Genomic DNA, 72089 nt, shown 5'->3' with positions numbered 1-72089 from the left:
CATATATTACCTACGCCACCCAAACAACGGCACTCCAAAGCTAAATATCCAAGATTATCCACCAGGCAGGGAATAATCATCGGGTTTTACTCTCCCTGAACTTGGCTACCGTTATTTGCAGAATTGTGATGAATGAATCTAAGAGTTTAATGCCTTAAGTTCCCACAATGTGGAATTCATCCCCCTCCTGGACTAATCTGAGCACATGTGTGAAACCAGTGAAGGAAAGGCAAACTCAGATAATTTGAACTGTGTGATGTGTGGCCAGATTAGATACATTGAAGAGAGATATTTCACTTAAAGGGTTTAGCAGGTTGGGACTTCCCTGGTGGTCCAGTGGTTAAGACTCCATGCTTCCACGGCAGGAGGCATGGGTTAGATCCCTGATTGGGGAACTAAGATCTCGCATGCTGTGCAGCCAAAACAACGACAACAAAAAGTAAATAAATAAAAAAATTTTAAAACCCAGGAACATAGTGTGAGAGGATTGGAGGCCACACTTGTTCTCTGGTCAGTTGCTTTCTGCTGCCCTGGTGCCAGGCAGGCGCATCTTCTCTTGACATCAGTTATCCAGCCACCCTTCTCCAGTACCATTATAACTTTGGTAAGATCCGACTGATGGCACTGCACAGAGGAATTGTTGAGGCCAGCCAGCTGGACCACAGAGATATACGGGCAACAAGACTAACTTAAGCTTTCCAGTGAAGCAGAATGCAAGTAAATTCTACAACAATTCCCAAAGCAAAGCTAATGTGAAGAAAATAAAGTTTACTTTTAAACCGCAGTCTGTAAGTGGCCTTTCACTGGTAGATGGGCACTAAATGCTTACAGAGGAGTGAATAAAAGGAACTGTGAGGATGCTGGGCCTCAAGGCCAGTTCTGTAGTACTCTTGCTGCCATCTTTAGAGGCCAAGTTACCACCCTCCCTGCTCAGAATGATGTCCTTGGCTTTTTTTACCTGGCTAACTTCTATTTCTCTTTCAAAACTCACCTCATTGAAGGCGGCCTCCAAAAAGTAATTTTCATTTTTGTATGCACAGTGCTCAGTGCAGTGCCTTGACTAGAAAATTCTAAATAGATATTTGTTGAATAAAAGAGAGAGAGGACTATATGTATGGAATATGAATGAAAAGAAAATTGGATTAAGTATGAGAAGACTTGAACTTTAGCTCTCATTCCACCACTCCCTAGCAGTAAATCTTTTACTCTTGCTGGAACTCTGTTTCCAAGTCTATAAAATGGGAATCATAATGCCTTCTCCTTCTTCTTTGTAAAGTAGCTATGAGAATGAAGCTGCTGTGGTGAGGATCTAACAGAACACATGACTTTTTAATGGGTAGCCTTGGGCAAATCACAGAAATGATGGGCATTTATTTCCTGTGTCAAGGGAGGATCATAAAAACTTCCCTATTTCTTAGCATTTTTTTAAATAAAGGGCCATTCAAATGTTAGAAAATGTTAGAACTTTAAAATTTATTTAGTTTTAAGTTTAAAGTTTTAAATTTTAGTCCTGAAATAATTTTGGACTTAGAAAGAAGTTGAAAAAAGTACAAAGTATTCCCATATACTCTTAGTTTCCCCAAATGTTAATATCTTACTTATAACTGATGCACAATAATCAAAACCAGGAAATTAACATTGATATAATACTATTAACTGATCTATAGACCTTACTCAAATGTTTCCAGTTATCCCATTTATGTCCTTTTCCTGGTCCTGGATTCTATCCAGGTTCTCACCTTGCATTTTGTTGTCATGTCCCCTTAGTATCCACCAATGTTTAGAAAAGTATCTCATGGGTGGATACATTAAGACAATGCAAATATCCTATTTCTCATTATACTTTTGGCCACTAATTTTAACATCCATGTGTTATTCTTATCTGCAACAATGAACATGGTGTTTGCCAAATGGTGATTTTTTTAGTTCTGTCATTCTTTCTACATTCATCAATTGGACTTGTGTTGTAAGGAAGAGCTATCCCTTCTCTCTTTTTTAGTAATGTATTCAAGTTACTTATTTGTATGAGTATGGACTCATGGGTATTTATTTTATATGCATTAGAGTCCATTGCTATCATGATTTATTTTATTTCTCAAATTGTCCCAGATTTACTATGGCCTTTTTAGATGGTTCAACCCACATAGATCAATGCCTTGCTAAAAATCAATTCATCCCAAGAAATGCCTGTTTTTGAGATGTGGCATAGGAGAAAAAATTAAAATGTATAGCTGGAGAAGGAAAAAAAATGTCTGGGGTACAAAGGACAAAGGGTACTGAATCTAGATCCTGGCAGCTCCAAGAATGAAAGACAAAAGACTTACAAGGATACAGAAGCTCAGGGTACCTAATACCCCTGACATTTATACTCTGGCTGGAGATTTGACCACCTGGCAATTGGTAAGAAGGGTGTTAAGAAATATTTCTATCTCTGGATCATCTGAATATACAGAGGCCAGCCAGAAGCCATAATTACAAGTTCAATAACTTTAACTCAGGGGTGTGTGTGTCCGTGTGCGCGCAAGTGTGAAAGGGCAGGGTGCGGGGAGAGATTAAGGTATCACTAGTTTAGGCTACTGTAATGAGAGAGAACTTTTTGAAAACAGATAAGATCAACCTTGAATATGATTTGTGTAACACAAATCCCTGTACAACAGACAGGGGATCATATTTGTTCATAAAATCACTTATTAATTCATCACACAGACTCATACTCTGAGTGTTTAATATGTTTCTAGCACTGTGCAAACACCACGGATATAAGCAACAATTAAACACTGTCTTCAGTGACCTTGCAGTTCAGTGGAACTGAGGTCCTTTCAAAAAGCTGGAATGTTTCAGGTGGTCTTAGAGAAAGCTTTGGGCTTCATCAGTAAAATGGGAGAGTTGGTCTTTGATCTTTAAGATTCTTTCCAGCACTGAAGTCATTTGATATTGTAATTCACTAACTTGATTATTTAAAAATTACCGCTCAATGTGCATTTTGTAGCAACACTAAACAATCATTGCATGGTTTCTTTTATGTTTAAAAAAATATTTTTGCCTAAAATTGACAGTCCTCTGATATGAAGGCTTCATTTATCAGTTATTATTCCAGTGACATTGTTTCTAGGCAAGATTTAGACATGTGTTTCTCAACCTTTGCCTCAACACACCTGAGGAATATAATATACTTAAAAACAGCCACTCTGTAGCAAGCAGTGGAGGTGAGGTGCAAGTGCAAGGAGTTTGAAAAACACTACAGAAATTATTCTAATGCACCTACCTCACTGTCTCCCCATTCTCAATATTCATGGGGGCCCAGGGCTTTTGAGAATCACTTGTGCAAAAAAAAATTAAAATTACTATTTGAAAAAGGCATTAGGGTTTCTGGCATTTATTGAGCACCTGCTGTGTACTAGGTACTTCCTATGATTTTTTTTTTTATTAACCCTCTGAGTGTCACTAGAAAGGAACTCTGCAAAAGAAGAAACCGAAGTTTATCTACTCAACAAATATTTATTAAGCATCTGTTATACACCAGGGACTTTTCTTATCACTGTCGGGATACAGCAGTGAACAAAATAGACAAAGTATACGCTTTCAAAAGCTTACAATCTAGGGGCTCAGAAAAGTTGAGTTAACTCACCCCAAATGAAGATGAGATTTGAGACCAGTCCATGTTTCACATATTATACAACACACTTCCAGAGGCCCCTCATCACTGCCTCCTCTTCTGAACAATCTGGTTTTCTTCAAGCACCAACATCGAAGATAGATTGTTTTTCACTTTAAGCAGATAGCAGCTACTATGTACTGGGCCCTGGACATAGTACACAAGGTGCCTGCCTTATGGCGTTTATATTAACCAAATAAACATAATATAAACATCTAATTGCAAACTGCGCCAAGTGCAATGAAGAAAAAATTGCAAACTGCGCCAAGTGCAATGAAGAAAAAATTACAATGTGCTATATGATAGAATCATGGCGGCCTACTTTAGAGAGAGGACCGGGAAAGGCCTTTCTGAGCAAGTGTCATTTAAGCTGAGCATTGAAGGATCAGTAAGAGTTAAAGAGGAAAGCAGTATTCTAGGTGGAGGGAATAGCACAAAGCTCTGAGGTCAGGAAAGAGCTTTGTGACTGTGAGGAACTGACAGAAATCACTGAACAAAAGGGAGAGAAGAGGCTGGCTTACGTAGGTAGGGGCCGGAACATACAGGGTCTTGTAGGCAGCAAGGATGTTGCATTCTCTCCTAAATGCAGAACAATTTAAGAATGGATTTCAAGGGAGTCTAGAAGTAGAAGCCTAAGGACAAATTGGGTGGCTATTGCAACAATCTAGGTGAAGGGAGTTAGCGGCTGGATTAAGGTGGCTACAATGGAGATAGAAAAGAAGTAGACAGAGTCTCAATATTCTTATATAAGAGATAGACTGAATAGGACATAGGTAATGGAAAGGAAGGACAACTCCTTGGTTTCTCCTGGACCAAAAAGGTGGGTGGAGGTACCCTTCACCGAGATGCAGAGGTTGAACTAAGAACAGAGAGGAGTGAGAGAGGGAGATCAGAAATTTTGTTTTGGATAGGTAAATATCTGAGATGCCTGTGAGATACTCACTTGAAGAGGCAAGGAAGCACAGTTAGATAAATGAGGTTAGAGTTCAGAGTAGAGGTCTGGGATAGAGAGACATTTGGGAGTTGTCAGCACATTTAAGACTATCAGGACGGATGAGATTTCCTGGAGAGTGTGGTGAATAGCCTGCCTATGGCCAAGCTCTGGAAAATTCCAACATTTGTAAGACTTAGGAGGATGGAGCAAGAAAATGATCATCCATGTGAGCACAGGGTGTAGCAGAAAACAAGGACAAAATGCGTGTTTATTATTAGCCTAGAAACAAAACCATCTTTTAGTGTCTGTTGAAAAACACTTTCCCAGTTTGAAACAATTATATCTAGGTTGGAATAGCTGATGTACTATGTTAAACCATGTGAACTGTCTTTTTCTTTTTTGTAGGTCAAAAATAGTCAAATTTTGGCATTTTTATAAAGTTCAATCTTACACAAACATAATTTGGAAGAAAATCCATTTGTATCACAGGACAGTATACAGTTCTAAAATGTTACCCTTTCACATGTGAAGAGTAATCTTTTGCTAACATTAGAAGCTTCTTTATTACCTTAGATATTATAAAAGTTATAAAAACAAATCATACATGGTAATGCTGCATAGCACTTAACCAAATAATTTTACCCTGTCAATCAAGCTGACAGCCTGAAAATGCCATTGACAATTTATCATTGTATTCTGACTACTGACAACCCCAATACTGCTACTCCCTGGGAAATCTACACATCCATCAGGGTAAGCACTTGCAATTTCACACATCTCAAATTTTCTGTCTGGTTTAAGAAAAATCTGACTTCCTGCTTCTTTCTACAGGGAAAAAAACATTAATAGGAAATTAATAGACATGGTTGACAGCTCTATAATCTAACCTTAGTTTGTAGGGACTATATGCTTTGAAAAACTATTCTCATATAGCTTGAGTTACACTGTATAATCACAGGTCTCTCTCATTTTACCAGACAAATTCCAAAAAAAATGTTAATAATTCAATATATTTTCAATTTACCAAGGACTCATGATTTAAAGCCAGGATTACAAACTTAGATGTCAGATATGTGAATTGGGCCAGTGTAATAGAGAGGAGCGGCATCTGTGGCAAATAAAGAAAAAGAAGTTTTTTTCTAAAACATAAACTCTGCAAAAACAATTCAGTAGGGATGAGGTGAGGTGGGAGGATTTCAGTCTGTCCAGCTGGAAGTTTGAGTTATCTGATTTAAAGTAACCTCGCAGTGGATTTTTTGGTATGATCACTGGACATCCTCCAGTTTTGTCTGAAGTTAGAACTTTAAAATATTGCTTTTGTTATTTTTAAAATGGTAAGACCTATAATTGTAAACGTTCTCATTTCTTTTAAGAATGCTGGAGACTTTATAGTTGCAGAATGCAAGGTGCATGACACAAACGGTATGCAGTAACTATGGAGAAGTCTATAGAAATACACAGAAGATTTTGGTCACTTCTGAAGTAATGAATGTAAGCCACGCTTAGGCTAAAAAAAAATGCAAACTTGGTCCTATGTGGTGATACCTGAGATAACCTACACAACTTTCTGTGCCTCATTTTCCTCATCTGTGAAATGGGGACTAAAACAGTACTTGTCGCATAGGATTATTATAGAAATTAAGGGGGTTAGTGTATGTTTATAAACATACTAGCACAGTCCACAGGTCGAGGTAGAAGTCTAGTCTCAAAAAACAGTAAAGTACTCTGGATCTCCCTCTGCACAACACCCACTGCCTCCTCAAAGCTTTCACCTTATCTTCACACACTAATAACTGTCTCTACACGATATGCAAACAAGTATCAGGAACATATGACTGCAAACCCATTGCTCAATGTGGCCTTTTCTATTTCATTAATTTCTGAGTGAAGTCACCCTGTTCTTATTTTCCCACACCTAACTGTGCTGATGAAATAATACTTCTCGGAGAGCTTTCTAAACCCAACCAGGAAAAGAGAAAGCCGTCATATGCACATGTCTAAAGTAAATAGCCGTCATATGCACATGTTTAAAGTAAATATCCCAACATTAACAACCATTATTTTAGATATTCAGATAAATACATACATGTAACTATACATATAAAAAGCAAAACCTTGGTTTTCTTAATTTCTCTGAAAATAAGTTGTCCTGGCTGGGTGTTTTGCCAATGCTGTGAATTTACTACTTATGCACCAAAATTTCTATTACCATTTGCATGAAACTTAAAGAAAATATGTAATCTACTTTTTTCTCAGGAAACTGGAAACATAACTATTTATTCTCTTCGTCACTCTGAACTAAGCTTTTTTAGTTCCATTGTTCTTTTCCCCCTCCCATTTATATTGAGAGAGTTTATATTATTGAACCATTGCTAAACATACAAATTAAACAGTTTATTAAAAGTAAACAGGCTATGAATAAGGGCTGAAGGGGCTAATGAATGCATAAAGTGAGTTTTACAGTAAGAAATTTGGCTGCAGCCCTCAGAATGGGAGAAAATATTTGCAAATGAATCAACTGACAAAGGATTAATCTCTAAAATTTACAGGCAGCTCATGCAGCTCAATAACAAAAAAATAAACAACCCAATCCAAAAATGGGCAGAAGACCTAAATAGACATTTCTCCAAAGAAGATATACAGACTGCCAACAAACACATGAAAGAATGCTCAACATCATTAATCATTAGAGAAATGCAAATCAAAACTACAATGAGATATCATCTCACACCAGTCAGAATGGCCATCATCAAAAAATCTAGAAACAATAAATGCTGGAGAGGGTGTGGAGAAAAGGGAACACTCTTGCACTGCTGGTGGGAATGTGAATTGGTTCAGCCACTATGGAGAACAGTATGGAGGTTCCTTAAAAAACTACAAATAGAACTACCATATGACCCAGCAATCCCACTACTAGGTATATACCCTGAGGAAACCAGAATTCAGAAAGAGTCATGTACCAAAATGTTCATTGCAGCTCTATTTACAATAGCCCGGAGATGGAAACAACCTAAGTGCCCGTCGTCGGATGAATGGATAAAGAAGATGTGGCACATATATACAATGGAATATTACTCAGCCATAAAAAGAAACGAAATTGAGCTATTTGTAATGAGGTGGATAGATCTAGAGTCTGTCATACAGAGTGAAGTAAGTCAGAAAGAGAAGGACAAATACCGTATGCTAACACATATATATGGAATTTAAGAAAAAAAAATGTTATGAAGAACCTAGGGGTAAAACAGGAATAAAGACAGAGACCTACTGGAGAACAGACTTGAGGATATGGGGAGGGGGAAGGGTGAGGTGTGTTAGGGCGAGAGAGAGACATGGACATATATATACTAACAAACGTAAGGTAGATAGCCAGTGGGAAGCAGCCGCATGGCACAGGGAAACCGGCTCGGTTCTTTGTGGCTGTCTGGAGGGGTGGGATAGGGAGGGTGGGAGGGAGGGAGACAAAGAGGGAAGAGATATGGGAACATATATATATGTATAACTGACTCACTCTGTTATAAAGCAGAAACTAACACACCATTGTAAAGCAATTATACCCCAATAAAGATGTTAAAAAAATAAAAATTAAAATTAAAAAAAAAAAAAAAGAAATTTGGCTGGATTAGAAAGCTGGGTTCTAAGGTGTGTTTTGGTTGGGATTCTGGATCCATTTGAAAAATGAGATCTTTCTGTTAAAGGTTTTCACTTACAACTTATTCTAAAAGGGAGAAAGAAGAAAACATTTCTTGAAATATCAGCTGGCACACTATTATATTTAAAGTGAAACTGGGTTTATGGTTTTAAGTTGTCAGCCACATAATCAGAAGACTGTCTTTACTTGTTTAAAGACAGCAATTACTGTAGTTAATGATTCTTAGTGATGGATTATTCATTCTAGTTAGCTAGCTGAACATTATGTTTCTATAACAGTAACAAGCATAATTAATATGTTTTGTGGCAGTTAAGAAGCAGGTGTCAAACCCAAAACTAAAATTTTCCAATTAGGGTGACAGAAAAAGGAAGGTGATATGAAAGTAAACTAGAGCAACTACAAAAATTTTAAGACTGAAAAGAGAGGAAATGAGACAGTATTTTAATTAAAGTTGACTTCCTTAATCTAAAAGCAAGGGGACAATTTTTACATAGTGATGTATCAATGTCTCAATAAGCCATTACTTTTTATTATAAAATGAAGCAAACTGAATGTAGGTGAGTGAACACAATCCTCTTAAGACAGATTTAAATGTTTCAGCTGATTTATAATTGTTACTACATTTTTTAGGTTTCTAAACTTATTTTTTATTGTGGTTAAAACAAAAAAATCCATCTTAACATTTTTAAGTGTATATGATTGTTACTTTTTTTTTTTTTTTTGCGGTACGCGGGCCTCTCACTGTTGTGGCGTCTCCCCCTGCGGAGCACAGGCTCCGGATGCGCAGGCTCAGCGGCCATGGCTCACCGGCCCAGCCGCTCCGCGGCATGTGGGATCTTCCCGGACCGGGGCACGAACATCGGCAGGCGGACTCTCAATCACTGCGCCACCAGGGAAGCCCAACTGTTACTTTTTGAACTACTACAATTATTCATCCTCCTCTTATTACTCAGACTCACAACTTTCTTAGCCATTTTTCCTTAGCCATCCCTCTTACCTCATCCCAGGGTTCACACACTGAAATGCCTACAGAGGCTGGGGTGGGGGGCGGGCAGGGGCAAGGCAAACGGCCCCAACGAGCTCAATATAAGGCAGTAGAGAATGGCGGTGACCGTGGAGAACTGGCATTTAAACACGCGCACACACACACACACACACACGCACGCACGCACACACACATACCTGTTGGCTGACTTCTGACTTGTTTTGTACTCCTTGGGCTAGAGCTAATAAAGGGACAAGAACTGTGGATTCCATATCCCAAATCTTGAATCTACATCATTGTTGCTATCACCCCTGGGCCACTGTCATCACTTCTGCTTCTTCCCAAGTCCACTTTTGTCCTTTCCTTATTCTTAACATCACGTGTTTATTTGCATGTTTCCCTTGAATCCAAATCTGACACCAAAGGCCATGTTTTCTTTTTCAGATTGTTTTATGTATTTTAATTCTATATGACCAGTACAAACAGATTCATGGCTATTAAAGCTTCAGTGTGGATTACATCTTTACCAGTATAAATTATCCTTTTTGACCAGACTAAAGCTTTTTACTTTGAATTGTCATCTTACAAATATGCCACCTACACTTTAAAATTTATTTTTGTCTATTATTGCACTGCCATCCTTCTACTTTAACTGATATTATTTTGCTTAGCTTTGTCTCTAAAAAACTTAATAGTTTTTGTTTTCCACCCAGCATGGCAGATTCTACCTTTCAATAAGAGACTAAAACTATTGATAACTGCAATACGTTTGTTTAGCCTTTTGTCATGCTTCTCATTCTTTTGTTTTTGCATTGATCGCATTTTTTCCTTTTTTCTTAAATATAGTTTTTCTATGAATGTGAAGAATAAAACAACATTTACTGACTCCACAATCTGTAAAATAAGACGTGATATTCTTTCTTATACATCTCTGTGTTTTTGAAGTGACCTGGGGTATTGGACCCAGAATATTATTGTTTTTTCTACCATAAGGCACCTTATAAGAATTATTTTTAACATCTGAATTGTTTAAAAACAAAATAGGAACAACTTATTTAAATGTCATTTGTTTCATCATTTTATAGTTCCTTGAATTCAAACTTGAATTCTTGATTTTGATTATTTGGGCAGCAAAGTATGCATTTTTTTGCTGTTGTCGTTGGCAGCGGTGGTGGTATATGTATGTCTGCCCTTGTATGGCTGAGAAGATCATTCTCTTGCTCTTATGCATATTGAATGCTAGCTCGGCTGGAAAAGCAAGTTTGAGTCGTAAACTTATTCCACTGCAATTCCATATACATTATTCCATTATTCCTTATGTCATTAAATGCCACAGAAGAGAAGTCTGATCACAAGCTGATACTTTCACTCCCTTTATTTTTTATCTGTTTGGAGTTCTTTAGGCTCTTTTCCCCCTTCATTTTAAAATTAAAAAACAAAACAAACTTTACCAAAGTGTGGCTAGTTTGCGGTCTCCATTAATTTTTCCTGGTGTTCTGAGGACAAGATATAAAATGAGAGTATTTCCTTTTATCTGCTAGTTCTGGGTTTATCTGGGTTCCTTATAATTCAATCTTCTATAACTCTCCTTTATGTTTTTAAAAATCATTTTATATTATATTCACTTACACTTTTTACAGGTTCACTTTTAAAGTGTACGATTTAGTGGTTTTTGGAAGCTGTGCAATCACCACCACTATCTAGTTCTAGAACATTTCACCCCAGAAAGAAACCCCATAACCATTAGCAGTCACTCCCCATTCCCGCTGTCCCTTAACTAATCTACTTTTTGTCTTTATGGATTTGGCTACTCTGGATATTTTCTATAAAATGAAATGTGGCCTGTTCTGTCTGTTCTTGTTTAGCATAATATTTTCAAGTCATCCATGTTGTAGCATCTATCAGTACTTCATTCCTTTCTATGGTTAAATAATATTCTATTGCATGGCTATACAACATTTCGTTTATACATTCATTTATTGATGGACACTGGGCTGTTTCCATTTTGGGGCTATTATGAATAACACTGCTATGAACATTTGTGTACATGTTCTTGCATAGACCTATTTTTCTCCAATTCTATTAGGCTTATGTCCTGATCTTAAGGAGAAATATTCAGTCTTTCACCATTAGGAAAGATGTTAGCTGTAGGTTTTTTGCAGATGTCCTTTATAAGTTGAGGAGGTTCCCTTCTATTCCTAGTTTGTTGAGTTTCATGTTTTCATCCTGAAAATGTGTTGGATTTTATCAAATGATTTTCTGTATCTATTGAGATGATCATGTGTCTTTTGTTCTATTGATATGGTGTATCAATAGATTTTCTGACTGATTTTCATGTTTAACCAACCTTGCATTCCTGGAATAGATCCCACTTGATCATGGTATATAATTTTTATTTGTTGCCAGATTTGATATAAGGATTTTTGAGTCTATATTCAGAGTTTCTATTTCTTCTTGTTTTGATAGTTTTTGTACTAATTTGTCCATTTCACCTAGGTCAACTAATTTATTGCCATATAATTGTTCGTAGTATTCCCTAATACTATCTTTTATTTTTGTAAGGCTAGTAGTGATGTCTCCTCTTTATTATATTCACTTTTAAATATCATTTTCCTCTAAGTTTTAAGAAAGTATCTTAATTTCACTTTTAATTGACTGTCATGGCTTCCTACAATATTTAACATGCTATTCAGTCTTTATTAACTGTATTTTAAAGTCTGGGCTTTACTATTCAGTACATTTAAGTTGTTTGGCTCTTACATCAATATCATTGTCCCTATACAATATTTTGTGCAACTCTTGAAAATTTCTTACAATAAGATGATACCCTTCCCATTTTCTTGAACTTTTATTTTAGGGGTAGGGAGTACTTAAATTTAGAGATTCTAATTCCCATTTGAATTAAAAGTTATAGTTCACTTAAGATAATAAATCATAATAAAATAAAATCTAACATTTAATAAAATAACATTTAATAAGCATATAACACACACCAGGTATTACAATGCACTGTATGTGAAATCTCCGTGTATCAGTATAAACATCCCTGGAGTGAAGTTACAGATTACAAAGCCAAATTTGAACCCAGTTTTGTATGACAACAGAAACCACGTTCTTAACCAGTGGTTGACAAACTTTTTTTTTAAAGGGCCAGATAGGAAATATTTTAAGTTTGTGGGCCACATGGGCTTTGCCACAGTGACTCAACTCCGCTGTTGTAGCAAGAAAGCAGTCTTAACAATATGTAAATGAATGCGCATAGCTGTGTTCCAAGAAATCTGATTTACAAAAAAAGGTAGTGTGCCATAGGACATCGGTTGTGGTCCCCTGCCCTTACCAGCACACCACAGTGGCCTACTTCCTTCTCAAAGCCTTCCCTGATTACCACATAGATCAATTTCTCCTGCTTCTTCTGCTTCTGGACATCTACCATAGTAACTGTTGTAATACCATCATCCTAAATCATATATCCTTGTTTATATATATATGTCTTGTGACGCCTTCTTTTGTTAACTATATTGACAAAAGCTTATGCCAAGGAGTTAAGTGATTTTATATATCGCAATATTTTGTTGTATCTCTCTATAACACCCAACCCCACGCTACAGATTATAGTAGTTTAGAAATTTACTTGAGTATATCTGGAGAGTTTTGTCTCTATAAAGCCATTCATCTAAGTTCACATAATAGAAATGTAAAAACTGGACAATAAAGATGTTGATATGGAAATGCAGACAACTGCTGTATAGCCAAGGTTCTATGGTCAACATCTTTGATTATGAGTTTTTTTAAAGTAGAAAAAATATTTGTTTCCATTTTCTCAGTTTCCATTTTCTTCTCAGACTTTCCTATCTCAAGGAATCCTAATTTATCAAAACTATAAGTCCGTGATGTATTATTCTAAGAATGAGTAATAATTTAGGTAATAATCAAGGTATAGATGTTGATAATATTTTTCACATTTTAAAAATGGGTAATAACACCATTTTCCAGGATTAAAATTTTTTAGAATGAGTTCCTTTCTATGAAACAATGGCTTTTTGGCTTTTTTGGGCAGATAGCATTTGTTTTAAGATTTTTTTAATATTCAATTGTTCTTTCATTTACATTATACCCATATTTTTAATTCAGTCTATAAGAAGATACTTTGATACCTTGAGGCTCAAAGCAGATTTAAAACAGAATTGTCCTTTCAAGTGTTACTGAATACATCTGTAATGAAAAGTACAGGACAAGTATTATATGTGGTATGGGCTACAGGGTCTTTTAACTAGAGATGCCATCAGTCTCTGAGAAATGCCTTTGCCCAGAGACCTGAAATTTGATAGTCACAGAAGTGAAAACTTGGTGGAAGAAAGTTAGTTTTCTAACCTGGAGAAAACAAACAAACAAATGAACAAACAGGAAACATAAACATCAATCGGAACGAGAAGGAGTACTATTTAAAGTTAGCATGGTTTTAATTATCAGACTATGGCTGAAACTATTGACTGATTACCCCAAAATCACACTTGAACCACTGTTCCCCTGCTTCATCCGCCACCAAGGCCCGAAGTCCTTGATATCTCAACATCCCTTAAAAATAGGGACAGCTACGTGCCATGAGCCAGTAAGCCCACAGTCGACATTTGCTAGAGGTCACTGGGAAAGCTTTTACTTCCTGATCAAAAGAGAAAGGCTCAGTAGGCACAAGCTTTTCCTCATTCTTCCTGCCCTGAACTAGAATATGATGTCTCGATCTGCAGAAGCATCCATCTTGCATCAGGCACAAGGTGCTGTGAGGACAACACCCTGACAACATTAAGCCTCTAAACAAAAAGGACACAACTGCTTTCCTCTAGACTCCTTGTCCTGGAAAAATAAATCCCTATTATTTTATGTCATTGTACATAAAACTTGCAGCTGAAAGCATTTCTAATTGATACATACTTGAAAACTACTTTTTAAATTGTCAGTTACTTTTGGGCCACATAATGTGAGTAAAAATTGGCTTTTAAGATAACCTTGGACAACAGGATTTCTTTCTCTTTCAAAATGTTTAATTTCATATTAATAATTAACAAAATCTGTTATATTAAAAAATGAATAGTTATTATTAGGTCTTCATAATTTTGTTATTGACATTTTATTTTTAAAAGAATAAATCAAAAACTTTGAAATACAGAAAAAGTTACTTTTCTGGCTTTGACTTAGTTAATGCACCTTGTGCTCAATACCTCACAATGTAATTTTTAAAAGTTCCCCGACTAAGCAAGGACAAAAATTATACCATTGTTACATAGCTGTCAGAATACTGGAATTGTACAAATTTCATCCAGTATTATATGTCAAATGACGTATGGTATAAATACAATTTAACCTGCCTTAGACATAGAACAAGAGATTTAGGATACTTTGTGAAGGTTTCTTAACTGGAAGGCTGAATGTATCTAAAAAACATTAATTGCTTCAATGATTTTAAATTGCTTTGTGAAGTACACAACAATTAAATGCTCTGATAATTGATTTAATTCAAGTGAACGGCAAAAATTATACATCATAATACAGTATTTATAGCATATACTACTAAAAGGTGAAAAAACAATAAAATTAACTCTTCAAGTTACACAGGATTAAAAGACCTCAAATAAAACTTAGGTTCAGAACAAAATTTAGGTTATCAAGAAAATGGCAGAAGCAATCCAATATGGGCAAAATATCAAAAGTATCTTGGTGAGCTCTTTCGGGCCCATTCAAAAGAAGCTAAGACACTAAGGGGAAAATAGACTACAGGTTGACAGGTACTCACTGAATTGCTAGATTGTGCAATACAAATCACTTTCTGACACTTGAGTTACCGTTACTGGGAACTCTGGTATATCTGGGAAAAACAATACACTTAGGCAAATGAGGTTATTAAATCAAAGTAAATTCCATCTGCCTTTCTTCTCACACTAAAATTATGAGCTGTGTGCTCAGAAGGCTCCTTTCCTAGGCTGAACCAGAAGGGGGCCTTGAAGCACTGGCTAGAGCTGGAGGTCCCATGCACACTTCATCAGCTATGCTGTACGGAAAGTCAGCACTGAGTACTGTCAATGCCAAATCTCAGAACTCATCTCTTCCCCATGCTGGCTCAAAGATGACAAATACCTGAATAATTTAGATTTAATAAGCCTGAATAAGGTCTCCCATTGTAACCATTTCACTGAAAACAGAACATTCAAGAGCAGTTAAGTTTTAGTTAAGATAAAGCCTCATGTTACGTTTATATACTTTTCTCTAAGTCTCTATGTGTCAAGAAAAAAAGTCATAAAGTGTGTGTATATACACATAGTACGGAATGTTACTTAAAAGTACATCTTTAAGTCAGCAAAGTTCTAGAGACAAGGAGAGACCACACAAATTTCAAATGGCATTGAATTAATAATTTACATTTAAAGTATACACACATGCAAGGGTGTAGTTAACAGCAATGTTTACTCCATTCAGAAATCCAACAAAATACAGTGATATTTATATTTAGCTCAATATAAGCAACTGTTGTGGGCAGAGGGCTGAATTTAGTGCTAAAAGACATGTTTAAAAAAATTCATTTTTCTAGGTGTACTTGTGAAAAATGTAAAATGATGCTTCTTAACAGGTTGTCGACTATAACTTACTGTTAAACTATTACGTGTAAGGCTCTCAAAGTAAATACCAAGATAAATGAAACTCAGTCTTAATTCTGAAGATACTAAGCATCTGGTGAAGAAGACAGGAACTCAGCTAACTCTATACAAGGCACTATGCTAAGCATTAAGACTAACGCCAACGAACCATGAAGGAAGATTAATCAAACATCACTTCTAAGCCAAAGTGTATCTATCAGCATGCTAGTAAAGGCACATTAAAAAGCAAACAAATGATAGTTAAATATCTGCTATTATTAAATTTACTACTAAAGAACTATTTACAATTAACTAGAATTCTCCAGGTCTTATAATAATAAAAGAAAAATCACATTTGAATTCTTAATTCTAACATTAATCAGATTAATTTGTTTCTGGAATAAATGCCAAATTCCACATGTGCTTAAATACAATGAGTCTGGCTCTTTTTTTTTTAAAGAACAATTAGAAAAATGGAAGAGCAAATTCAATTTTTATAGAATAAAGTATGCTTTTCCTAGATAAGCTTCTACAAAGGTATCTTACTTGAAGTAAACAGTGGTGAGCCACAGGCTTCCTTGGCTGTAGAATGCAGACCTTGAGTATCACTGGTGGGAGAGCCCTTTTCCTTACCTATAACTGCCTGTCTCTGGAAGAATTTAGAAATGTTGGCACATGAAGCTGTAGGTAAGTCTTTGCAGTCCACATAGTCTGAATCAAATTGGGCTCAAGTAACACTTTTGCAAAGGCTAACCAGCACAAGGTCATTCTCAGAAGGCCTAATGTATAGTACTTACTCTGTGAGGGCAACTGACTCTCATTTGTCAAAGTGCAAGATGTATCAATGCATACATTAAAGAATTATTGGTCCCCACTTCAGTAAGGTTATAGGGCAAGTTCTTTCTGCTGAGCATTATATAAGGTGCTGAGAACAAATAGGAGATAGGAAAGAAGCATAGTGTCTAGGAACTAATCATTGTTAACTTAAAACACACTGATCCAAACTTTAAGGACTAAATTCTGAAAACATTAGACATCAGATTGAAAATAAGACAGAAACAAATCTTTACCTTTGTATAACAATCTTGCTCCCCAAAGCCTGTTTAACCTTAGGAGATGACTTTAAAAGGCAGCAGGGGCTGGGAGGGGAGGGTCCTGCTCATCTTTAGTGTCTGGTTCAAGTACCTTTGCTATTAAGGGGGAAAACCTCAGTTTTTACTTTTTAATATTTTATCCAAATAATATTAAGTTTCACTTAGAAGTGAATGTATACATGCAGGATCCTTTTCACTTTGCTTCAGTAACCCATAATTATTCAAAACCTAATGAATTAATGTCAGTCTGACTCCAGTTAAAATGACAATGTAGGAAAGTACTGTCTCCCACTATGGGTATAAGCCTCTAGAAATTAATAACTGGGAAAACAGGTCATGAAATCACTTATAGGCATTCAACAAAAAAAAAGGTCAAATCTCTTTCTCTCTTGTTAAGGGTATGTGTCTCAAACAGGTTTCTTCATATCTATGCCCCCTTGTATGCCACCTCTCCCCCACTGCCGCCCCCCCAAAAACCATTTGATCTTGAACCTTTACGTCTTGCTCTTTTGTACTGCATGCATCAGTGAATCCTCCTGTTAGAAAGAGAAACCCATGCCACTCAATTATTTTTACTCAATAGGCTTAGAGTTAGAATTATAAATTTTTAAAAACTCCAAAGTATATTGTAATTTGAAATTAACCAAGTCTTTCAGCTAAAGAACACTAATTTCATGAGCATCTTCCACTTGAGAGACATTCTGCACTCCACTGGTTTTCTTCTTTCTCATCACATGCATACTCTGATAGCCATACGCAAAGAGTAAAAATCAAGCACAGAATAATATGCTTTTAACCTAGGTACTTCACGTAAAATTGTAAACTGTCATACGATGAACATTTTCAACACCAGTAATGTACAAGAAGTCTTCAGATTATCTGCGATTTAATGTGAACACCAATTTAAAATGTGTCAAGTGTGCAAGGTAACACTTAAGTGCCACACACTGCCAATGATTTTCTTCCTTATAAAAACATGGTCTTCTTACTCTCAAATGTTATAGGAAGCCAGTCTCTTTCACTGACACAAAAAAGATCCATATCTTGGAAAAAGGTGAAAAATCCAGTACTTTAATACCACAGACTCATTCATTCCTAATGAGATTCTATCCCTTTTGATACTTCAAAGCAGAAGACCTATAAATAGTTGGGATTCAAAGTACATCTGAATTTCGACTGTTATGGTATTTATTTTCTATCTCACTTACTTGATTATTAACTGATTCCCAATCAAACCCTTTCAAAAAGATCTTCTGATAAAGGCCCTGAAAGAACTTCATTGCCAGTATTATTATTAATTATTATTATTACATGGGGGAAACGACCCAGTGACAGCAAGTATCCAATTTCACAGAATGAATCAGTAGCAGAGCCTGAGAGAGAATCTGAGACTCTGATTCAGGATGATCTATTTAATCAGAAATAACAAAGGCAAACACAATCTTTTCCAAGCCTAACTATACCCTAGTACCCATTTTTCCCCCTAAAATCATTTTCATAGGGTCATATCAGCTATGTGGATTAACAGACTCTCCTGTGATGTAGCAAAGATAAAATCCCATCCTTACCATGGCTGCTAAATTTAGTGGCTACTGTTGCTTTTTCTTTCTTCTAAGCTCTTTGCTGTTCCTAATACTTACCTGATCTACTTGAGGACAATCGAAAAGCAGCTGTTTTTCTAAGATATGTCCCCCTATATATTCCTCTAGTGGGTGAGGGTATGGGAGGGAGTGTTGGAGTATATACATTGATAAGTCACTTAGGCTTATCAGTAGTAGCACTCAGTAGGATTGAACTTGGAAGCTATGAAGAGAATTCTTTCCAGCCATTTCTTTTCAAAAAGGAATTTTGTATCACAGAAATAAAATCCCCAAATCATGAGTAAATCAGCAAACCATGAAAACAAAACAAAACAAACAAGAATAGAAGGTAATTACTCCATTTTATTGACCCTAGTTCAAAAACAAAAACAAAAACCCAGATTAAAGTATTCAGGCAGACTCTGAAATATACAACTGTCACAAGGAAAGCATTTCAGAGCAAAATGTGCTGCAATATGCTACTATGATTAAAAGCCATGTAATCTGGAGAACCTCTGTGACAAAAAGAAAAAGAAAATGAACTAGGCAAATAGCTTTTTACAGTTTTTTTCTTTAAAAAAAGGCTGTAATTTTGTCATAGTTACACAAAGGTAGATGTGACTTTCATCTTAGTATTAAAACATTTTCACCTATTGGTGTTTAATTACACTCAAAGAAATCACACATGGTTTAATACTAAGAATAAACTATTATTTTATGACACTATTACATGTGTTAAGCCTGAGCCCATCATAACACATACTAAGGGAAATCATTTAGCATACACTATCTAAACAGAAAAGATCCTTGCACAGCTTTTCTTGTACTTTTGTTTTTTAAAATGTACAAATATTACTAGACACAAATGAGAGAATAAGGAGCAGCTGTGAAGTACACCATACGTTCCCACTGTAGGCTGAGTCCTAGTCTTTGTTCCGATAGTTTAAAGCCACTGGAAGGAAAGCGAAGTGTCTCCATTAAAAAACATTTTTACATTATTGCTGGCAAAAGTTATACTTCTGATAGGTTCAGGCATCGTGATTATTCCTGACTGTATTTCCTTCTTTAATGGACATCTCTTTCAATTCTAGGAACCTGCAGTATAACCACCCTGGAAAACAGGTCGGTAGCAGGGCAATCTGATAAAACAACGGGAAGGATAGATAGTAAAGAAGAATGCTAAGTTATTTTCCTAGTGAAACAGTTCTGAAGTAATTCTCTATCAGTGACAAAATTTTTGTTTTTTACCAGCTACGCACCTATCCAAATATCATCCACCTTGCCCTCAATTAGCAGTTTCCTCAATATTAAAATTTCCCAGAATAATTTTAATGGTACAACTCAAACCCAAAACACCAACCACGCCCTTTATACCCTGAGTCAAGCCACCTTTTGCTTTTTATCCCCCCGCAAACTCCAAAAACGTACATCTTTCACCTAAAAGGGTTTGCACCAGTTCCCTAACCCGAGTCAGAGACTCTTTTTAGCTGTGCCTTGATAAAATTCCTATTGGAAGACGCTTTCTCCCGGGAAGAGGAGACGCCCAAAGAGGCACCCACGCTTACCTCCCACACACCTGCAACCCCTGGCGGGATGCTGGAGCAGAGGCTCCGAGGACTGCGCTCCTCTCCTGTTCCTGCTCTCCTCTCTCCCGGGAAACTACAGTCCAGGCTGCGCCTTCTGCTGCTACAGGGACCTAAGCTCCGCCTCCCCCTCCTCTAGTTGGCGAATTCGGCAGCTGTTGCTCCTCCCCCTGCTGTTCCGGCTGTTTCCCTGGCTGAAGGCGGCGGGAAGCTGCTGCCCTAGTACCTTCGCGCTCGCCGCACTTCTGCAGCTGCTCTGCCGCTTCCCTTCCCCGGGGACCCCTCTCCCTTCACTCAGTGGCCTGACACCTAGAGCAGCCTCCCGCCCCGTCCGGGCACCTCCGCGAGGAGCCCAGACTCAACCTATCCCTGCCTGAGCCGCAGGTCTCGCCGCTCGGTGTGCCTGGTGCTTGGCCGCTTTCGGGGAAATTGCTCCTCCAGCCAGGGTGAATCCTCACACCGCGCCCTCCCTCCACCCTGCCTATTATCCCGCGGCTTCCTCTCCGCCCGCGCAGCTCGGCCGCCCCACGTTCCCCACTTGGAGTTCTCCCCCCGCCCCCCTTCCTTCCTCGGCTCCGCTAGCCCGCCCCCACAATGGGTGAGTCGCCTGCCGGGCCGACCCTGCATCCTGATTGGCGCAGGTGAGAGCTCACCCCTCCCTTCCTCTTCTTTCCGTGCACCCTCTCTTTTTCTCACCTCCTCCCGCAAAGACAGGGAACTCTCCTACTATTGGCTAAAAGTGTCCCCACCCATAGCTTAAGGCTCCGCCGCATGGCTTGACGGGAATTGTAGTCTTGCATATGCAGGAGTTGCCGACAACACCGGCGAGTGGGACTACGAGTCCCCATAGGCCCCTGCGCGACTCCGGCAGGGCAGGATTCCGGACAACGCCTGGTTCCTCTCGGGTCCTTCCGGCGTCGCCGGAGTGAATTGATCTGGGAGTTGAAGAGGGCTCCAAAGGTGGCAAGTGAAGTCACTGCCTCAGTTGCCGGTAAGGTGTGGCTGTTCTGTCCCAGTCACCGTAGTCCCGCGCGGAGCAGACGAGCTCTGGGGTCACACGGGGGTCGTGGCTGAGGCACTCGGGCTTGGTTCTGGCAGGCGGAGCGGACGGGGCTGGGAACGGGGCCCTATGGGCGTAAGCGAGGTTACCCTACGCGAGTGGCGTAAAGCGGGTTTGTAAATGCCGCCTGCCCTGCTCGGGCCTGAACGCCTCCAGGAAGTCTCCTCTAGGTGGGGGCGGGAGGGGAAGGGCGAGGTTGGCCTCTGGTGCCCCCGGAGGAGGGAGAGGGCGGATGTGCCTGGGGTGGGGTCCTCTGAAGGTGTGGCTTGGGGCGGGGAGATGAGGCTGCTGTTTTCCCCCTGCTTTAGAAATAGGAGAGGGAAGGAGTGGAGGAAGGAAGGGGCGCTTGGAGTCTGCTTTTGAGGTGACTCGGGTTATGTCCTTTGAGGGAAGAGGAGAACTGTAGAAGAAAGAGTCAAATGTTGACAGAGACCTACGGATTCAGTACCAGTTTCATGACGTGGTCCCTCTAAGGACGTGATTTTACCCAAGGTAGAAAAGCTTAACGCTATAAAGATGTAATTCCTAAGATATATTTACTGTTTTCAAAGAGCATTCACAGTTGGATGCTGATGAGGAAACTGAGGGGATAAATGACGTGCCCAAGGTCACACACGTAGGGACAGATCGTCTGAATCTAATCTAGTTGTAATACAGCTTCTGCGTCGGAGCTACCGCACCAGAAAGGAGTAGGGAGTTTGTTTGTTTTTTTTTTGAAGAGGGTGGAGGAAGTTGCAAAGTAATGCATTTTAGGTATTTCTAAGAAGCCATCTGTGAGGTGAAGAGTTTTTTTGAGCTGGAGAGAAATTCCTCAGCAAAAGAAAAGGACGCACTCTAACCTGTTGGAAAAATAAGAAGAATCAGTTTTAACTTACCTATTTTTTCCTTTTATTAGAGGTATATTAAGTGATGGACTGTGCTGCCATTTTAAATGGTAGTTGATGGGACAGGAGAAAGTCAGGTAAAGATACAGCTCATCCTTACTGGTGAAAGATATTCCTTTCCCTTCCTACCTTAGTCTTTACTCTGTTTTTTTACTCTCAGCTGAGAACAATGGGATTAGGATTCTTTCACGAAACTTATTTTACACTTTTTCAAATAATGCAGCAGCAAGAAAGAGTTTATTTCTAGTTGTGCTCATTACTAGAAAAGAAGATACGTTGCATTTCTTGGAGTAGCATCACATTTTGTTGATTTTTATTTACTTCCCCTCATTTTCTTGGCTCGTGTGTGTGTGTAATTAATAACATCAGGCTCTTGTATATTTTATTTTTCTTAGCATCATCTATGAGTTTTAACTCATCCTTATTTTATATTAAAGAATGGAAAAATGGACATTTGTGTTGTATGTTGAGCAGAAAGCAGTGTGCTTGTTCCAGTCTTACCCATTGTTGTGACCAATTATAATTACAGTTCACATATATTATTATTAGACAGTTCTTTAATAGAATTTTAGGAGTATGTTCATTGACATTAAGATCTCTTCCTGATAAGTTTATAGCTAAAAATCGGGTATCTACTGATAGCAGGTAATCAGTCATGGTTTACTGTTGTATAAGTTGACCATTTAAATATGCAGTATTTTGAATGTACTCTGAAATTATTAAAATTATCCACAATGTGTTTAACTTTTGAATGCAAAAACACTTTATAGGATCAGAAATACTCTTACATTCCTCTTTGGTTGAAACTCAGATGGTCTGGAAATTAATATGACTTTTAAAATGAAAGGGAGGTATGATACTATAGAATGAAGTAAAATAAAAAGTAATTAGTACCATAAGTAAGTAATGCAATAGACAAGGAAGGAAGACTGACTGAACAAATGGAAAATTATGTGGAGGTAACTGGCTCAGTGCTGTATTAGAAGGGTGTGGTCGTTTAAATAGACCATAAACTGAATATGAGTCAGTTATGGGAAAGCAAGAATGTGAAAGTATTTTCTATATGGCCGTGTAGGCATTTGCTTTTTGTTGGAGGAAGTGAGAAATGAGTTCTTATTATTGACATGCAGTTAGGAGGTTGTGGAATGACTTTTGAACCAAAAGTCAGGAAAATTTGGAAATTAGTAAAATTAATATAATGCACTTGTCTACTGAGTGTTAGTTTTTGTCCTTGGTTCGATTCTACACCAACTGCTCTTCATCTCTGAGCTTCATTATAGTATTGGTATTTCACCAATGGCGAACGGTGAGTAACGGAATGGTGGGATAATGTTTCTATTGTATTTATCATCTTTCAGTCAGATGCTGGAGTACTGTGGTCATTTTGGAGCTCTGCACACTGAATAACTTAGGGCTCACAGAATGATGTGTACGCTTGTATTTTTATAGTAGTTTGCAGTTCACCAATGTCCGCATTTATTGTCATTTTGGGTTTTGCAGGAGCCTTGTGTGAACTTTTGGACCTCATCTCTTATAGGGCTTAGGTTGTGTCCCATATACATGATCTTTTTTTCTTTAAGGATGTAAGATCTGTAAGAATAGGACTGTTGTGTTATCATTGTGTTTCCCAGTAGGTAAAATAATTGAGTACCTGTTTACAAAGAGAATAAAGAAGTTCAGATTGGTTAAGTGCAAGATCACGCAGCTCGTAACTGGTGGGACCAAGGCATAATCCAGGTCTTCTGACTATAGATATTTAATATTGTGGAATAAAGACTCAGTTCCCTTAGATTATTTATTTTACATGAGAAAAAGACTTAAAATGATTTACATATTCAAATACTGTTACCCTCTTACTCTGTTTAATGCTCACAGTTTTTCTTGTCTTCTATCTAGCTCTCCATCCTTAACCCCAGCCTTTCTCATTTACCGTGCTTTCCAATTACTACCTACAAAAGCTCTTTCCTGACCTTTGTACGTGTTACCTCCTCCTGCCTGGGCTGCTTCCCCTCCCCTTCCCAAGTCTGGCCCACTCCTAGTTAATTTTCAAGTCTCAGTTTAAATGTTATTTCTCAGGGGAACCTTCTCTGACCATTGACCCCTCCTTCCCCAAACTAGAGTAAGTTCCCACTATATCTTCACCATACTTTGCAATTCTTTGTAGCATCATCACAAGAGGAACTTAATTATTTCTGTGTTTATTTGGTAAATGTCTGTCTCGCTCACTAGACTGTAAGCTACCTGAGCAGGGCCCTCATTTGTCATGTTCCTTACCTCACTACTTATACAGTAGTGTCTGACACAAAGTTAACTGCTCAGTAATTATTTGCTGAATTTATGAACAAATGTAAGTGCTTTCATGCACAGTGCCTCCAGCACTCTACTAGGGGCAGACATACAGAAATTAATAAAGGAGACATGTTCCCTACCTTTGAATAAAAAGGAGTTATTTTCAGAAGTTTAATATAAATTGTAGAAAGATGTTTGTTCTTTCTTAGAGGTCTGTAAAATCAGGGTAGTTTTCTATGTGGACATGGCAAAGGAATCATTTTCTATTACAGCAAAATTTCTGTATAACAGCATTTTGGAGACCTTGTTACTATCCTGCTTTTGCAAGCAACATTCATTATAACAGAATACAGATGTGGAAGAAACTAACTTTCAATGGATTCTGTTCTTCCCTAATGGTATCTCATTCTGTCCTCAACAAAATTGATGCATTTTCCTTTTTTCTTTATTGTTTTGTTTCATTTTTTAACCACAGTATCTTGCTTTGAGTTTTTACCTTTAGTATCACCTGCCTTAGGCAAGGTGACTGTAAAATTGAGTAGTACTTATTTCAAAGGAGCTTATAGTTTGTGCTTCTTGAAAGTTTTCATATTTCAGTGAGTCTTATGGTAGTATCTTATTTGCTTTAACCTAGATACTTATGAGAGTAAAAATATTATTTTCAAAACATGCAGACTAAATTCAGGAAAAAATTGTGTCAGGTTTTGGTCCTGAAAACAAATCCTCTGATCTTTCACAGTACTGTAATAATGGCATAGAATAAATTGAACAGCTCTGTTGCTGTAGCTTTGCCTGCCTTCGTGAATTTACCAATTTACTCTTCCACAAGATATTGTCGAAAAGTGATTGCTGATATTTGGCTTTAAAACTTGGTAAAAATAAAAACTCCCAGTTTTTATTTTTAAATGTAAGTCTTTGATAAGTCCTAAATTTAATTTTTAAAAAGTAAGTCGCTATGTTGTTTGAATCTTGGATAAAAAATTCACATTGACCTAGCATACTAATATGTGAAAGACAGAACTGAAGTACTGCTTCTTAGATCTTGTTGGGTTATTAAGGTTGATATGATTGGTAATGTATGCCAAGAATTTTAAGCTAATTCCATGATAAACAATCTTTTTCCATAATATAAACTGCACAGGTGATTTAGATGTTAAATAGTGTCATCAATGGTGTGTATTATTGCATTTGAAATGTTATAGAAAGTTGCAGTCTTAGAGATTTATGTTTTAGCAATATGCGCATGCACATACACACACACACACACACACACAATGTAAAAAGTGAAAGCATCTTTATTGTAGCAGTTAGAAATAACTTATCGGCAGAAAGGTAAACAGTGTAGTTTGGTGGTCCATTTTCGTCTGTATGAAGATGAAGAATTCAGTTTTCTCATTTTAGCTATACAATTAATTGCATCTTGGATGTAATATAATATTAGTTTTATTTTTCAAGGTCACCCTTACATTTTTGGTATGTATAATCTTTTTTTTTTTTAACCACCCAAAAAGTGAAATAAATATTCAGTCTCACTATGCAGTTGCCTAGAATCAGGTGTTGCTATTAAAAAAAAAGAAAGAAAGAAAGAAAAGAGGATTTTTTATCAGCAAGCTTATGAATTATTGGGTAACAGCAGTAGAGCTTATTAAGTGGTAGTCACTACTGTTTACTTAGGCCAGTCCTTTGGAAATAAGTTTACCAGAAGTAAGTTAGATTGCATAATAATGATACTTTGGTTCATTCATTTATCAAATATTTATTGAATATATATTATGTATAAAGTTGCCTTAAATCTTCTTTGTACCAACCCTATGATGTAGAGGCACTATTATCCCCAAGGTAAATGAGAAAACTAAAGTACGGGGAGGCTAAGTAACTTCCCTGAGGTCACACAACCACTTATTGCTTGGAATTAGGATTTGAATCTATGCTGGCCGAGTTAAGACACCATATTTTTAATCATGGCAGTAAAATGATGTTAGTGATTGAGTGCCATTGGAGGGCAGTTAGAGTTGCAGTTACAGAAAAGTTGTATCTTAGATGCTAAGGTCGGTGTGGCATGCAAAAATTACTTATCTTCAAGCTTACTCTAAAAAAAAACACTTAGGAAGTTACCACATTGGAAACTAACGGAGCGTCAACACATTTTTCCTCTAGCATTGGAATAGAATTACTTTTCCTTTGAGTGCTGGATCAGGTATCTAACTTGTTATTCAGAGATCATGTTGGAAAAGAAATATGTACATTATAATACATAATCACAGTGTGATTATGTGGAATCACAGTGTGGTGAGCTGCTCATTGTGAGGGACAACTATGGCTCTCAGTCTGATTGGTGGGGGGGAGCAGCAGATCCATGTCTTTATCTCTTTCATTCTGGGGCTTATATGCGTGGAATGGAATTATGATCACCTACCTATTTCAATAGTTCTCTTTTTTGTTGTTTTCTTCAAAAAAAATTGTTCAGCATGTTCATTGAATTTGCATAGAAAAGTGTGTATATAGTATGACACAGGTATGCTCCCTGGAGTTATGTGAAGTGGCAGCTTAACATGTATTTCTTTATTGTCTCTCTTCCCTGCAAGACTGCACACCCTCGAGGGCATGGACTATATCTGGCTTTTCATCATCACATCTCTAACACTGCTGCTGATGTAGACTGACTATATAGAGTACTGAGCTAGGTACTAGAAAATAGAGAACAGAATAAAACTTCTCTACAGTGTTTATAATTTGGTGGATAGTAGGGAATGGAAAGACCGTCATATGGACATTTAGCCATTCTGATATATTAAGTACTTGTACATGCATCAATTCATTTGATAATTTTGAGTCAGAGCTGATAGGAGGGGGGGAAATAATAGTTTCTCTAAGTTGCCTTCTGGTCCCTGGCACTGAAACATGCCTTCCTGCTTTATTCAACCATCCTGTCTTCAGGATGAACTGGAACTCCAGTGGAATTTGGAGTTCAGGAAGGACAAAATCCTAAGATGTTACACATCTGCTGCCTTCTTAGACTTCATTAGGTTGCTGCAACCAAAGGCATTTGGGAATGGTAAATGAATCAGACGTGGCCTCCAGACTTCAGCTGCTCCCTATGTCAGTTCACGTTGTCGCAAGGCTTTCTGATTTAATTACAAAGCATTTTGAATATGGTCTTTTATTCAGAAGTAGATACTTGTGGATACCTTTGTTGGTAATAAAATTGGCATTTTGGCTGTATTTTCAAAACTTGAGAGATTTCTGAGGTCCTACCTTAATTTTGATGTGCTTCCTTGAAAAATGAATTACAGTTTTGCAAGTGAAGGTCAGGTGGAATTGTACGTATGGTTTAAGCAGATACCATCCTATCTCCCTTATTTCTTCTTGTGACTAATAGAATTTTTATCTGAGATCAGTTGGGAGCTAAAGGTGAGGTTAAAGTTCATCATCATGATAGAATCTTGTCCTTATTAGCATCTACGGTTAAACAAATGAGTCAGAGTCCATTTATCATCTGAGGCTAATAATTTTATCAACGTTTAAGTGCTTTGTGGCAGTGTTGTGATGCAAAGAAATTTGATAAGGTAAGGTAAAGAAAATATACATTGCATACTGTAGAGAACCTTAAGCAGTAAGGAGTCGTTAAGTAAGATAGTAGGTATATAAGATTGTAAGTGTTACAGAGCACTGTAAGCCTGACCCATGTGGTACAGTCTCCTTAAATTGTGCTTCCAAGCATACAGAACATAGGGACAGTATGAGAGCTTGAGTTTAATTGAATTTCTAAGGGGTTTTAAAGGAAAGCTTTAGCATTATATTTGAGAAATTAAAACATCACAAATACTAATAAAAAGGAAAATGAAAAGATGTACCTCAATTAAATGCTAAATGACTGTTCAGTTAGGCATTATTTAATTCATGAACCACTAGATTAAGAACTTTATGGGCATAAGTGAACACATTCAAGGGAACAGATTTGTTTCCTGCCTTCCAACAAACGTTTTCATTTGAATTTTGTTCAGACCAGAATTTAACAAAAATTTAGGCATTCGAATAGGAAAAAAAATTGAGGATTGTCACAACCAAAGAGACATGTATCCTTTTCCCTGAACCTGTTGTGCAGAAATATCTTAGAAGCCAGTTGTTGCTATTTTTGTTGTTCCCATTTCCCATCAGCTAATTCAGAGGTAGCAAGCCTTTTGATTCTGTTATCTTTTGGTTTTCCCATATAGATTATCCCCCTTTATGGATTATCTTGAGAAAATCTTTGATCACATCTTGATTTCACTCTGCTACTGAGCCTACTTCTGGGCCACGGCTTTCTTTATTAAATTGCTCTATGTACATTAAGAGAATAAAAAGTAATTTTAACACAGGCTTGCATTTGATGATCACATTCTTTTAAGGATTCCTAAACTATGTAATTTGCTTTGGGTGATATATGTAACTTTTTTGGGTGGCCCAAGTAATTTATATATGCCTCCATTTTGGCAAGTGCGGGAGAAAGGTTTTAAAAATATGCTATGTGGGGCTTCCCTGGTGGTGCAGTGGTTGAGAGTCCGCCTGCCGATGCAGGGGACACGGGTTCGTGCCCCGGTCCGGGAAGATCCCACGTGCGATGGAGCAGCTGGGCCCGTGAGCCATGGCCGCTGAGCTTGCGCATCCGGAGCCTGTGCTTCGCAACGGGAGAGGCCACGACAGTGAGAGGCCCGCGTACCGCAAAAAAAAAAAAAAAAAAAAAAAAAAAGCTGTGTAAGTGGCCTTTATGACGTTGTTATATCAGTATTAGGCTATCCTTGTGTGTGCTGTGCAGGGACAGGACTAGGGTAGGCAGGGAGGGTCTAGGGTACAAAATTTAAGAAGGCGCTCACTCTCTGTCAGGCAGGTGAGAGCTTAATTTTGTGCTCTAGGCATCTGGTTTGCCTCACCCTAGTTCCAGTCCTGAGGCCATGTCAGGTTCATAGAATCTTGAATAAAACATTAATAACTAATAATATGAATTGAATGTTTATTGTGTGTCAGACAGTGTAATGAGTACATGCATTTTGTACTCTTAATCCTGTGAGGTGAGTACCTCAATCGTTATTTCCAGTAATTTCTCATTGAGTTTAGAGATTAAATAACAAATGATATCACCCACCTGAGCAAAATTCAAACTTAGACCTTTGTTTCAAATCTAAGTACTTACCTACTGCTCTGTACTGTCCATCTGTAGAAAAACCTAATTACTTCTTGTCCATTTTATGATTTCTGTATTAAGAAGCTACTCCCCCAAATATGGAGGTTCTTACACTGACATGATGCAGGTAACTTTTAAAGTGAGTGAGTCAGAGGTCTCAGCAGCAGCAAATGGAAGATCCACAAACTTGTGCTGCTGAGTACCCTAGGGCGACCTTGAATCAGAGCCACATTCCCACTGGCTTCCATCTCCAAACACTCTGCGTGGAGTCTGGGGGTCTTGGCTCTCAGCTGCGGGACCAGTGGAGGACACAAAAAGCAGGGCAGGTGAGCCTAGAAGTAGATCAGTTTGGCAGACTAAGATGTCCTGTACAATAGGTTATAGTAGCTCAATTGCATATTTGTTTAAAATATCTGTGACTAGTTTCTTAATGTGAATTTCTGGGGACTTTTATTTCTAAATTGTGAAATTTGGAGATTGGACTAGATAATATATAGTAATGTATACTAATGGTTGTTATCGCTTTAAAATTTTAGGGTCCTTTTTTTTTTTTTTTTTTTTTTTTTTTTTTTTGCAGTACGCAGGCCTCTCACTGTTGTGGCCTCTCCCGTTGCAGATGCGCAGGCCCAGCGGCCATGGCTCACGGGCCCAGCCGCTCTGCGCCATGTGGGATCTTCCCGGATCGGGGCATGAACCATGTCCCCTGCATCGGCACATGGACTCTCAACCACTGCGCCACCAGGGAAGCCCCAATTTTAGGGTCTTAACGTTTAGGTTTCTTAAATGCATGAGCATGTGACAACAGTACAGATAAATTTACTGATGAGAAATTGAGATCTGGAACTATCTGAATTATGGAAAAAATCTGGGTCCGGATATCTTTTGCCAGTCCTTATCCTTACTATTCGGACCACTCACCTCTGTTCTTACGATGCTTTGTTCATAATGCTTGTGTAGCGATTGTCCCTAGAGCAGTGATTCTCAAATTGTGGAGAGAGGTGTTTAAGGGCTCCTGTGAGAGGAAGGGCTGGTAAACCATAGTTATTACTTAATACATGTATTGAATAAATGCACAGTTGAGTGTGTTTTATCTCACATTTAGGATTTGATAAAAGAATTTATTTGAAAAACAAAACAGTTCTGCTGTTCTAAGATTTACAATCACTTACTTATCTTACCCCATTTATCTGGTTTTCAAGAGTTCTTGACTCCCCTGGCTAGATGGTTGATTGTACAGAGGACCTGACCTCTAGAAAGAGATCTTGTCATACTAGATTAAAATGTACTTAATCATAATAGCTAATATTAAATAATTACTGTGTTCCATGTACTGTTCTAAACACTTTATCTGTAATAACTTGTTTAATCTTTACAACCTTAAGAGACAGATACTATTGTTATTCTCATTTCATAGATGAGAAAACTGTAGCACAGAGAAGTTACATAACTTGCCCCAGGTCACAGAACTAGTAAGTAGTAGATCCAGGATTGATTCCAGTCGAGTCTGGTTCTACAATCACTATGCTTGTCACTTACCTCACTAATGACAGTGCTGTTAATGTTGACTGAGTATAGTAGGCCCTCCCTTTTTCTGGCTATAGGTTCCAAGACCCCTAGTGGATGCCAGAAACCTCAGATAGTACCATCCCCTCTATATACTGTCTTTTCCTATACATACATATGTGTGGTAAAGTGTAATTTATAAATTAGCAAGAGATTTTTTTTACGATTTTTTTGATGTGGACCATTTTTAAAGTCTTTATTGAATTTGTTACAATATTGCTTCTGTTTTATGTTTTTGGTTTTTTGGCTATGAGGCATGTGGGATCTTAACTCCTCGACCAGGGATCGAACCTGCATCCCCTGCATTGGAAGGTGAAGTCTTAACCACTGGGCCACCAGGGAAGTCCCAGCAAGAGATTAACAATAACTAGTAATAAAATAGAGCAATTATAACAACGCACTGTAATAAAGTTATGTGAATATGGTCTCTCTCAAAATATCTTATTGTACTGTACTTACCCTTGTGATGATGCAAGGTTATAAAATGCCTGAGTGATAAGATGAAGCAAAGTGAATGATGTAGGCATTGTGATGTAGTGCGAGGCTACTATTGACCTTCTGATGATACGTCAGAAGGAGGATCATCAAGCATGATGATGTCAATGGTTGCATGTTGGGAGCAGACGATATCTATGGCTGGGGGTCTCAGGCTGGAGGGTGTGAGATTATGTCATGCTGCTCAGAACGGCGAGCAATTTAAAACTTATGAATTGTTTATTTCTGGAAATTTCCATTTAATATTTTTGGACCGCAGTTGACCTCAAGTAAGTGAAACTGGATTGGTGGGGGTGGGCACTGTATAATTCAAACAGCCCTATTACTGTTTTCCTTTAGGTAACATTGTGAACTTTGAAGTCTTTCTTAGAACCTTAACCCTCACTTAACCCTCTATAGAAAAATAAACAGTAAGTTTTAAATGACTGATTTATAAGTATATGTTTAGAACCAGATCTGCTTAATAGTTAAGGAACACTTGTCTGTGAAAGCTATATGGAGTTTAACAAAGAATGATAAAGTAAATGGAGTTGAATTGCTAAATTTTACATTTAGGCATTTTTCCTTCGTGGGTCATTGTGTGCTAATTTGCCAGTGTTACCTATTTTCAAAAACATCTTAATTTTCAGATCTTGTTTTAGTTAGAACCTCTATTATTTCTTAATAACTCAGTAAATGCTTGTTTGGTCAGTCGTGTGTACAGAGATATTAGAGATTATATCTTTTTTATCTTGTTTTTTTTTTTTTTAAAAAAAAAAACAGTTGGTGGTATCCGATTCCTGGAAATTGTGGTATAACAGAGGAGGTGCCTTCACAAATCTGACTGAGATCAGATCTTCCAGTGAAGTGATAATTCTTTGCAGAATGTATACTTTCTTTAAATAGTTACTTAAAAGTGCAAAAATACAGTGCTTAGTAACTTAGTAAATTAAAGTGATTTAATATAGAGGCTTTATGGTTTGATTTAGAAATTACTTCATCTTTCAGTCTGATTATATCACTTTCAAGTATACAGCTCAGTTTTGGTCCATCTTAAAAAACTACAGCGTAGATAGGTCAAGTGACTTGCTCAGAGACAAGATGGTTTATAATGACAGGATTTGAGCCCATGTTTTCAGATCATTCTTACACTCCTTTCACATCTCTCTGCACAAATTGTGCATTTATTATTTTGTAGAAGCCTAGAAAAAAATGATACATGTAAACAGATAGAGTGGCAAAATGTAATATATTACACCTACCATTAAGAAGAGATTGTTCCTAGAGGTCCCTAAATGCAAAATTCTATCAATACTAAGCTGACAGCAGTGCATGTTCAGGGAGGTTGAGTTCCACGTTACCTTATTCAAGAAGAAAACTGTAGAATGGAGGACCTTGAATTATAGAAAATATAATTTGCAGAGGAAGGAGAGAGATGTAGGTGTATCCTGAAGGTTCAAGCTCATTTTGGTCTAAGTAGGATCTCTTACTTACCCTGTTCCTCTGCCTGCCTTTTTCCTAGCTTCCTCCTCTAAACCTTTTGTCTCTTGTTTGGAAGTGGCTACAATATTTTGGCATGAGAAGGCCCTAAAAGGTAGGTTGTGATGTCAGATGCCCACCTTTCCAGCTATGTGAATTGGCCAGACTGATCTATACCCACTTTGGAATAAATTCAGTTTCTGGGTGTGATTCGTGATGCCAGATGCTTAAGAGAAAGCAAGGGGCTGTCAGTTATTTGAAACCCTGAATCAACCAACTATTGAAGAAGATCTCCTTATTGGAATTCGTGAATTTTTTTAAGATCTGATGAGATCTTTTTCTTTTTTAAAAATTTCCCACGAGATTACTTTGGAACCTTTAGGAGATACCAGTAATAAATTTTTATTATCACTGAATTTTAGAGTACCATGGCCTTTAAGATGATATAATTTTTACCCCCTTTCTGTTTCTGATGAGGAAACAAGGTCAGTGATTAAGTGAAACTTGTGCAAAGTCAGGACCAAAAACCCCTGTCTCAGGTACTGAGTCAAACTTAATTTTACCTATGTCTCAAGACTGGCCTTTGCAACTCTTTTTTCTGACTCTAGCCACTGTTCTTTCCATACCAGTGATTTCCAGCCGGTTCTGTTCACAAGAATCATCTAGGCTGGCTGTTAAAATACAGCTTCCTTGACCCTTTCTTGGAGATTCTGGTTGAGTAGTCTTGGGGATTTGTGTTTTTAATAGGCCCTGAAGTGATTGTGATGCCTTAGGTCATCCAACATTTGGAAACTGCACCACTCTTCCACTCTTTCTCATAGAAAAAGTTTTGCTTTCTGCTAAAAGCTGGGTGATTTTTAGGATCTTTCTTATGTGTAAAGCAAGGTTAACCAATGTTGGAGATGCTTGCACTTTGAGAATTTCGTGAACTATTAAATTATACACCAGTTATGTCCCTAGGATCACGTCCTGGTAGCCTTAATAAAATTGAGACGTTAGAATTTATAATCTCTGTTTTATTTTCTTTGGTTTTATTTGGTTTTCATGTAAATTTCTGTTGGAATTCTGGTTTTATTTGCAGTTATCTGATGCTTATATTCTCTTAGCTTACTATAGTAGGAAGAGCTTGGGGTAGCCAAAAGAAGTAAAAACTGGTAAATGTAACTGGGTCCAGACTTGGTTAATAAAATTATTTAGATTTCTGGGTCTGTTTTTGTTTTGCTAGGCTTGATATTTGAAAAGTATTAGCAAGACTGATTCAACTTATAAATTGCCCATCTCTTATCTCACTGATTTACTCGTTCAACAAACGTTTATAAAGTGTCTACTATGTACCTGCTATGCTGACTGTAATGGCTATTGGAAAAAAGAACTACACTTGTAAACTGTAACATGAACTCATGGGTTCTGTTTACTGCTAGAATAAACAAACTTCTTTTAGCTAAATATTATGGACAGTTTGGAGAGCCAACAAAAATAAATAAAACTTCCCCTCTTTAGGGAGGGAAATTAAAGGGATTATAAGAATTTAAGACCATGTAAGGGGGCTAAGTACTAGATTTCACTATAGAGAAAAACAAGACAAATAGACCTGCCTACAAATATTTTTTAAGTGTAGAGTTTACTTTATTTAGGAAGCTTCTGTTTCTCCCCAAGAACTGCATACACCAATACCAAGAACTTCCCTTTGTTCACTTATTTTATTTGTGAGTAAGTAGCTTTGGCTCTGTTGTGCCCAGATGGAGTAAAGTGAGGCTGTTTCAGGAAATGCTGATTCTGAGCCTTAAGATACACCCAAGTATAGTTCTTTAAATGAACAGACTCCTGTGGGTTGGTTGGGTAGTGCAGGGCAGAAACAGGATCCTAAGACTGAGTTTGGCATTGGAGTGGCTTGGAGTAATTGGCAGGTTGTCCATTAAACCATTTCAAATGAAGAAGCATGTAGAAGGAATGACAACATATTTTAACTTGAAGTTGAATTAAAATTGGCAGAACAATTTAATATTTAAAAAGCCTTATTGGAATTGTTGATTTTTAATCTCATGTAAACACTAATGAAACTCTGTTTGTCCCCAGCTTGTGAACGTGTGTTCTGAAAAGGTCAGATGTAAATTGGTTCTTTGGAACATTTTCCCATAGGAACAATATTTAAAAAGGTGGTTAAGTGTGGAGTGGGCCAGCCACCTACGTAGCCCATAATGTTGCTATAATATTATCTTTTTGATGACAAATAATAGCTGATAGTCCTGTAAAGTTAGTTTAAGAAGCAAGAAATAAATATATATATATTTATATGTATAAAAATAAATGTATATATACAGAGGGAGAGACAGTTGACTTAAATCATAAATATTTTAAGTGAAAATTTTCTGATGTGGTACAATACTGTGGTATTGTACTGATGTGGTAAAAAAAAAAAATGAAATAGCTCTTCAAGTTCTGTTGTTGGCCCTGTACTGCTATTTTTCACTTTCTTTTTTCATAGATACTGATGCTTTTTATTTACTACTTATACTGTACATCCAGTATCCATCATTTTCATTTTGACAGCACTTCAGCCCCTCTTCTTTATTCCAAGTTTATTATGAAAAGGTTTTCACAGTTAATTTTTAAGTGGAAAAGCAGATTACCAAATGGCTTATTAAGTAATCAAATAGGAACAGCAGGGCCAGAATTGATATTTATCTGCTTGCTCTTGCTTATTATTCAGGTCCTGTTGATCTAGATACACTAGATTTCTTAAGTTTTCGTTGCCTTCAACTTCTGTTCCTCCATTCTTTCCTTAATGCTATGACCAAAGCAGTCTACTTAAGTCCAGTTGTCTCATTAAGTAATGATCTTCTCTTGTCCTATAGAATAAAATTTAGGAATTGGCCTTTTCTTCCTTTTATTTATTATTTAATTATTTGGTTCTGTGAAGTCAGGGAGCAGATTTAAGCTCAGAAACAGGAAAGACTTTCCATGTTTAGAACTACCAGAAATAAGGCTAAATAAGTGTTGAGTTCCCCTTCACTGGTAGGGATATATGGAAGAATAGTAAGCAGTTCTCAAACGGGACAGGTTATTGGAAGTTTTTAAAGCTATGAGTACTGGCCTTTGTAGCTTTCAAACTGCTTAGGTCTTCCACAGTCTGGCTCAGATAATGTTTTAATGATTAAGACCACACCTTTTTCATCCCCCATTGTGTCTTGCATGTAGTAAGTGCTAAACATCTATTTATTCAGTGAATGAGTAACTTCTGGGCATTTTGCTGGGTAGATGAGGTTCTGGGTTTTCACTTCATACTTTATTTTCTGATTTGGGAGTGTCAGATCTGGATTCACAGCACAGGGATCAAGTCACAGGCCTCTGCATGTGTGATCTTTGGCAAGTTATTTATCATTTCTGAGTCTACATTTTCATCTGTAAAATTAGAATGACAGTTACTCTAAGGTAAGTTATTAGGACTAAATGCATGTGAAATATGTTTTATAATCTGAAAATGCTCTATAAATGGTAGAAATTATTCAAAATTAATGGCTTTTTGTTTAACATGTATATCATTTAATATACAGGTATGTTACTACTGTTACTCTTTCACTTTATAATTAGGCTCATATTTCAGCCTAGCGAAGGAATTAAATACAGTTGCTTTCTCTTAGAAAGCGACACATTTCTTCAACTCCTCAAAGCAAAATTTCTCTCTTATACTGTTGAATTCTCGATATTTTACTTCCAAACTACCAGTGTCTGTGGGTTTTTCTTCTTAGTCTCTGTGTCAGATTTGGACAAAGATTCAAAAAATGCCACTGGCAAAATTAAATAATATTAAGTGAATTATTTAATTAATAAATTAGGTCAATTTTTTCCCCAAATAGATTACATTTGGTAGAATTTAAAATTTTGCCTTAAATCTTTGATGCTTGCTATGTTTTGGTTATTTTTTAGGTGACAAAAATCAATGAACAATTAGTAAAAGAATTTTAATGAAAATGTTAAACACCTTAAGTTTTTATTATTAATTCTAGCATAGTAAATCTCTGTTCTTTTGTCCCCTTTAACCAGGTCAGCATATGTTTTGTGCCCTGTTCTTTTATCACAAAAAAGAGAAGAAAGGCTGCAGTGAATGAAGATTCCTCTGCATTTTAGCACTGCTTTTTCTACTGTAGTTGGCTTTTGAATGAGGATGACAATGGAAGAGATGAAGAATGAAGCTGAGACCACTTCCATGGTTTCTATGCCCCTCTATGCAGTCATGTATCCTGTGTTTAATGAGGTAAGTGAGTAAACATTGCTTCATATGATCTCTGCAGTTCCTTAATGCTTGCTTCATTTATTCATTCGTTTGTTCCTTCATATAATAAGTACTTACATAAATGGACTCCATCTGTGTGTTAGGCATTGTGCCAGGCATGGTCATGAAACATCGAGGGAAGAACCCTGATTTTTTGTTCCTCCTCTGGAGGTTTCACTATAGTGGGAGAGAGAGACATTGAACAAAAGAATACAAGTAATTATATAAATGAAAAATTGTGGTAAGTGCTAGGAAGTTTTTTTTTTTTTTAAGTGTGTTAAATAAAATAGCAGGTAGGACCTATTTTAGGGGCCAGGACAGGCCTCACTGGTAAAAGAGACATATATGCTAACATCTGAAAGAGATAAATAAGGGTTAGAGTGTTGAAGAGTTGGGGATTAGCACATTTTAGGCAGCCAGAAGAGCAGGCACAAAAATATCCTAATGAGTTATAGTCAGTAGCAACAAACATAATTTTACTGATAAATGGAAGATACCATTCTTTGTATCTAGAGAATATATAGTTGCTTTTTTATTTGAGGAATTTTCCAGGACTTAATAATACCAATACATTTTAGGTTTTTCTTTTAAGTTTATATGCTAAGGTATGTAGAGAATTTTAGAACTGGAAGTTCCTTAGAGATAATTACTCCCCTCCTTTTAATGGTGAACTGATATCCTGATATGTGAAATTATTTTGCTTTAAAGTTTATTTCTTTACATAAAAAATTCTGGAGGTAAGTGGTCCAGGAGTAGTAGTATTATGAGTCAGTATCATCAGAAACTCAGGTTCCTATCTTGTGTTTCATCATCCTAGTGCTTGCCTTCCATTATCAAGGTCACTTCAGTATGTAGGATGGCCGCTGCTATTTTGTCTTAAGTTGTTGTCTAGAAGGGGTAAAAAGTGGAGCAGGGGGTGGGGAGTTATTTCCAGCTGATTCAGCTTCCTTAAAGTAACCTTTTTGAAAGTCCTACATAAGACTTCCATTTACATCTCATTGGCAAGAGTTTAGATTTATGACCACACCTAGCTGGGTGGTTAGGAAATTGAGAAGTTTACTAAAGAGGAAGCAAGGAGGAGGCATCTTTTGAAAACCTGTCCCTATTATCCTGCTACCGTGGTAGCATTGGAGGCACTCTTTTAGGGCTGGTTATATCCATCTCTGGCAGCTGTAGCCAACGCTCCAGTAATTCTGCCATTTTGTTCTAACACTTTACCCAGTCATTGCAAGACTACAGTTATTGTTGGAAGCAAGTGCTTCAGTGCTGTTCAGTGAATATAATGCCAACTGTTAATTTGTCAAGTACTCAGCAAGGGTCTGGAGATATGGAGAAGAAAAAGTCGGCATACTTCTTCCCAAGAGTTGGAGGGAACACAGATGTTTAAGCAAATACATTATTAACTATTTAATTATTCTTGTACCAGGTATGAGGTAAGGAGAGGGTCACTGAAGGGTAGGTGAGTAACCTATCTTGACATTTAGTGTTTGAACTTCTCATGTTCTTCAAGAACCATCATGACAGTTCCACCCAGAGGGGCTCCCTCTTTTCATGTCTATATAGCTAACTCTGTAGGCTATTGGATCAAGTTGTTTGGGGGCATTTTCTATATTTATCTGGTATTTTGAGTCTTTATTTGAAGGGAGGGCAATTTACATTGCAGAACTTCAATTTGATCCTCTGGTTAATAAGGGAGAAATGAGAAAAGCTTTTATCCTAACAATTTGAGTGACCTTTTCCTACATATGGTAAAATGATTTTATTTGAATCTTGACTTTGGAAAACTGTTATAAAAGATGTGGGATTCTGGTAAAATGAATTGTTGGTATTAATACTGGTATACCTCTTATCATTGATTCATGTGTACAAAAAATTAATTTGAAAGAAAAAGAAATGGCTATGAAGGGACTAGTAAATCTGTTCCAGAAATCTGAGATCTGAAAACATACATGGGTTAATGGGCCCAGAATTAGAACATGTTGCCAAATGATTTATAGTTGCTTCAAGAACTAATTGTTAGAAGTGAAATTTGAAAATGAAATGTCTGGATGAGGCTGACTGAGAGATACTATGTTAAATTGTCAGGATCTAATTCTCACATTGAATTTACTGATCTAACGTCATGGTATCAAGCTTTTTTTTTTTTTTAAATACTAGCATTGTTCTCTGAAATTCTAGTGTATTAATGTACCATCTTAAATAAGATACCTAATCAGTTAAACAATATTTAACTATAGTTCAAACATGGATTTTTCTATAAATAGTCATGGGGAAATTAGAGTTTAGTTTAGCTCTGTTTTTCTCTGCTTTGCAGATTTAAAGATAAAATGGATGTCAAATTAATTTTACAGAAAATAGCACCACAGTAGGGGTAAAGTTTACTCTGAAGCTAAATTGATTCACTCAGTTTTATCCACAGTGTATTGTGAGAGTTAAAAATCTTGCATTCTCACCTTAATATTACATTCGTAATAGTAACAATCGTAGCCCAGAAGTCATTTTGCAGAACAGATTTTTAGGTAGTAGGACATCCTTACACCTGGGGAAATTTTAGTACTGTTACTGCAGCTCATAGGGGAAAGTTATTTATGGCATTCTGGGACCTAGATGCTTGCTAAACTTAATGAAGCTATGCCAGCACAGCTGAGGAGTAAGCTTCTCGTTTAATCAGCTGCTGCAGAGTTCAGAGTCCAAATATATGGCATGTGTTGTAAATGTACTGTGAAATAGGTGTCCTGGTTGCATGATGGAATAATGAGTTTATAGAAACCTCATGCCAAGTCTTAGATCAGGTTTTTATGTACTGTATTATCTTTTGTTGATTCTTTGTATATGGAGGAGGAAAGATATATGGTTCAGTTCTTCATTCCAGGAAAAGACATATCATGTATCTTCTTTTCCTATGACTTTAAAGGGACGTTCTAAGGTGAAATATAATTATAAATATAATTTTTCCTATTGAAAAAAATCAAACCTCAAATTTTGAGCATAGTAAATACACACTTCTCCACAATGAAGGCATGGGTTTCACCTGCAATCCCACCATCGAGAAGCCATCATAGTTAATATTTTGCATTGCATTTGATTTACTCCTCTGCCACTTACTATGCTATATAATCTTGTCTTAGTTTACTAATCTGCAAAATGAGGATAAACAATATTTTACTTAATACTCACAACTCTGGGAAATAAAATGAGTTGATGTTTTGTAGTGCCTGGAATAATACCAGGCATGTACTATTAGTAGTATTAGCTATTATTATTAAGGAGTCTTCCACATAATTTTCTGCCAAAATTGCCATCATACCCTAGAGTTTTGCACATTTGTAGGCAGTGTTTTAGTGGAATATTTTTATACTAGTTAGATGGCTCTGGTTACCTTTTTCCAGACAACTTGGCAACGCCAGGAACTTTTAGAACCAGTTACTGGACTTAATATCAATCTGTACAAAACAGATGATTGCATTTTGCCTTCTCTGTGGACTCATAAAATTTAACGGGTGGCCTTTTGATTCCATCTACTTCTGTTTTTCTTCTGGCTTTTTTTTTTTTTTTTTTTCCTTTTTTTTGACCTAACTCACCTCATTATCATTTGAATCACAAGAGGTGTTATGTGGAGTTTTTATTCTTTTTATTCTTGGCTCAGTTTAACTCTTTTTAAAGAACATGATCAATAATCTTCGTGGGGGTGCGGGGGGAGGGTGGGAAGAAGGGTAAGGGATATCAGCATGTGGAAAATATACCTAATTTTGAGGAAGAAAGATTTATAGACAATTTGGAACCAACTAATTAATTATTTTGACCTAAAAAACAAAACAAAACAAAAAACTTCTGAAAGATTTTATGCAAGACTGTTTAAAACTTGAGAAACCAAAGGGTTAAGTGGATATATGTTTTATAATTACGGGTTTAAGAAACCAGCTTGATACTAGAAAATAAAGTGTAGGAATGAACTGATATTTCTGGAGGGAGCAATATAATAAATGAGCTCTTTGTGGAATCAAAATTAGTTACAAGCTTTTAAAATATTATAAATGACCCAGAAAGTTAAATTTGACAAGTTTGCAATTAGTTAATAGTTAAGTGCTCTCAAAATCTATGAAGAGTCAGTTGCAGGAGGAGTTCACACAACTGAGAGTAGGCAGAATGTGAGGTTGGGGTGAGACCTTAATGTTGGGCTCACCCAGCCTGTCATTTCCCTCCAGTTGCACTTCCCTCTCTTTAGGTGAGGGGAAATGTTACGTGCCCTTTTCTCTCACCCTGATTCTCTCTCTTTTTTTTTTTAAACTCTTTTTACTTGTGATGTAGAAGTTCTACATGGCAGAGACCCAGGAGTGCCTCTCCATGTCCCAGTATCCATTATCATATGCCCCCTCCTTCTTTGGACTTAAAACATGGTGTATGCACTATCAGGTACCACTGAAAAATGATTGCATTGGCTCTTTAAACATACCCTAGTCAAAGACCATTATCCCAAAAGTTGGAAAAATACTGGACCCATTAGTAAAAGTATTGGAAACAAAGTGGATATTATTTGTCTGTTCCAAACTGACATAATATCATTACGCCCCCTTGTGTTACCCTGAAGAAACACTAAGAAAGATGATTTTAAGGGACCACATTCTTCAAGGACCAGTTCAGATCTCATCTTCGTACTTTCCTTTGTACTTTAGCTGACAGTGATCCCATCAGTTTCCATGTAGCTACCTACTTAAATTAATCTTCTGGGGTTCCAGGACTATAGTCTGTTTCTTTGTATCTCTCACACTAACTTCTCTCACATGGTAGAAACTCAGGACTTTGTTCGTTCTTAAGTAGCTGAAGAGATTCAGTAATAGGTTAGACTCCAGTCCAGAAAGGGTGAGTACGGGGAGGCAGGATAGCATGAGTGGCTTGTGTATGGGTTTTGGAACCAGACAGATCTGGTGTGAATCCTGTCTCTGTACTTATTAGCTGTTTTATGTTGGGTAAATTTATGCAAACTGAGTTTCTTCCTCTGTAAAATGGAGATGCTGATAGCTAGTTACAGATTTATTATGAGGATTAAGAGATACTCTCTATAAAAATACTCTATATAATAGTCCATAATATGTGCTTAGTAAATGGTAGCTGTTATTAGTATATTACCAGAACCTGTTACTGTCATGAAAGGTACAGGTAAGATGAACATGATTTTATTATGAAATCATCTATCACATGTAAGAGGCCTAAAATAGAAGCACTTTTTGATAGGGCATGTATAAACATATCTTGCTACCTGAGTATTACAGGCTGAAATTATAAGTAGATTCAAGAACAATTTAGATAAATTTATGGATGAAAGATTAAGTTTCATTCAGAATATTTTTTTAATGTATGTATGTGCCTCTGTGCCTGGTACTTCCTGGGTAGTGTTGATATCATATGAGTAAAAAAGCCCGGTGGGTTTATTGCAAGATGTTGTGGGTAAATAATGTATCCCCAAATGACTCCTAGCAGAGTTCTGGTCAGGTGCTTCACAGCTCACAGATTTGATTCAGTACGTTAAGTCTGACCTTTCTGTCTTTCCTAAGGTATATATATATATGTAAACTTAATCTAGAAATCTAGAGATGTAGATGTCTGTCTTGACCAATTTTATAGTTCTTCACCGACTTTTGGGGCCTCTTTTACTTCCCTTGACCATTTCACATACCAGTCAGGGCAGTACAGAATGAGTTAATAATGCCAATACTTGAAGGCACACATCTGACTCAGACCTTTGACTTGTCAGAAGAGGTCAGAGGGTGGTGTAACCCGAACAAGGAAATGGGTTCCTATCTGGGAGGAAACACTCATCCTGCTGTCTGCCCCTGCCTCCCTTGCACAACATGAACTTGAGATCAGAAGAGCTGTATTGTTATTTTACTATTCATTGGGATTTATTGTGATTAAATGAATTTGGTCGAAGAAGAAAATTTTAATTTTGGGAAATACACCTTCGTTAATTAATATACCTACCTTATGTAGTTGCTTATTTGCTGTTTTTGCCTACCTGGGTCCCCTTGTGTCTTTCCTTTGACCCACAAGGGCAATGTTAGATTTTACAAGATTTGTAGGAGCCAAGTTAAATACTAAATTAAATGGCCCATTGTTTATTTTTGGAGATAGATTATTTGGCAGATTTTGTTGTTTTTGCCTTTTGCTTAAGGTGATAACTCGTAAGGAGATAAGGTTCTTAGCATTTCTGTCTTGTTTAGAAAATAAATTGATTTAAACTGTTGGAGATTCATTAGGGGGGTGTGTGTGTATGTCATTTATAAAGGGAAACATTTTCATTGCCTTAAGGAATTGAAAGGAATATTTATTGTATGATGTGATATATAATCATGAGATTTTTGTAGAAATATTCTACTTGCATAAAAATCTACAAAGGTTACATTGTTTTTGAACATTTAATATTGTCCCGAATAAAAAATATTTATGTTGAGTTTGATTGAGTTAACTGGCCTAATTCTTAGGGCCTAAGGAAATCTGATTTTAACTGAAGCTAGTTATTTTAAGCCTGGCAGTTAACTCTTCAAAAAATGGAGTTTTTTAATGAAATTGCATGCCTTCAGCTCACTGAAAAGCAACTTATATAGTGTCTGATAAGGACATTTATCTTTCAGAATTGTAAACCTTACACATTCGATATAAGAATTAAAAGCATTTGAACTTTTGACTCATGATTTTAGGTAACCATTTTTTAATCCTGGTTAAAAAAAAAATAGAGGACAGATAAAAGCATCTCTGAAATCCAGATGATCCACAGTCTTCAATTTAACTGTCAAACCTTTTATCAGTGCTATTTGCTAATTAATAAAAAAGATTAATCTCAGTTTAATGCCTGACTGAGGGGATTGAAAAGCAATTTTAAAAGAGTAAGGTAGTAAATACAAAGAATCTTAAGTAATAGATATTTTCTTTGTTTTGGTCATTTTTATAGTCAGTACACACATAATTTGCCGTGTATTTGCAACAGAGCACTGAGAGTTAATCTTGAACCCTCCCTGTTTTCAGAAATTTAAGTGAATATGTTTATTCTTTCTATAGGGACTTAATGTTATTTTGTATTCTGTGCTTATCTTAAAATCTATCTTTAAGGTACAGTATTTTTTTAAAAGGAATAAATTAAGAGACTGATATACATGCCTTAATTTTTCATGATTTTAATGAAAATTTTAGATTGCCTGCCTGTTTGAAGAATTATGGTGATTTAGAATCATTAGCAAGTATTTTTGTTAATCGATGAACATATCAATGTGATTACTACAGAATGAAATATTAAAAATGTGCTTTTTCCAAGAAAATCGATGTTAATAATGATTTAAATTTTTTATTGCAGCTAGAACGAGTAAATCTGTCTGCAGCTCAGACACTGAGAGCGGCTTTCATTAAGGTGAGATGCAGATAATTTATTATGATGATTAAAAAGTATGTTATATATAAATCTAAATACCATGTGATAATTGCCAGTTTATTTCTTTATTATTTTAGTGAAAACCTGTTTTGTTTGGTTTTTTAGTGAAAATCTTTTCAGTCATCTTGTGCTTGTTTTAGTGTACTCTTTAAAGCTTAAAACACTTCTAAAGAGTGAGCTGGAACAGGCGCTGTTTCCTTAGCATTCAGCTTTTGTCACTTCGTGCTTTTGAAACTGACTTCTTCAGAGTGTTCTCTGCTTAGCTTTAGAGTATATTTTTAAATTCTGTTTTATTTGACTGATTAAAACTTTTATAAAGTTATAACTCAAAGATTTTCTTCATATTGTTTACCTATAGAACATAAGTATAAAACAGTATTTTTGAGTGGGGAAATAAGACCTATGTGTATGTCAGATTAAGGATATTTTGAGAATATACAGCTGAGTCACTCGAATGAATTTTTTCATTGTCTCTAGACCTGAGATGTTCAATTGATAATCACTAGCTATGTGTTGCTGTTGAGCACTTAAAATACAGCGAGTTCAAATTGAGTTGTACTCCAGGTATAAAATGCACACCAGATTTTGAAGGTGAATACCAAAAAAAAGAATGTATACAACTCAGTAATAAGTGTATTATGTTGATTACATGTTGAAATGGTAATATTTTGGATGTACTCTTTTTTTTTTTTTTTTTGCGGTATGTGGGCCTCTCACTGTTGTGGCCTCTCCTGTTGCGGAGCACAGGCTCCGGATGCGCAGGCTCAATGGCCATGGCTCACGGGCCTAGCCGCTCCGCGGCATGTGGGATCTTCCTGGACCGGGGCACGAACCCGAGTCCCCTGCATCGGCAGGCGGACTCTCAACCACTGCGCCACCAGGGAAGCCCCAATGTACTCTTAAAATAACTTCACATGTTTTTTCTTTTTAATGTGGCTACTAGAAAATTTAAAATTACATAGGCTCCTCATTGTTTCTTGCATTATATTTATTGGACAACCCTACCCTACATATTGGGTACAGTCTTTCATATAAAACTTAATCCATCCCATCCTAAATACATATCAAGATACCCAAAGTCTTAATTTTTATTTACTTTTTGTGTGTTTGCTCCCATCAATAGCTAAAATAAGTTATATTTCAAGGAAGGTATTTTAATGTTTAAATCTAGAAAAAGTTTACAGTTGAGTCTCATTGGAGTTGAAACTATAAATCCATCCAGCTTGATTTCTTTTTATGGCAAAGATTAGTTTATTGATACCACTCTTAACTGATAGCACAAATAATGTCATTAGACATCTGCGTATTTCACTGGAAGAAATTACATTGTGTGTGTTGCGTTAGAGCTATTTTGATTTGTTTAATACTCTAAAATGCAGTGCCTGTGTACACATACATACTAATTTCATTAAAATATATCCTGCCAAATCATTGGGTTAATGAAGAGAATCAGTGAAGCAGCACCATCCTTAGTGTTTTTTTTCTTCTTTCCATTAAGTATCAGTGTGGTTTGGAAGGGTATATTTGGTCATTAGGGAGGCAGGATGGGGACTGTTTTAAGCATCTTTGTGGCCGAAGGAAAAGTGATCTGTTGCACACTGTAGTGTCAATAAGGCAAAAGTCAGTTTTTTAGCTTTTCTGATATCAGGAACAGAGAGAAATTTCTCCTGTGTGTCCTCATAAAGAAGACCCTCTCTGAAGTAGTATATGGTATATACTCAATGACATTCATAAAAGAGATAAAATAATGAATTTCATTAAGCTCTTTCTTATAATATCCTTATACATAAGCTGATGTTTTAACTCTAAAGTACAGTTAAAAAGCAAACTGTGTTTAAAGTATGTGATTATTACAGATCTGGCTTAATACATGGGTAATTTTATCCACGGCACTGATTCTTAATTGGGGATAGTGGAAGTTATTTGGAGGAAAATATATTAGTTTTGCATTGATTTATTCTTAATTACTATATTTAATTTGTTAGAATTTCAAATGACTTTAAAGGAGGACATGCATTAAAAAGTTTAAGATTTTTGTAATTTTTACACTATAACTTATTTGAAAAAGATTTTAAAAACCTTGTTTCATGTTTCTTGCCCAGCCATATATCCATATTTATATCTATATATATATATTCATGTTTCCAGTTCTTGGTCCACAACAGTGATACTTATCAAGCTTTAATATCTAGTTTTGTTATCTGGAGAAAAAGGATTAAAATAATTTTTCCAAAGATAAAACAATACTAGTTAATATTGTCTTTTATGATATCTATCCTGCTGTTGATTCCTCTTCCCTCTGGGAGGTTCTGATAGTGCTGAGAATTATTGCTCCACAAAAGTGGATGTTAACTGCCTTTGGGATAGTTGTCTCTCACTCTTGGATTTTTCAGAAAAGTTGGACAGCAGAGTTTAAGGTTGTATTCAGAGGGATATCTTGAAGGTAGAGATAGAGTCTCTGATTTAAGGGTAGATATATTTGTTTTGTCAACTAGAGTCACTGATTAAATTTAAGGCTTTTAAGATTAAAAAAAATAGCTAAGATGCTAGAGTATGTGCCGAGGCACTCCAGGACCATGCAGCAAACTCAGAGTGGTGTCGTGGGATATTTTAAAAATTTGAAGGAACACAGTGATACTCAACATTAGGTTGACACTGTGTGAATGACTCTTGAAATAGTTTGCAGTTTCAGCATATTTGATTGGGCTACGTTCCTTTCAATGATGTCGTATCTTTGTGAAACTGGACTTTTGGCCACTGCTATTGATAGAATGCAAGTATCACAAGAAAATCAATGTACAACAGGAAATGAGGATGGAAGGGTCTAATTCCAACATTTGAGAAATTGTGCAGTGCCCAACAGGTGCACACATCTCGTTAGGGATTGTGGTTATTTAATAATAAAATAAAATATTTTTCTTTCAATTCATGTAATTTTAAAGGTTACTAAGTTGTTAGCATGTACGTATTCATTAATTTGTTTGTACTTAATACGCAGCACTGTTAGGTATTTCTTTTGGTACTAAGAACACTGTGAACAAGAAAGTTAGGGACCTCTGTAAGAACTCTGTAATGCTCCAGCTTTGGCATTTGGGGACTGCAAACGAACTTGGTATTGAAAACTTTGTTCTCAGGCTTTCAGCATTTAATTCTTTCAGTAGCTTATTATAACTTAATCAGAGAGGCATTATTTTTCTGTTGGCATTCTCTGGAAGCACATAGAGAATGCTCCCCTGCTTTCCAAGATAATTCATTATGTAGGTAGATTTAATGCTACTTAGAGAAGATAAACCACTGTTATCAAATAGTGGCTTATTTAATTAGTATACATACTATATGTTATTTTGTGGCAGTTTACCAGATTAATGATGTTGATACTGTCTTAAGCCGTATTTGTACAGCTTTGCTTTTAATGGCAAATCTTATTTATTAAAGTAGATTCTTCCTTAAATATATTCATGAGAGGAAAAATCAAAACAGGTTATAAAAGAAATGGAATTCAGTAGGACATATTTTATTATTATTAATCAACTATCAAAATGATTTTCTTGTATAGCATTTGACAGCAGTTAAAATGGTCCCAGGATTGAGATAAATGTGTATATTTTTTCTCCTTTCATTCCATAACCTTTCAGTTTTTGGTACTTGAAATTAATGAGAAGCAAGGTGTTATAATGTGAAGAGCAATAGGAACCAAATAAAGCTGAATCTGCAGTGATACCAGAATGGAATTGAGGAGGCAGAGGTTAAACATAATTGGCACATCAGGAAGCAAATAGATTGCTGTCTGATAGATCATAAGTTGTGTTTCTGTTTGCTATTTAATATCAGGGCAAAAAAGATAGGAAATCGTCAGCATAATGATTAAAATTGGCAGGCATCCTAAAAGAAACAGAATGTGATTATAAAATTTTTTTAAATAAAATGGGACGGAATTACAAGGGAAAACCAAAATCTCGAAAATTAACTTCGGTAAACTCAGAACTCTTTACGCTCAATCTTGAAATGACTAGATTTTAGTACCGTAGAGAGTGTAAGTAACATCGAATCAATGCAAACTCATTAGTGAAACAAGCTCAGGAGGTAGTAAAAGGATTAATGATGTTCTGAAAGCTACTGAAGGAAATACTCTTGCTGCAAAAATAGGAAATGAAAATCGTTGTGTGGGGATGTAGTTAAGGGATCACATAGCTTCAATAAAACCTCCAAAAGGGGCTTCCCTGGTGGCACAGTGGTTGAGAGTCCACCTGCCGATGCAGGGGACGTGGGTTCGTGCCCCGGTCCAGGAAGTTCCGGGAGGATCCCACATGACGCAGAGCGGCTAGGCCCGTGAACCATGGCCGCTGAGCCTGCGCGTCTGGAGCCTGTGCTCCGCAACGGGAGAGGCCACAACAGTGAGAGGCCCGCGTACCACAAACAAAACAAAACAAAACAAAACCTCCAAAAGACGGGTTATTTTTTTGTTTTGGTTTGTTTTTCCTGATATTCTGTTAATTTAAATGTAAAGAATCTGCAAAAAAAAAATTTGTGAGATGAGTTACTGCTTGATCCTCAAGTCGAAATAGCTAAAAAAGCTAACAATCTTCAGTGTCTTTAATCTATTGAAAAAAGTAATTGAAGAACTACCAGTGTATATATAATCTTTATTTCTATGTTTGTTATTAGTTTAATTGCAAGAGAGTGTAAATGAGAAGTAGGAAATGTTAAATACTTTATGTTGAAATGGAAAATGGGACCATGTCTGTAATAAGAAGTTACGGATGCACAAGGTGTACCCAAACATAAGTGAGTGCCATCACGACACCTGCTTTGCAAAGATTTCTGCTCTTATTTATAAGTTGATCAGTTTAAGGAGGTCCCAACAGGTTCTAAACAATTAGGTTTTAGGTTTGAAATGCTGATTTAGTTTCTATATTTCAAAACTAGCTTTCTCTTTCTTATAGGCTGAAAAAGAAAATCCAGGACTCACACAAGACATCATTATGAAAATTTTAGAGAAAAAAAGTGTAGAAGTCAACTTCACAGAGTCTCTTCTTCGAATGGCAGCTGATGATGTAGAAGGTAATCAGAAAGAGTCTTGTTTAGTTCCTTACAGTTGTTGAAAAGCTTTTCCTCCAGATCTTTCTTATTTAATAAAAGGGACTTCCTCCCCTTCTCCTCCCTTCCCTCTTATTGTTATTGCTACTGTTTTGAAAGTGGGAAAAAATAAACCCATATAAAATAGAAATGTAGTTCTTATTTTTATTTTATATTTGTCAGATTTAATTACTTGAAGTAAAGCATTTGTTTATGCTGCATGCTTTAATTTTTTTCCCCTACTAATTAATATGTTTGATGAGTTCTAGTTTCACCAAGAGACAAGCTGTTTGGAATGGTTATTTTATTTTGTGTTGACTTTATGCAAATACCAGTTTGAAAGTAATGAGTTTCTTCTTTTTAAACTTTAGTATTGCGTTTTTTTTTTCAAACACAGATTCGAGAGAACAATGTAATAATCATCCTTTTGGCATCTTTTCACATTTTTGCTTTTTTAAATAATTAGAAATGGGTTTCAGTTAAATTTAGTTTAACTGAATTAAATTCAGTTCCCACTAATTTAGAAAAACATAGAGGTATAATTTCCCATGTTTATTAAGGGAGAACAAAAGTAGATGTAGATGTTTTTAACTGATTCCATAAATTATGAGAAAGTCCTCATCATTATTCTAGATTTGAGCATCTGTAGCCTGTTAGGCTGAGTTATATTGAAGAGTTGGTAGAGTTGTAATGTTTCCAAGTCTATAATGAATCTGGTAGTACATTCAGTATAGAGGTTTTTATTAAACTCATATTCCCCATTGCCATTGTATTTGTTACAGATGTTGCTTACTTTAAGGTTTCCTTGTGAAATGTAGCTTGAGAGGCCTGAAAAACTTGATTAGGCCTCCGTTTTAATTTTATTTATTTATTTATTTATTTATCTTTTTTAATTTTTAAGGTTTCATGGGTTTCCATTTACCCCAAATTGAAAATGTTCAGTCTTTCATTTTCTGATATTTTATTTGGAGGGAGCCCTAATATAATTACAGAACTAAGTTGAACTGTAATGACTTCTGGTTTGCAACCATGTCTTCCCTAATTATCTGGCCTTTATCTCCCCCCTCCCCCCCCCACCTCCTTGACCAACACATTGGAAATTCTTAGACTTGAATTTGACAGCAAGTTGCATGATTTTTTTTTATTATGTATTTTATCAGAGTATATGATTGAACGACCGGAGCCAGAATTCCAGGACCTAAACGAAAAGGCACGAGCACTTAAACAAATTCTCAGTAAGATCCCAGATGAGATCAATGACAGAGTGAGGTTTCTGCAGACAATCAAGTAAGCAACTTTTTGTCTGGTTCTTATTTTTTTTAAGTACTTCAAAGGAACCACTCATTCTGTATGTTTTACTTTGGTATGATATTAGTATTAAATTGAAACTAAAAATTTGAAAATTTTTAATTGCTGCATTTTTATTATTAACTTCTAAACTGTGCCTTTGGCTTCTGAGTACAGTTAACATTTTTTTAGAATGTTTAAAAGCAGTGAAATGTGCATAAAACTGGAATGCAGTTTGAACTTCGTGAGAAATGGAAAAATGTAAATGTCAGATTAAAGTGAAGAGAGGAGTTGGATGAATTAGAGATTAATAACGAAGGATACCAATATTGTTTTTATTTCAGAAGTGGTACAAGTCATTAGCATAATAATGTATGTACCCTTAGTGATAAATAGCACTTTCTAATGTTGACCAGATGGTGAACCTCCAAAAATCCTTGCCTTTGGGATGTAGGTTAAAAACGACTGAGAGGAGCTTCCCTGGTGGCGCAGTGGTTGAGAGTCCGCCTGCCGATGCAGGGGACACGGGTTCATGCCCCGGTTCGGGAGGATCCCACATGCCGCGGAGTGGCTGGGCCCGTGAGCCATGGCCGCTGAGCCTGCGCGTCCGGAGCCTGTGCTCCACAACGGGAGAGGCCACAACAGTGAGAGGCCCGCGTACCGCAAAAAAAAAAAAAAAAAAAAAAAAGACTGAGAACTGTGTGAGGCCAGGAGGCTGGTTGATGGGCAGCAGCAAAAAGGGTCATTCTCGAGCAGGGGCACGAGTGCCTCAACCCAGGAGCACTCTCCTCGGGGGTGAGAGGGCGGAGGAATGAGGGGGAAGCTCCAAGCATAATTTCTAGATAAGTATTTTCAAACTAAAGAGTCAGATAATTTTCTTCAGCCTCAATGGGTGGAAAACAGAGAAAGCCGGGAATAACTGTAGTGGCACTATCAATGCAACCTTTTGGTGAAACCACAAGTAGAAATTGCTAGAAAGGAAGAACTTAGCACAGATCTTTTTCTGGAAGAAGCTGCATCATACATTGTATCTTTAAAGAACTGAAAGAGGCTGCCTTGGAATAAATATTAGCATACTTCTCAGGGGAAGAGTATTCCTTGTAATTCACATTGCAAAATTCTATTTTAGCTATTTGGCCACCTATTTTGAGTGGGTTAGAGGGAGGAGTATGACCCATTTTAGAAAATAACGGTGATAGGTACCAACCCAGCTATCAAGGAGTGACCCTCTTCTTTTTAGTCCTCTAATTGAGGATCAGAAAGTACAAAAGACTTCACTGACTAGCCAAAATCCATGTCACAGGGGATAAACCCTAAGGTAAATATTTTACCTTTATTGGAAAGCCCCAGCTTTCTTTAACAGTTTTTAATACAGCTTTTTATTTTCAGTTTGGTATAAAGTGAACACGTTTGACCCATAAAAGGGTAAATTATCAGTGATCTCAAACACAGCTGTTTAAACACTTAGTTCTAAAATTTTCAAATAATTTAAGGTTTAATTTATTTTGGTGATCATATGCTACATTTCTATAACTTGGTTTGAACCTAAGCAGACTGACTCCAGGGACTTCTCTGCTGCTTCCCAATCATAGATTCATAATGTTGATCTAATCTGGTGATTGAAGAAAAGAACGTTTCTGCTGTTTGGAAGAGGTGTGGTAAAGGACATCCTATCTAGGGTGTCAGTAGGAAGGAGGCAGAACGGTGTTGTTGTAGTTGAAGCTGGGATAGAGATGGTAGGTCCGGAGCCCTCATCTTGCTATCTTGATACTCTCTTTCCATCTTAGGAAGTCCTGGAGACGTCTCTGCTAAACCCAGTGTGGCTCTAAAGAGATACCGTTTGAAAACCAATTTACTAATAGCCACATTTTGATCAAAAGGGACTTGAGGTCAAGAACCTAAGAGTCTTGTCCTTAGTCATTGACAGAGGCTGAATTGGGGTCTTGTCTCTCATTTATGGGGCAATAGTAATATTTCATTTCTGTTTTCTGGAGTGTACTCAGCCAACTGAATTAAGATTATTGGCAATTAAAATTTATTTCGTATCTATTTTAGGAGGGATAATTTGCCATGGAAAGTTTGTTGATAATATGTATTGTTTCTGAGGCTGAAATTCAACCATGTGTGCATTAGCATGGATGGCTAAGGTATAATTATTTGTATCACTGATATATATTGATAACTTTTGATATATATTGTTAGCAGTGTTAATTGTTTGACAAATTAGTGGATAAAATTGCACCAAAATATAAAATGGTTTATCTTTCAAGCACAACATATTGTACAGTTATTATTTTTCTTTAAAATATTTTACTTTCTCATATTTAAGGTGGATATCCTCTTCTTTCAAAATATTTTAACAATATTTTTCAATAAGCATGGATCAAATACCTACTATACCAAGTACTGTACAGAATGTTACAGGAGAAAAGATTCCTGTCAGCTAACAAATATCCATATATTTTTGTATATATCAGCAGACTTAGGTTTGACTCCCCATTCCAGCATTTTGCTTTGTGACCTTGGATAATTTTGCTTAGCTTCTGTGATTCTAGTTTCTGCCTGTGAAGATGAGGGTAATAGTTGTGAGAATTGAAATGATATACATGGTACCTAGCACAGAACCTAGCATACACTCACAGCACCTAAAGCATTGTGAAATAAGATTTTTTTTTCCCTCTCTCTATGAAGTTGATTAGGAAAAATGATCCAGCAAACAAATTATTTTTAAAGTACTTTTGATTAATGAATGTGTTTGACTACATTTGAGCTTATGCAAATATTTTATAAAATTCATTCTTAGGATACATTCCAATTAATGGATGACTAGTGGAAACTGGTGATTTAATAGTCCAGAAAGCTATGCATTTATCTGTTTACTCTTTTTTTTTTTGCGGTATGCGGGCCTCTCACTGTTGTGGCCTTTCCCGTTGGGGAGCACAGGCTCCAGACGCGCGGGCTCAGCGGCCATGGCTCACGGGTCTAGCCGCTCCGTGGCATGTGGGATCTTCCCGGACCAGGTCACGAACCCGTGTCCCCTGCATCGGCAGGCGGACTCTCAACCACTGTGCCACCAGGGAAGACCCTGTTTACTCTTTATAATCTACATTTGCATATTCAGAGGTGAAAATTTACCAGCGTTTGGTTTTGATGCTGGCCTCAAAATAGCTTTTCCAGAGGTGTCCAGTCTAGACCAAACTAAACATACAGTGTAGGAATTTCCTTCCTTTAGAGTGTTTGTATAAACATAATTATACAAATTTGCTTGATACAGTTAGAAGCTCTACTATTCCATGCAATTTTTTTAATAAGACGTATTATATTTCTTCTGATGCCTGCGGTCCTCTCTTTCAGCGTGTATGTTCCCCAGAGTTGCCCCCTTAACCCCTTTAGCAACCTGCAAGTTGCCAAAATTCCTTTCTACTTACACATACTATATGTCCTGTGTCAGAGAATCCATTAACTCCAAACTGCTTATAATTGCATTCTAATTATTTTACCCTCAGGTTTTCCCCAGTTCTTTATTTTGTTTAATCGTCTGAAGTATTTTGTGTGTGTGTGCTGGTATTTTCTCTTATAGGAAACAAACCCTCGGGTAGTTACTAAAATAATTTAGCTTCCCTGGTGCAAACCTTAGTGTCATAAATGAAAATGCTGTTCCATGTACATACAGATGACATAATATTTGACATAAATTGCTGCAGATTGTTTTAGAAAAGGCCAGGCCTAGGGATAAACAGCTTTGGTCTTTATAAAGCTCCGTGGCAAATAGTGGATCAAGGATTAGCTCTAGGTTCTGGGTTTCCAAGCAGTGGTTTCCAAACCTGGTTCATCAGCAGAATCACCTGGGGAGATTTTTTTCCCCTTTTCTTTTAAAGTACATACAGACTCCCAGTATTCATTAAAGTTACACAACAAGGTATGGTTGTGTATAAACAGCTGTCTGATCACTATAATTTTCTTTGTTGTATCCATTTTGAATAAGCTTATTGTGGGTTTGAAGAATCTTCCATATTCAGAGATTTGACATTTTTTATTTGTTGAAACTAATTTTTCTCACATAATGGGATGGTCATATGACACCGTTTTATTAAGCGGTAGGGGGCTTACACCCATCACAGCAATACAGAAGGATTCAACTTTCTCGAAAACATAAAGGAATAGTTAATGTAACTTAAAATTGTTATTACTAGAGGCCAAAAAACAAAAAAGAGTGGACAGATGTAATTATGTAAATTCATTATCCTGTTTTGAATATCTAATGTTTTAATGTTTCAGCCTGACGCCGGTATTTGAAATACAAGAGGTAATAAGGAAATAGTTATTGAAATATTTAATAAAAATATCATTACTACTTCAGAATAGGCTAAAATACTTTTTTATACCAAAATTCTGTATATTTGTAATTTTTAGAATTTCCATATGCTTATTTACTAGAAATAAGCCATGAAACACACACGTACAAAAATCTGGACACAGAGCCTTTTGGTTTTCTTTAAATAGTACAGCTGAAATGTTTTAGGTGTGAAATAACTGAAATCTGAGATTTATGACTAAAAAGTAGGTAATAAAAGGTTATGTTTGGGGTGGTCTCGGTTGGTCTTTTACTAATTCATATCTTCACACTTGCATTGCATTTGAACAGTAAAAGTTTTTGTAGCAATTAACAGCTAAGAATGGATGTGAAAAAGAGAAGGTTTGCCTTAGAGACTGAGAGGCTATTTGAGAATGCAGAATTACAGTAAGTTCAGTTTGCCAAAATATTACTATGAAGTTAGAACATGGAAATTGAAAAGGGCATAGAGAAAAGATAAGAAGACTTTTTAAAAAATGGTACATGGATAGGAAGAATAGTCAAGTCAGATGAGAATTATTGATTTCTTCTCTTTCTTTAGAAAGGGGAGAAAAGTGCTGATACATATATACTCAAAGGATGATTGCTGAAAAGGTTAAGGTAGAAGAATATTCTGATATTGTCTCCCAGAAATTTAAATATATTTTCTAAAGGAAATAGTGTCAGCAAAAGTTTGGAAGAGATTAGATGTGTCTTAAGAGAGGAGAGCTACATCTGAGGAGGAAATATTTTAAACATCAGAACTATGTTTGAAACTATGTTTCAAAACTACACCAGGTCTGTAATTTGGTGTTTTAAGTACAGAAATGAGTTACGTGTAATAGCAAAATTTCATATAATTGTTCATGAAATAGCAAAAGTGGATGATATGGTTGCTTGAATTCACCTACATGAGCCAGATAAAGGAAGAATTGTAACCGGAAAAGGTGAGAGGCAGAGGTATTTTCTTATAAATTTGAGTGCGTAATGCTGAATGAAATATTACTGATTTGGGAAAGCTGATGTTAGTTGTGCAGTGTTTTGTCAGCAGTGCAAGAGTAGCTGGGATCACAGGAGGGTACAGGCTAAAACCCCCATTCAACTAGACAGTATTTGTGCTTGATGCAGTGTTCATATGGTAGTTAACAGTGCAGTGATTCTTAAAAAAAAATGTAGACTTCTTTCAAGTGAAACTGATTTTAAGAAGATTCTTTTTTCCTCACCCAACAGGGATATAGCTAGTGCAATAAAAGAACTTCTTGATACAGTGAACAGTGTCTTCAAGAAATATCAATACCAGAACCGCAGGGTAAGTTTAGTAGAAGCCTTGCAAGCTGCCACCCTAGATATTGGTTTACACTTAGTCATTTTACTGAATTAAATAATAAGACTGTTGAATTATTGGAAATGGTTTTGTATCATTAATGACTGGGTTTGTCCTTGCATTTAAATATGCTGTTACATATATTTAAGTAAATACTCCTAAAAATGCTCATCTGTAATATAAGGTATGTTCGTATTCTGTGTAATCTCCTGTCTTTGACTTTGGCTTTTGTGTTACTTCTCTTTTCTTATTTAGTATTTTTTAAAATTATTTTTGATGTCTGCAGGCACTTGAACACCAAAAGAAAGAATTTGTAAAGTACTCCAAAAGTTTCAGTGATACTCTGAAAACCTATTTTAAAGATGGCAAGTAAGTATTGTCATTTATCATCCTTTTCTTTTAAGAATTAGAAAATTATGTGGTTTTATATGATACTAAAATCATATAAATTAAACCCTTTTACTATATTATTAATACTTACACCAACTTACTAAGATAGACTGTTAAAAATAGAAAGGGAATGGTTGATAATCCAGCCATAACTCTAGTCTGGAGCAGGAGTTGCAGACTTTTTCTGAAAAGGGCCAGATGGCAGATATTTTGACTTGGTGGGCTTGTTGCAGCTGCAGCACTTCACCTCTGCTTTTGTAGTGCAGAAGCAGCTGTAGACAGTGTGGAAACAAGTGGTACTTTTGTGGCTGTGTTCTAACAAAACCTTAATTACAGACACTGAATTATATAATTCAGCTGTCACATCATAATATTTTGATTTTTAAAAAAAATTTTACTGTTTCAAATGTAAAAGTATTCCTAGCTCGCAGACCATACAGTGAGTGAGATTTGGCTTACTGGCCTACTTTACCAACCCCTGAAGCAGTGATTCTCAAACTTTAATAGCCTCAGAATCACCTGGAGGAGGGCTTGTTAAAGACAGATTGCTTTTGGGTCCCACCCAGAGTTTCTGATTCTGTAGGTCTCGGGTGGGCCCAAGAATTTACATTTCTGAGAAATTTCCAGATGTCATGGATCCTGCAGGACTGTAAAGAACTGCTGCACTATTGTTAAAACAGTGGTTCTCAATCCTGTTTGCACATTACAGTCACTTGGGTTCAGTGTTTTAAAATCCCAGTGCCTTGGCCCTACCTTCAGAGATTCTGACTCCATTGGCTTGGAGTGGGGTCAGGGTTCAGGTGTGTTTTAGTAAAAGTGCTTCACGTGTTTTTAAAATGCTGTAAACGGTTGTGATCCACTGTCCTGGAATAGGGAGGGCTTTCTATAAGACAGGAAGTATACTAAAAAGGTAAATAGGACATTATTTTAAAATTTACATACACTTGGCTGTAGAACATTCTAGAAAGCCAAGTAATCTTACGTGATTTATGTATAATACACATGTACATATAATGTATAAACTGATGCAGAGGCTATGTCTTCTGCAGCCTCATACCTTACAGAGAATTCTTTGTACCTCAAGTAGAGTTTTGTGGACAAGACCAATTTCCTACAGTGCTTGAAGCAGAAGAATAAATGGTGATTATTTCAGCTGTAATTGGCAGGGACCTCTAACATCTTATCCCACCATTGACATTTTAAGATCCCAATATCCATGTCAAACTATTACAATATTACTGTAGTAATATTAAAAAATAATAAAAATACATTAGAATGGTATATTGATTTTCATAGTTATTTTAAATAGTTCAAACAGGTTGAAATATTTACATTTTATTCTAAATTAAAGATATTGAGCTAAATATTATTAATGGTTTTGTGTTGTTTCATTCTACTATTCAGGTTGTCTAGGGGAAATGTACCTTGTTGACTTAGTTTAATAAGCTAGCCAGGTGTGTTCTGAAAATAAACTTACGTCTATTTTTCCTTGGTCTCCCCTGCTAAGCCCAAATAACCAAAAAACACATTAAAAGAATAATTTGCATTAAGAAAAATTATTTATGATACTGATTGAGAACTATCATGGATTTGGAACATAATTTTCATTAATCTGAAATTATTCACTCTCATTCCTGTTTGTACGTTAGAATCACTTGGGTTCAGTTTTTAAAAATCCTGGTGCCTTGGTGCCATAGGTATTTTTAACAGTTTAAACAGGCATATGGATTATTCAAGCTCTCTACTACTTTTTCTCCATTCAGCAGCTTGTTTAAATTACCATTACTTGCGTATGAATAATGTGCCATAAGTCTTGTCCCTGTTTCCTCAAAATTGAAAATTATTAATAGAGCCTGATCTTTGAGCCATTTTTCAGTAGGAGGATGAATTTGCATTGATTCATCTAATTCTTCCTAGTCCCCCTTTTTTGAGGAATGTTTAGGATGAAGATACAGTCAGCCCTTAGTATCTGCAGGTTCCACATCCCTGGATTCAACCAATTGTGGATTGAAAATATTTGGGGAAAAAAATTCCAGAAAGTTCCATAGCATTTATATTGTATTCACAGCTATTTACATTACGTTTACATTGTATTAGGTATTACGGGTTAGAATCTAGAGATGATTTAAAGTGTACTGGAGGATGTGCATAGGTTATGTGCAAATACTACACCATTTTATGTAAGGGTATTGAGCATCCACAGATGTTGGTACCTGAGGGGGGTCCTGGAACCAGTCCTTCTTGGATACCAAGGGACAACTGTACAAGCTTAGCTTTGCTACTGAGAAACTGATAAGGCCACGCAAGGGGACTAGGGCGTCACCTCTGTGCTCCAGGTCATATGAAAATGGACTGATAGGAAATACGGTGCAGCATGAAGTAATTTTTTAAGAACATATTTTTATATATTGTGGACTCATAAATATTGAAACCATATGATTATTTTCTTTTAAAAGTATATTCTAAAAGTAAAATTCTCAGTTTTTTTTTTTTTTGAAAGAAGGTAAGAGAGATTGGGATGAATCAGATTCAAAGTAATGAGCTTTTTCTTAAGTATTTATCATGCCCATTGATATACAGATTTTGAGGCTGAGTATAATGTTTTAGCAGATGTTGTTCTGGTAACTTCTGTGAAACCAGCTGGAGACTATGTTTGAATCCTCTTCTTTGGCCAGTTATTTTTTTGACCTATAAGTGAACTCTGGTTGTTGAGGTGCCACCAGCAGCCCACCAACACCTTATTGCCAGCCAGAACCACTAGGGGGCAGTAATTCCTAGATAGTTTCAAATGATGCAGGACCCTTCCAAGCTGGGATAAAATTTGTGATATTCAGTACTAACTTGCCTTTTTTTTTTTTTTTTTTTTTTTCCCCTAAATTGATTTTATTGCTACTGCTAGTAGGGCATTTTAAGTATAAAATATTTTTAAAGGATGATTTTTTGGGGGATAAAATTAATTGTTCTTTTTTTTTTTTTTTGAAACAGGGCAATAAATGTGTTCATAAGTGCCAACCGACTAATTCATCAAACCAACTTGATACTTCAGACCTTCAAAACTGTGGCCTGAAAGTTGTATATGTTAAGAGATGTACTTCTCAGTGGCAGTATTGGACTGCCTTTATCTGTAAATTTAAAAGTTTGACTGTATAAATTATCAGTCCCTCCTGAAGGGATCTAATAATCCAGGATGTTGAATGGGATTATTGCCATCTTACACCATATTTTTGTAAAATGTAGCTTAATCATAATCTCACACTGAAGATTTTGCATCACTTTTGCTATTATCATTCTTTTAAGAATTATAAGCCAAAAGAATTTACGCCTTAATGTGTCATTATATAACATTCCTTAAAAGAATTGTAAATATTGGTGTTTGTTTCTGACATTTTAACTTGAAAGCGATATGCTGCAAGATAATGTATTTAACAATATTTGGTGGCAAATATTCAATAAATAGTTTACATCTGTTAAACATTTCTTTACTTGAAAAAATGCATATATATATGTGAATATATATATGATCAGAAGACCAAGACGACTTGCTGTAATGTGTAAAGAACTTATAACGGGAGCTTATTAGCAGTTTTTCAGATAAAGCAACAAGAATTCCTATTTTTTTTGTCCTTAATCACTCTGGACAAAAAGTAGTTAATGGAAATATTTTTGTTAGTTATTATATTTGAGGTACTGAGTATTTTTCCAGCCTTTGTTTTAAGAGACTTATGAGAAGGAGATGGCAGTTTATAGTGTCTTCACACTGTACTGTCACTTTTGAACTCCACAGTGTAAGATTAAGTATTTCTGGTTTGCTGGGCCCTAATAAGCTTTGCGCCTTTTTTCCATAAATTGCCACAACTAATAGTAAGTTGAAACTATACCAATGCTAGTTGGTTTGAAATTGTCATGAGTGTTAATAATATTATATACACTCTTGAAATATGTAGAGTTTTGTTTTACCATAGAGAAGTTTTAAGGAAATCATGTATCAAGTATTCATGTTAAGTGATTTCATTTTTCAATTATGATAAAATAAAGGGAAAAATCAGAATTTATCTTTTATAAAGATTTTAAATGTTAAACTAAATTTCTGTTGGCAATATAAATTTTTTTGCTATGATGCAATTTAGTTATTTTTTAAAATTCTTTCTCCCATTTTAAAAAACAGACTTTTAAAGAATTACTCTCATTAGCAACATAAAAGGAAATCGTCCTGTTAGATGTAAACAGGAAATATGTTGAGGGAAGCAAAAAAACAATAGACAATTGGATGAAATCTCATAATTTATGGACATTTTACTGAATTGATTTTTTTTTTCTTCAGAGATACATAGCTAGTAAAACACAAAGAATTAGCGATTTTAATACTGTTTGTTTTTGGCATAAGCTATTTTTCACTCTTGGAAGTAGAAGGATAGTTATTTGCAAAATAGACTTGTGAATATATGAAGAAAAAAATTTACAGTTTTTCTCTTTTTTGAGCAGCAGACCTTTCTAAGATAAACAAGTACTGTCTTTCTTCCTCTTGTCTTTACCTCCTTAAGAGACCTCATCAGTTACCAGCCATGCCCCAATTCATCTGTTTTTATAAGTCTTGTGTCTTTTTATTCTACTATGCAATATACCTGGCTTCTATTTTCATGAAATTTACCTCCAAATAGGAGGTTTATTCTCAGGATAATTCAGTTTCTTACATGATCCTAGTGGGTTTGTGTTTTTGGGTCAAGGAGGAAAGGACCAGTGTGGCCCCAGTCATATACAACTCCAGAGAACAGAAAGGTGGCTACCAAGCAAAGGAAGAGGGGAGACGTTTGTTGAGCACCTCTGTGTCAAGCATTATTCTAGATACATTAATTTAATTCTCTTAACACTCTGTGATTTAGCCATCTGCCTTACAATTGAGGAAACTGGCTAAGAGAGCTTAGGTTACAAAGCTGGTAATTGCTGGAGCCAGGATTTGAATTCAACATTTGTCTCCAGACTCCATGCTCTTTCCACTGAACTGTACTTCATCCATTGTGGAAAATGCACCATTTAGAATACTAATTCCCTAACACCAAGCTGACATAGCTGTCCCTGGTCCACGGGGAAATGAGAAGAATTAGGATAATGTGATAAGTCTTTTTCATAAATCTAAATTTATTCATTTTAAAGGACCATTCTTTTATTTAAGATCATTGCTATGCTTGGGATGTTTAATATGCCCTCTCCTCACACTTTTTTAAAACAAAGTGATATAATTGTAGATGGTGGTAGTATGGGGTTCTTTCATGATTGCATTGTAATAACCTTGTTTGGCAAAACATGAGGTTAGTAACCCAATGTCAGGCCTTCCTAATTGTTTTTCTAACTTTTTATATGGAAATAATTTCAAGGGATTTCAAATTTACCAGATATTGGCAAGAGTAAGAATAGTGCAAAGAACATCAACACATCTTTTATTCAGATTGACCTATTGTTAAGATTTTACCATTTTTTTATCATTTGTTGATTTGCTTACCTTCCCTTAATCTCCTTTACCCTGGGTCATTTCCATGGCTGCCTTTGTCTTTTATGGTGTTGAGCTGTTTTTGAAAAATACAGTCTTCTGTCTCCTCCCCTATCCTCCCTTTAATAATAGAACGTTCCTCATTTTGGGTTTCCTCATGATTAGATTCAGGCTATGCATTCTTGGTCAGAATAACTACACGGTGTCCCATCTTCTCCTCACTGTTAATTTTGGTCAGCTGGTCAAGGTGTCGTTCAGTTTCTCCAATGTATAGTGACTTTTTTTTTTTTTTTGCCGTACGCGGGCCTCTCACTGCTGTGGCCTCTCCCATTGCGGAGCACAGGCTCCGGACGCGCAGGCTCAGCGGCCATGGCTCACGGGCCCAGCCGCTCAGCGGCACGTGGGATCTTCCCAGACCGGGGCACGAACCCGCGTCCCCTGCATCGGCAGGCGGACTCTCAACCACTGTGCCACCAGGGAAGCCCTAGTGACTATTTTTTACCTTACACCTGATAAGCAATCTGTGGAAGGCTCTTTTTAAGTCCATGCTTAACATCAACATTTCCCCCCCAATATTTAGCATCCATTGATGATTCTTGCTTATTCATTCTTCGACAGTTACAAAATTATGATTTTCCAACTCCAGCATTTCTTCTTATGTACCAGTTGACACAGCATTCTCTGTAAGCCTGAACCCTCCTTTCTCTCCCATCCTTCCATTTCATTAGTCCATATCTGTCCACATGAATTTTTATAGTTACTGTTGTTTTGGACTCCTGGTTTTCTATTTTATTCAATGGCTTATAATTCATTACTTACTTTGGTACTTAAAATGGTCTGAGATTTGACCAGTTAGGAGTACCTTCCATTTCAATCTTGTTTCTATGTCCTTGTGGCTTCCACTACCTTTTTTTTTTTAAAGGACATTATCTTAAATATGTCCCAGGATCTGGAATCAGCAGTTTCTCCAAGGAACTCTGGGGAATGATAACAGATACATAGATCTGCTGGCTGCTGTTTAGGCTCATTGCTACTACGTGTCATTGCTACTGGGTGTCGTCTTGCTTCTAGGCCTATTCAGACAGAACTAGAAAATGTGCATATACAGACATATACACACGGATATGCATGTACACATACATTTTACATGTCATAGGCGCATGATGTTTGATTTCAGAAATCATGAGTTCACACTAGTACCTCCAATTGCAGTCCATCCTCATAGGGTTCTTTCTTGCTTTCCCCATTCCGTGTTTCTGTATCCCTTCCTCAGAATCCTGGCTCCCTGAAAAATCAATTCATTCACTTGTTCAGTCCTACAATACATCTGAAACAGTCTTAGAATTTCTTTTGCCCTATCTCTATTAAAAACACACTTAAAAGACTACAGGACTGTTTGCAGTTCTTTCCCTGTCTGTACCCTGCCCAAGACTAAGAATGTGTAATTACATTTTGTGTTCATGAATTACTTGGATTAATTCTTTTTTGTCCTTCACTGTGATTGTTATTTATTTGAAATAAATTGGGTTCATTTGTTTCAGTTTTCTTCCAGGTTTAAGGTTCCTTCCCCCCGCCCATCCCCACACACTTCCCGTCCTTATAAATTTAATTTTATTCATTTAAAAATACATAGAACATTAACATGCTTCTAAACATCAGAACTATACCAAAAAGTATACTTAGAGAAGTGACACTCTTACCGCTTCTGCCCCATTCCCCACCCTGCCAACTAAGTATCCAACTCCACTGTTTTTTGGTGTTTATCTTCTGTGTTTCTTTTGGTGAAGTAATGATAAATGTGTTTTCTCATTCCCCCCCCCGCCCCGCCCGCTTCATTCTTACACAAAAGGTAGCATTCTAGAAACAAAACCAACCCTCTCAGTTTGCCTAGGACTGTGAAGTTTCTTGGGACACAGAAGTTTTAGTGCTAAAACTGGGAGAGTCGGACAAACTGGGAGGGTTGGTCCCTCTATATACATGCCTTTTTTTTTTTTTTTAAACTTTCTATTTTAAATTGGAGTATAGGTGATTAATAGTGTTGTGTTAGTTTCAGGTGTACAGCAAAGTGATTCAGTTACACATATACATGTATCCATTTTCAAGTTCTTTTCCCAATTAGGTTGTTACATAACATTGAACAGAGTTCCCTGTGCTATACAGTAGGTCCTTGTTGGTTATCCATTTTATTTTATTTTTTTAAACATCTTTATTGGAGTATAATTGCTTTACAGTGGTGTGTAGTTTCTGCTTTATAACAAAGTAAATCAGCTATACATATACATATATCCCCATATCCCCTCCCTCTTGCGTCTCCCTCTCACCCTCCCTATCCCACCCCTCTAGGTGGTCACAAAGCACCGAGCTGATCTCCCTGTGCTATGTGGTTGCTTCCCACTAGCTAGCTATTTTACATTTGGTAGTGTATATATGTCCATGCCCCTCTCACTTTGTCCCATCTTACCCTTCCCCCTCCCCGTATCCTCAAGTCCATTCTCTAGTAGGTCTGTGTCTTTATTCCCGTCTTGCCCCTAGGTTCTTTATGACCTTTTTCTTTTTCTTTTTTTTAGATTCCATATATATGTGTTAGCATACAGTATTTGTTTTCCTCTTTCTGACTTAACTTCACTCTGTATGACAGACTCTAGGTCCATCCACCTCACTACAAATAACTCAATTTCATTTCCTTTTATGGCTGAGTAATATTCCATTGTGTATATGTGCCACATCTTTATCCATTCATCTGTCGATGGACACTCAGGTTGCTTCCATGTCTGGGTATTGTAAATAGAGCTGCAATAAACATGGTGGTGCATGACTCTTTTTGAATTATGGTTTTCTCTGGGTATATGCCCAGTAGTGGGATTACTGGGTCATATGGTAGTTCTATTTTTAGTTTTTTAAGGAACCTACATACTGTTCTCCATAGTGGCTGTATCAATTTACATTCCCACCATGGTTATCCATTTTAAATCTAGCAGTGTGTACATTTCAATCCCAAACTCCCTATCCCTTCCCCCTACCCTTTCCCCCTGGACACCATAAGTTCATTCTTTACGTCTGTGAGTCTGTTTCTATACATGCATTTTTAAAATACAACTTTATTGATGCATGGTTTATATATATATGCCTTAGAAAACAAACAAAAAAAAAAACTATTGAGGTATGATTTACTGCCACAAAATTCACCCATTTTAAGAGTCATGCAACCTGACCACAGCCCAGTTTTGGAATCCTTTGATCATTCGGATAAAATCCCTCATGCCTGGTTACTGGTTAACCCTTGTTCCCATGCCGCCCTGTCTCCTCCCCAGTTCCAGGCAACCACTAGCCACTTTGTCTCTATGGATTTTTCTTTTCTGGATGTTTCATATAAATAAAATCATACAATGTTGTCTTTTTAGCCTGGCTTCTTTTACTTAGTGTAACGTTTTTGAGGTCCATCCAAGTCATTGCATAGATCAGCATTTCTATCAGTATTCTTATTACCGAATAGTATTCCATTATATGAATCTCCTATATTTTATTTATCTATGCATTAGTTGATGGACATCTGAGTTGCTTCTTTCTTGGCTATGATGCATAATGCTGGTATGAACATTTACCTGCAAGTCTGTTTTGGACATGGGTTTTCATTTCTTTTGGGTAGATACCTAAGAGTGGAAATGTTGGGTTGTATGATAAATTTGTATTTAAACTTTTAAGAAAGTATCATACTGTTTTCCATGTGGCTATACCATTTTAAGTTCCCAGCAGAATTTAGGAGGGTTCCCATCTTCACCATCATTTGTTATTGACTATTTTTTGTTATAGGCATTCTTGTAGATACCAAATGGTATCTCATAGGGAAATTTGCATTTCCCTAGTGACAGTGAAGTTGAGCATCTTTTCATGTGTTTATTAGCTGTTTCACATACTTGCTGTCTTTAACGTCTCCAGAAATCACTCCGTGTAAGTCTGTAGCGACCTCTCTCTCCTTTTTTTTTTTTTTTTTTTTTTTTTGTAGCAGCCTAGTGTTCCATGGTGTGTAGGTACCATAATTTATTTATCTGATCAATCTACCATGCTTGGGCATTCAGATAGTTTTCAGCATTTCGCAAATTACAAGTAATACTACAATGAATGTTCCTACGTATATATTTCTGGTTTGTTTGAAGTACACCTTCAGAGTAGATTCATAGAAGTGGGGTTGCTACTAGTCAAACAACATATGCATATGCAGTTTTATTAGATATTGATAAATTCCTTTACATAAAGGTTGAGGCAATTCACACTCTCCCAGGAATGTATGAGACTATTTGTTTCCCCAAGGCTTCACTTAATATTGTCAAGCTTTTGAAATTTTGCCAGAAGATAGGTGAGAAATGGTATCTCATTGTACCTTCAATTTGCATTTCTCCTACTATGAGTGTAGTTAAACATCATTCATGTTTAAGGACCATTTTTGTATCTTTTTGTGAATTTGGTTATTTTTTATCATGCAAAATTCAAACATTTTTATGTAGACAAATTTATTAATTCCTCCATGAAACCATCTGGGCTTGATGCTTCTTTGTGGAGTAAATGATAACTATTTCTACTGTGTGAAATTTTTTATGCTTTCTACAGGAGTCAGTTTGTTAAATTACGTTTTTCTAAGAAGGTATCCATTTCCTCTAGGTTTTCAGATGTGTATTTCTATTGAAGTGAGTAAAATAATCTTTTATGTTTTTTAAACATTTTTCTCTGTCTCAATAGCTATTTCTTTGTTATTATTTCTTATTCTGTATATTTGTACTCTCTCCCACTCCCTTTTTTTATTAAACTGGATAATCCTTTGTCTATGTTGTTCCTGTTTTTCCAGGATTTTATTCATTAATTTTGTGTACAGTTTTTCCTTCTCTACTTCTTTCATTTTAATTTCTACTATTATATTTATTATTTTCTTCCTTGGGCTTTTGTTTTACTTTGTTGTTGTTCTTCTAGTTCTTTCAGTTGGGAATGTAATTAATCTTTGTTTTTTTTATAGCTATGTTATTTAGTGCCATGAAATTTTCTCTGATCACTGCTTAGAATGTATCCCATAGTTGTATTTATTTTCATTATTTTTTAGAAATTCTGTAGTTTTTGTTTATACATCCCGTTTTGCCCAAGAGTTAAGTTTATTAGAATATCTTTAATTTCCAAGTAGAGGATCATTTTTGGTTGCATTTTTAACTTCTCCTATTATTGCATTGTGATCAGCAAGTACTGTTTGCAATAACTTTATAGTATCTGCTGATACTATAAGCAGATAGTATATCTGCTTTGTATTTACTTTGTATATCCCTGCGAATGTTTCATGTATACTTGAGAAGATTGTATTTTCTCTATTATTAGTATGTAGTATTCAATATATATCCCCCCCAAATTACTTCCTGTTGTTTAGTTCTTACATATTTTTTATTTGGCTTACTTGACCTGTCTCGTAGTGTGTGTTAAAGTATCTATTAGCAGTGTGTTTCTCTGCTTCTCCCTGCATCTCTTGTAGTATTTGTTTTACATAGGTGGTTGCTGTTATTTGTTGTGTAGATATTCATACCTGTTACATCCTAAACGTGAATGTGGATTTTAACATTATAAAGTGTCCTTTTTCTCCCTCTTGCTTAGTGCTTTTTGAAATTTGTCTTTTGACCTTGAGTTAAACCCATTCAATTTATTGATATGACTATTATGTTTGGGCTAATTCTGTTATATTATAATTTCTGCATGTATTATGTTATAATTACTGTGTATTCTTTTCTACTTGGTTGTACCATCTTCGCTTTTTAAAAAAATCCTTTTGTATTTAGGAAGGTTTATATTTTTATCCTAGTGGTGGCTTTGTATTAATATATTACAGAATTTTTAACCCCTTTTTTTCTTACTTAAATTTTCATTATCTGGTATGTCAGTTTTAAATCGTATGCCTTAACGCTCACCTATTACCTAAATGAGAGTCAGTGTTCTTTTTCTACATTTCCCTTGTTCTCTCCCTTCTCTTATTTCTAATTACATTTTTTTACTTTATCAACACAGAATACTCACATGGTTTTCTTCTGCCTTTGTTTCCAGCATCGTTTCAGTCTAAATGAACACTACAATTAAATATATGAATGCTCACAAGTTGTCCCTTTGCCTAAGTTTTCTCAGTTGTCTGCTGGTTGGATGAAGCTCATCCTCTAGTAGCTTTTATGCTATATATTTATATAGTATTCTCTGAGTTCTTGCAGGTTCAACATTATTTTCCTATAGTCTTGATACTTAAAGAATATCTTGGTTGCATATAATATCCTTAGTTCACATATTCTTTCCTTAAATTTCTTGAAAACTGTAGCTTCGCTATTACCTTGCTTTGTATGTTGTTTCTGAGATGTCTGGTGTTGATCTCATTCTCTTGCCTTTACATTATTTTGTCTTTTTTGCCTGGAAACCCTAGGATTTTTTCCTTATTTTCAGAGTCTAGTAGTTTTATTAAGATATGTATCAGAGTTGGTCATTCCAGGTCAGTTTTCTTGTTAACTAATATGCCCTTTCTGTGTGTAGATTGAGGTCTTCCTTTGTTTCTGTAAAGTGTTCCTGGATTACAGTTTTAAATATGAATTCTATTCCATTGTTTTGTCTTTCTGGGACATCAGTTAACATGTTGAACTCTCCTTACCTGTCATCCACTGTCTTTTGGTTTTTTTTATACTCCAACATCTTTATTGGAGTATAATTGCTTTACAGTGTTGTGTTAGTTTCTGCTGTATAACAAAGTGAATCAGCTATATGTATACATATATCCCCATATCCCCTCCCTCTTGCGTCTCCCTCCCACCCTCCCTATCCCACCCCTCACCCAGAAATCCCACTACTGGGCATATACCCTGAGAAAATAATAATTCAAAAAAGTCATGTACCACAATGTTCATTGCAGCTCTATTTACAATAGCCAGGACATGGAAGCAACCTAAATGTCCATTGACAGATGAATGGATAAAGAAGATGTGGCACATATATACAATGGAATATTACTCAGCCATAAAAAGAAATGAAATTATTTGTAGTGAGGTGGATAGACCTAGAGTCTGTCATACAGAGTGAAGTAAGTTAGAAAGAGAAAAACAAATACCGTATGCTAACATATATATATGGAATCTAAAAAAAAAAGAAAGAAAAAGAAAAAATGGTTCTGATGAACCTAGGGGCAGGACAGGAATAAAGACACAAATGTGGAGAATGGACTTGAGGACATGGGGAGGGAGAAGGGTAAGCTGGGACAAAGTGAGAGAGTGGCATGGACATATATACACTACCAAATGTAAAATAGATGGCTAGTGGGAAGCAGCCTCATAGCACAGGGGGGTCAGCTCAGTGCTTTGTCTTCCACTTTCTTTGTGACCTCTTTTTACTTCTTTATTTAATTATTTTCCTGCTTTTCTTCAAGATCCTGTTAAATTTTTATCCAAATCTACTCTCAGGCACTTTGTAATTTAACATTTATTTCTTTTTGTTTTTAATTGGAGTACAATTAATTTCTTTACAGTGGTGTGTTAGTTTCTGCTTTATAACAAAGTGAATCAGCTATGCATATACATATATCCCCATATCTCCTCCCTCTTGCGTGTCCCTCCCCCCCCCATCCCACCCCTCTAGGTGGTCACAAAGCACCGAGCTGATCTCCCTGTGCTGTGCGGCTGATTCCAACTAGCTAGCTGTTTTACATTTGGTAGTATTTATAAGTCCATGCCAATTTTCTCACCTCGTCTCAGCTTACCCTTCGCCCTCCCTGTGTCCTCAAGTCCATTCTCTACGTCTGCATCTTTATTCCTGTCCTGCCCCTAGGTTCTTCAGAACCATTTTTTCTTAGATCCCATATATATGTGTTAGTCTACAGTATTTGTTTTTCTCTTTTTGACTTACTTGACAGACTCTAGGTCCATCCACCTCACTACAAATAACTCAATTTCATTTCTTTTTTTGGCTGAGTAATATTCCATTGTATAAATGTGCCACATCTTCTTTATCTATTCATCTGTCGATAGACACCTAGGTTGCTTCCATGTCCTGGCTATTGTAAATAGAGCTGCAATGAACCTTGTGATAGATGACTCTTTTTGAATTATGTTAACCTTTTTTTCTGGTGTAATTTTTTTCTATTTCTTTCCCACATTCAACCAACTCGCATTTCTCCCTATTTTCATGCATTTGAGTCCTTAGTACTTGTATTTCTGATTTAGTCTACTTTTTCATATATCACATGCTTATTTGAGGATATTTTATTTAGTTGGGGTATACTGACTCAGTTTTCTTTTAGCTCCTTTTTTTTCCATTATTTTTTCAAGGTAGGGGGATTTTCAGCAGCGAAAATGAATTGTGTTGCTGTTGGGGAAAGAGGAAGCCCAGTGTGCCTTGTTTCTTTTCTATTACCACCAGATACTTAATTTCCCCTTCTTATTTTCTTCTTTCCTTCTCTGCCTCATTCTTCTCTGGATGCGGTGCTTCATCAAAACTGTTACATCCAGGGCTTCCCTGGTGGCGCAGTGGTTGAGAGTCCGCCTGCCAACGCAGGGGACGCGGGTTCGTGCCCCGGTCTGGGAAGATCCCACATGTCCCGGAGCAGCTGGGCCCGTGAGCCATGGCCGCTGAGCCTGCGCGTCTGGAGCCTGTGCTCCGCAACGGGAGAGGCCACAGCAGTGAGAGGCCCGCGTACCACACACACACACAAAAAAAGCTGTCACATCCAGTCCTGCCTCTTCCCTGCAACTCGTGCTGCAGACTTTCTATCAAGTACCCACCTCTTTTCAGAATTCTGGCCTTTAATGTTGCACTTTCTCTTTCTAAAGATGATTTTACCTTTGCTTTTTCTAAGTCCTCTTTTCCTTTCTGCTCCTTTTCAGAGGCTCTCTTAAACTTCCCCTTACTTGCTCTCCTTGCTCACAGGCTTGCCAACAGCAGGAGAGAAGTAAGAACTCTTGGATTTTTCTTCTCGACTCACAGGTGATTTGAAGGTCGCAGTGTTTGCTGTCTCCTAGTAATACTGAAGGCATAAGTCAGCTAAGGTTTCATTTACTCTTACTGAATTTCTCATTTCAAATAAGAGAATGTGTGGAATATTAAGAATCAGACAGCCACCATTGTTCTCCAAACCTGGAACTTCCTTTTCCAATATTTCAAATAATTTTGCTGGTTTGTGAAATTCAGAATTCCTGAAACCTATGAATTAAAAGACTGAGCTTTAGGGCTTCCCTGGTGGCGCAGTGGTTGAGAGTCCGCCTGCCATTGCAGGGGACACGGGTTCGTGCCCCGGTCCTGGAGATCCCACATGCTGCGGAGCGGCTGGGCCCATGAGCCATGGCCGCTGAGCCTGCGCGTCCGGAGCCTGTGCTCCGCAATGGGAGAGGCCACAGCAGTGAGAGGCCCGCGTACAGAAAAGACTGAGCTTTAGAGGTAAATGAAGACCCTGTGTTTTGGGAGGTCAGATTCAGGGGAAAGCTGTGGGCTCCCTC

General features: G+C 36.5%; 1 protein-coding gene across 2 annotated transcripts; it reads left to right on the top strand.

The window, feature by feature from the left end:
• Window positions 1–21009: 21009 nt before the first annotated feature.
• Window positions 21010–60591, top strand: PDCD10 (programmed cell death 10). 2 transcript variants are annotated; one of them, XM_007446425.1, is made up of 8 exons: window positions 21010–21097; window positions 37061–37271; window positions 44635–44688; window positions 49653–49770; window positions 50946–51072; window positions 56636–56714; window positions 57016–57098; window positions 60105–60591. In XM_007446425.1, exons 2-8 carry the CDS (start codon window positions 37176–37178, stop codon window positions 60184–60186), a joined length of 639 nt encoding a protein of 212 aa, XP_007446487.1. In that variant the 5' UTR covers window positions 21010–21097; window positions 37061–37175; the 3' UTR covers window positions 60187–60591. The 2 variants fall into 2 exon arrangements, with proteins under 2 accessions (XP_007446487.1, XP_007446488.1); XM_007446426.1 differs by lacking the exon at window positions 21010–21097 and adding an exon at window positions 21484–21643 and having other exon boundaries at window positions 60105–60586.
• The last annotated feature ends 11498 nt before the right edge of the window (window positions 60592–72089 follow it).

Source organism: Lipotes vexillifer, unplaced genomic scaffold (genome assembly GCF_000442215.2).
Source record: "Lipotes vexillifer unplaced genomic scaffold, Lipotes_vexillifer_v1.1 scaffold763, whole genome shotgun sequence".
NCBI lineage: Eukaryota > Metazoa > Chordata > Mammalia > Artiodactyla > Lipotidae > Lipotes > Lipotes vexillifer.
The sequence above is the reverse complement of the archived record's forward strand: the minus strand, read 5'-3'. Positions and strand labels throughout refer to the sequence as shown.

Coding starts and splice junctions, on each gene's coding strand:
- PDCD10 (XM_007446425.1), top strand. CDS start 37,176: ATGAGGATGACAATGGAAGAGATGAAGAATGAAGCTGAGACCACTTCC. Junction 37,272..44,634: donor TGTATCCTGTGTTTAATGAG/GTAAGTGAGTAA, acceptor TTTTTATTGCAG/CTAGAACGAGTAAATCTGTC. Junction 57,099..60,104: donor ACCTATTTTAAAGATGGCAA/GTAAGTATTGTC, acceptor TTTTTGAAACAG/GGCAATAAATGTGTTCATAA.